This window comes from Babylonia areolata, chromosome 21 (genome assembly GCF_041734735.1).
Source record: "Babylonia areolata isolate BAREFJ2019XMU chromosome 21, ASM4173473v1, whole genome shotgun sequence".
In the NCBI taxonomy this organism is placed as follows: domain Eukaryota; kingdom Metazoa; phylum Mollusca; class Gastropoda; order Neogastropoda; family Buccinidae; genus Babylonia; species Babylonia areolata.
The window spans coordinates 26044130-26116218 of NC_134896.1; the positions used below are offsets into that span (position 1 = coordinate 26044130).

General features: G+C 43.6%; 3 protein-coding genes across 6 annotated transcripts; 1 reads left to right on the top strand and 2 right to left on the bottom strand.

The window, feature by feature from the left end:
• Window positions 1-10029: 10029 nt before the first annotated feature.
• LOC143296024 (15-hydroxyprostaglandin dehydrogenase [NAD(+)]-like) lies at window positions 10030-31963 on the bottom strand. Of its 4 annotated transcripts, none has more exons than XM_076607768.1 (8): window positions 30707-31963; window positions 19190-19332; window positions 17421-17544; window positions 16558-16664; window positions 15129-15225; window positions 13966-14045; window positions 12479-12627; window positions 10030-10736 (listed from the first exon to the last, which is right to left on the bottom strand). In XM_076607768.1, exons 2-8 carry the CDS (start codon window positions 19319-19321, stop codon window positions 10535-10537), a joined length of 891 nt encoding a protein of 296 aa, XP_076463883.1. In that variant the 5' UTR covers window positions 19322-19332; window positions 30707-31963; the 3' UTR covers window positions 10030-10534. The 4 variants fall into 4 exon arrangements, with proteins under 4 accessions (XP_076463883.1, XP_076463881.1, XP_076463882.1 ...); XM_076607766.1 differs by lacking the exon at window positions 30707-31963 and adding an exon at window positions 19547-19624; XM_076607767.1 differs by lacking the exon at window positions 30707-31963 and adding an exon at window positions 19547-19612 and having other exon boundaries at window positions 19190-19329.
• Window positions 31964-32216: 253 nt separating this feature from the next.
• LOC143296418 (uncharacterized) lies at window positions 32217-33891 on the bottom strand. Its single transcript, XM_076608318.1, has one exon. The coding sequence runs from the start codon at window positions 33757-33759 to the stop codon at window positions 32767-32769; it is 993 nt and encodes a 330-aa protein (XP_076464433.1). The 5' UTR covers window positions 33760-33891; the 3' UTR covers window positions 32217-32766.
• Window positions 33892-34224: 333 nt separating this feature from the next.
• Window positions 34225-39829, top strand: LOC143296329 (uncharacterized). The gene is made up of 2 exons (XM_076608198.1): window positions 34225-34351; window positions 37759-39829. Exons 1-2 carry the CDS (start codon window positions 34225-34227, stop codon window positions 38385-38387), a joined length of 756 nt encoding a protein of 251 aa, XP_076464313.1. The 3' UTR covers window positions 38388-39829.
• The last annotated feature ends 32260 nt before the right edge of the window (window positions 39830-72089 follow it).

Consider the following 72089-nt stretch of genomic DNA (forward strand, 5'->3'; position numbering starts at 1 on the left):
GATGTTGGTACAAGAGGAAGCATGGAACCAAACTGGGCATACTTTGTTAAGAAGGCATTGATAGAAAATGGATTTGGAATTGTGTGGTTGTGCCAGGGCGTAGGGTATGAAAATGGATTTATTTCTGAACTTAAAGATAGACTGATTGCATCATACAAACAAAACTGGCATTCACAAATGGAATGCAAAGAAAAATATAGTTGGATCTTTTCATTTAAAAGTATATTCCAAACAGAAAAAATTATTATGATAATATCGAACAAGTGGCACAGAACAAACCCAGCCAGATTTAGACTGAGAACACTTCGCTGTAATGCCAACAAAAGATGATTTGAAACTGGCTCAACAACACAGTCTTCCTGTCCAATATGTAACTCAGCTACTGATGATGAAAACCATTTTGTGTTTCAGTGCAAATCTTTTGATTTTATTCGTAAAAAAATTTATTCTTTTTTAAAAGGATGTAGTAAAAAGAGAAGATATGATAATGCTGCTTAGATCGAATGATGAAGATATCATAAAATCATTTGCTAAATATAATTTTTATTTCAGAAGCATGGGATTTTCAAAAGAAAATGATAAACAGAAGTTCAGATGTCCAAATATGAGAAAAGCAAAACAAAAAGCAATCATACAAAATTACGCTGTGACTGTTATTTTTCATTTATAGAAAAAAAAACTTATAGGATATGTTATTTGATGATAATTTGATAAATACACATGATTTTGTGTATGTGTATGCAGTAATATTTATTCATTTTGGATGGTCGAGCTGACCGATGTCATCCGCTGTTTTATGATTATCTCATTTTCTGTATATGCACTATTTGTGTGTGTGGTGAGAATATTGATTTATATTATGTTTGTTTGTTTGATCTTATGTTTCTTGATTATGTATTGTTACCCCCTGTCACAAGGACTGTACAGTCAATGACAGTAAAACATCAAAGCGTCTCTTCCTCTCTCTCTTTTTCGTCCCCCCTCCCCTACTTTCTCTGTCTTTCTTCCTCATTTCAGGACATGACGCAGTGTTTTCTGGAGGCTTGCCGAGAAGTAGGCTTGAACGTCATTCTGATGGACGGAGACGTAGTGAGGAAGGAGGGACAGGGGACACAAATGCCCCACTTGGACCAGCACGGGCAGCATGCTGCGACCTTCGGGGCATTCGTGACCTTCGGGGTCATTGACCCTCCCAAGAACGTTCTGGTAAGTGACCTTGACATTGTATTGAAGTGAGGATCAGAGGTCATGGATTTTTTTTGGTTTCAGTATAGGGCCTAGGGGGGTCGTTGGGGCGGGGGTTTCGGGGTGGTGGAGAGGAACATGAGAAGAGGACAAGGTCAACGACCTTTATTTTTGGATACCTTCTGTGACCTTGACCTTTTTCGTGATAGCTTGACCCAGTGATATCAGTTTGTCTACCCGTCTGTGTTTCAGTTTGTCGCTAAGCCAGATTGTCTCTCTTGGTATATTGTGTGTGTGTGTGTGTGTGTGTGTGATGTCAATTAACTGACGATAAAGGTTATACAAGATCTGATTCACTAAAGTACAAGTTGTTGTATAAGGTCCGATTGTTAACTGACTGTAATGTATATGCAGGGTCTGATTCACTTCATGAATTCTGTTGTAACAGGATAAACTTTCCCAAGTGTTTGGCGACAGAACAAAACTTTCTCTTCACAAGATCCACGACGTGGACCCCCGCAATGTTCTGGCAAGCTCTTTCGTTCATAACAGAAACCTTGCCACGATCCCTTTGCACTTCCTGTGGTGGGCACCTGTCAAGGATTTCGGCGGCGAACTGCGGATCCACTTAGTGATCTTCCGCAGCAGGGCAGGCTATTATTTATGGCATGGCGAGTTGTTTCCCTCCTCTGAAAATGACACTGCCGGAAGGCGGGAGGACCGGCGGCGGAAGCTTCCGTTTCGGATGCCCAGAGATTCCATTGGTCAGTACGCTGCTTTGATTGACAGGTGAGCGGTAGTAGTGCGATAAACGGGAGACATAGGTTTTGTTTTGAACCATTCCAAGAAAGGACATGAATATAGAAGGGTATACGAGAGAGCATTGGAAGAATCCGTCTCTATCTAAGTATTACTTTCACACAACTAAAAGCGTTATTCATCAGCTCAGTCATGAAATGACGCTACACACACACACACACACACACACACACACACACGATCCCCCCCCCACCCCCACCCCCCACCCCCCACCTACCTCCCCCGAAAACGCACACACACACACACACTTGCAAGCTGTTGTTTTTCCTCCACTGCGAAGAATAAGTACTGAATATAAACTTTTATTTCGAAGCCAAATTATTGAGGCAATGAAAGCCGCTTATCCATGCCTTGGTGATCGATTTGTGTTTATTGTTCTATGGGGGAAATTTGAAACGGACGTGACGTGTGTGTGTGTGTGTGTGTGAATATGTGCGATTAAGGAATACTGTCCTTAAGTGATTCATGCATGTCAAACCATTTCCTGGTAGCTGTTTCTTTCGGTTTTTTTTGTTTTCAGAATGCAAGAAAGATACAATGATGAGCAGAGTAATGCTAGTCACAATCCCAGGCGCTTGCATGAACCACAATTCTCAGACAAGCTTCGACAATCATATCGAAACATTACATTGCACGTAAATCGCACATTGTGTTGGTGATTTGCTGAGGACCTCGGGATGGGGGTGGGGGAGAAGGGGGATTGGAGGCGCGGGGGCCTGGGGGGGGGGGGCACCAACAAGCACACGAAAGACAAAAAAAAAAGAAAGAGAAAGATAAGAAAGATATGAATGAAGAAGGAAGGGAAGGAAATTTAGGGGAAAAAGAAAGGAATGAGCCGATTATTGTTGCTGACAACTGTGGCAGCAAATCAAGGGTGATGTGAATCGCTCTTCTTCTTCTTCTTCTCCATGCTGCTGTTGTTGTGTTTCTAATGCAGGTTTGCAATCAGAGAAGACACTGTTGGAGGCTTGAGTGTGTCCGTGCCGGCAAACATGACCGCCTTCCACCTCAGTCTGCGGGATGGGCTGATTGCGGAGTGCAACCATACCACGGCCAAGCGACTGGTCACACGCTACGGGGCCAGTAAAGCATATGATCCTAGATTTCGGAAGCGAGTTCTGAAAACTCTCAACATCACAGCCAACACTCTGGATCGTCTTGGTCTGCCTTTCTGGCTCAGTTCTGGCACATTCTTAGGTGAGATCAACCAGGTACCACTGTTCTTGTTCTTCCTTCTGTCCCTCTGCCCCTCTCTCTCTCAGTCTCTCTGTCTCTCTCTCCCTAGCCCTCTCTCTCTGTATCTCTGTCTCTTTCTGCCTGTCTGTCTGTCTGTCTGTCTGTCTGTCTCTCTCTCTCTCTCTCTCTCTCTCTCTCTCTCTCTCTCTCTCTCTCTCTCTCTCTCTCTCTTCACTAAGGGAAATGACATAGATATGTCAAGACTGCTGTCTTCTTTTTCTTTTGAAATTTGATCCTTATGTTCCCCAGATTTTTGCTATTATTCACACTGCAAAAGGTCCCACATTCCCTTTTACGACCACCGGGACAGTGAATTCATATCCACCGTGTCTTTGGCTCGGCACAGGAAGGCGAGGCTAAGTCCTTTCCTGCCACTCTTCTAACCTTTCCCAAACAAATCGGGTACATACTCACACCTGGGTGAAGTGTGGAAAATTGGAGTTCTAGTATATAAACAACAACAACAACAACAACAACAACAGTCAGATGAAATTACAAAGTTAGAAAAGGATTTAGGGCAGTATGGGATTAACGATCTTCAGATGACAAAAGACAGATTAGAAGATATTAGAAATAAAAGACTTGAAGGAATGATAGTGAGATCAAGAGCTTTCTGGATACAAAATGGCAAAAAAAGACAAGTAGATACTTTTGTAATTTAGAGAAACGAAATTTTATGAACAAATCAATTTCCATTCTGCAGAAGAGTGACGGTGATCATGTGTGTGATGATAAAGACATTTTACAAGAAACTAAAGAGTTTTATGAAAATCTGTATACAGAGAGGCAGACGATGGATGTCAACTTAGATAACATAATCCCTGATGCTCCAAAGCTAAGTGCAGGAGAAAAGGAACCTTTAGAAGGTGAAATTACCTTTTTTCGATAAAATGTGTGCTCTTGTTGAATGCACTTTCTTGTTTTTGTATTTGGTGCAATGTTTTGGAAGGCGAAATGTGAAAGACCAGCCTCTTTATTTTGATATATTACCACTTTATGTTTCGTAATATATGTGTAATTTAATGTATAATGCCCTTATTGTATTACTGTATTCTGTTCATTAAAAAAATAAAATAAAATAAAATAAATAAAAACGCCTTTCCCAAACACCATGCTGAAACGGGGCCCCAAAGCCTGGTGAACGTCGAGTCAGACGTCCAGCGCCTTAACGACTCTGCCACGGTGGTGTATTCACAATGTGCCTACTCTGGATATACCTACGATATACCCATGAGGGATACATTCACAATTTATATAGAAGGGATGTGTTCAGAATATAACCATAGTGGATACATTTACAAGGTACCCATAACGGACACATTCACAATGTACCCAAGCGGGTACATTTACAGTGTACTCATAGCCGACACGTTCACAATGTACTCATAACTGATCGTTCGTATATTTATTTATAGTCTGTTCATTTAAGATGATGATATTAGACTGACAGGGAACTCATAACTGACACATTCACAATGTACTCAAACCGGACACATTCACAATGTACTCATAACTGACAGTCACAGTGTACTCATAACGCACATATTCACAGTATACCCATAGCTGACACATTCACAATGTACTCATAACGGACACATTCACAATGTACCCATTAGGGACACATTCACAATGTACTATAACGGATACGTTTAAAGGGCGGGGGGGGGGGGGGGGGGGGGGGGGAGCGTCTGTGTCTGTGTTTTGTGCCTTTTTCCCCCTGCGATTAATCATATATCTGCAATTTGCAGCACTTTGTTGTTGGATACAGATTTTGTTTGTTTTTACTGATATGTCTTCATGTTCTCTTTTGTGGTATAATGCACTGTCATATATGTACTGTTTCATGTGAGGCACTTACAGCCCATCTATGGGGAGTGCGCCATATAAGCACACTCTTTTTTTTTCGCTACCCCATCATCTGCACCGTTTCAGCGGCATTTCTCCCAAGCCGCTCATCTAGATTCCCCCATACACGGCCACACCCGGGTTCGTCCGTCAAAGTTCCAGCGTCGGCAGTCCGCAGGGAACCATCGATGTTAGGTCGCCAGGAGGCCACACACCAGAGGAGACCCTGCACTGCTGCTGAGTCACTTCGATGGTGCTCAGTGGTGGCTGTTCTGATTTAACGTACTTCGGACACTACCTACTAAGCCCCCTACTAACGACAATAATGGCTTAGTCGCGGAGCCAGACTGAGTGAGCGTCCCTCCCAGAGTGGAGACCGCTATTACGTCCCTCAAACAACAGCCCCCCATGAATCTGCCGACACTGAAGGCATTGACAGGACTCACCTCAAGCACGGAAGTGGAGGGGTATCGAAACTGAGGTCACCATGAGAGCAGGGCATGAAAGGCCACAGACTTTGAGACTGTTTTGTTTATATTGATGATGATGAAGGAACACTATATGATATTGTTATTATCATTGTTATTATTATTATTATTATTATTGATATTATTATTACGTGCAAGGCTTCCACTCACGACGTGTTTACATTGCATGTCACGAAACGCAGGATGGTACCGCCAGTGTGATGCCGTTCCATACACCAAAGACATTGACATAGAGATGAGGATAGAGGATTACACGCCCAAAATGACGGAGGCATTGGTGGCAGCTGGTCTGAAACAGTTGAAACAGATCGGGAAGGTGAATGTCCTCTCACACTGTTCACCACTTGGTCAGACTTGGCTGAGAGGTCTGTTTTGGGGAAATCACTTTCACTGTTTTATTGGTGGATGCTGCGTGTTGGTGAAGACTACAAACTAGTGGGCTTGTTGGCTTTAAAGTTCCATCTGTGTTGTCGGATTGTATACATGTGTGTTTGTCTTTTGCATGTGTGTCTGTCTGTCTCTTTATGTCTCTCTGTGTCTATCTGTCTATATCCGTCTTTCTGTCTCTTTCTCTGTCTCTGTCTCTCAGCACACAAACACACGGGGGGGGGGGGGGGGGGGGGGGGCAGGAGGCGGGGAGCATTAAGGTTATAACTCACACATCTTACAGTTGATTTGTTTGAGTTTATCCTTTATTATATCTATAAACCTTTATTTGCGGTCTTCAAGACAAGTAAATATGATTCTGACTCAATGATTCTGATTTCTATTAAGTGGGTTTCCGAACCAGTCTCTCATGATGCCTTTTCACACACAGGTGTCTGACAACTTTCAAGTTCGCTTTGGCCGTAGTCGCAGTCCCCACATCGACATATTCTTTCGCTACGAGGAACAAGACCACTTCTGGTGGGGCATGTTTAACTCGTGGCAGAAATACAGGTGAGAAGCAATCACTTTTGGCTGTGCTTTTTTTTCTTTTTGTTGTTGTTGTTGTTGTCCTTATGACATCGCTTCTTATCACACACACACATACGCGCTCGCGCTCGCGCGCATGCACACGCACACAAACACGTGCGCGCGCGCACACACACACACACACACACACACACACACAAAATTTATTTCTCTTCTCACAGGAAGTTTGTCTTTTCAGATACGTTTTTCCAAAATACTCCCTGAGGTGGGCGGAGTTCGGGGGTCTGAGGGTTCGAGTTCCTTATCCAGCAGAGTTGTACCTCACGACACTTTATGGACAGGAGTGGGCAGAGCCTATCGAGGACTGGCACTGGCTCTTTGGACCTCACAATAAAGTCCAGGTTGACTTCTGGTCAAAGGAGGACTTGCCAAATGTCTATATTGACTTATATGATGAGTGATATGGATACTCAGATTAGCGCCTATCCTTGGCCGAAGACCAAGCTCTAAGCGCTTTACAAACACAGAGTCATTTGCTTAACAGGTTGCTGCCTCGGCAGAGCTGACTGACGGCTTTCACTGGGTACTCATCATTCATTTACTGTGTCATTCAGTCAGGTTTCAGTCACGCACACATTCACACTCAGAGATTCATGTAACATTTTAAGTGGATGACCGTTTTGTTTATTTACCCCGCCGCATAGCCAAACATACTCCGTTTTTAGTGTGTGTATTGCTAGATATATGTTCTTGTTTCCATAACCCACAGAACGCTGACATGGATGACAGGATATTTAACGTGCGTATTTAATCCTCTGCGTGCGTATACACCGAATGGGGTTCAGGCATTGGCAGGTCTGCACATAAATTTTTTTGTTGACCTGGGAGATCGGAAAGAATCTCCACCCTTTACCACCAGGCACCGTTACCGAGATTCGAACCTGGGACCCTTAGATTAATTAAACCACTCTAGTGTAGCATACCATACAGTCGGCGGTGGCTGTCGGTTGCGCGCACGTTGAGATATAATATACGGGTGAGACATTTCCAGTGGCATGGATATCTTATCTCATATTTGATGACGTATAAACATGATATATCTATACATACACATATTCACATTTGTGTTGCTTGGAATATTTTACATGTGTCATTATATTTTGCTTTCATCGTGTTCTTATCGGTTTTGTTGTTGTTGGTGTTTTTACTTTCCCGATGGCGTGATTTAGCCCTTGGGTGGTAAAATCTGTAGTCATGGCTGATGTTGGAATGAGTTTCCGAAGACATTGTTTGGTGTTCATTCTGATTTCTGCAGTTGCCTCTCAAGGCACGTCCAGGTAGACTGCCGTCTCTGAATGCTTCAGCAAATAGGGAGGCTGGTCTCTTCTCTGTGTATGGATGGTCATTATCTCGAAGGACAGTAGTTCTCTGTGTAGCTTGTCTGTCTTCATTTAGTGCTTTTGTAAGCTTCCACAGCTAGCCAGTGTTCTTTTCCATGTTCAGAGACTCGGTCTTCCCCCTGCCTTGCCCTTCGCGTCACTTTTGCCTTTTCTGAAGACATGAACAATCAATCATGCGCCTGTGTGTGTGTGTGTGTGTGTGCGTGTATGTGTGGTTTGGCGTTAGGTGTGTGTGGTGTGTGTGTGAATGAGCCGGAGAGAGAGAGAGTGTGTGTGTGTGTTTGGGGGGGGGGTGATGCTGTATGATGGAGACAGAAAGAAGACAAGGAACAAACAGCATTCAGTACAATTCATCATACAATAACTAAGTGTATCACGTATGTTCTCTCTCTCTCTCTCTCTCCCTCTCTCTCTACCTGTCTGTCTGTCTCTGTCAAAATATCTATCTACCTGTCTGTCTGTCTATCTCTATTTACAATACTATTTAGTGTTTTGATCGTACATGATGGAGAGAGAGACAAGAGAGAGAGAGAAGATGCGAACAACAAAAGACGAAAAAAACAGAAAGAGAAGCAGCCAGATCAAAAGATAAACAGAAACAGAAAACACACATACTCACGCTGTCACGGACAAGGAGGGTTGTGCGTGCGTGTGTGTGAACGCTGCCACTTTTGGTTGACCCCTCTCCTTGTAGCTCTTCCGCGTGCTCCATGTAGCTAAGGAAGTGTATGGAATGCACGTGTTGCACTAGAAAACATGACGTGCATATTTCTAATTTGTGAGTTATAGAAAGTTTTCTCCTTTTGGAAAACCAGCACCATTTGTCAGTGGAGCAGGACACTCGGCCAGGTCAAGTGTAGGGTCCTATGGAGAGAGACGCTCAGCCGGTATTTTGGCCGGAGCCCAGAAACCGTTGAGGTATTCATTCATTTATCTTAGTCGTTGCATGGGTAAAATGATCTTGCAATTTGTAGTATTTGTTGTACAGCCGTCCGAAAATATACGTATCTGTATTATTAGTCGCTTTTGCTCTTCATGTGTTTGTTACCTGAATTTTTTACTGTCTGACGTTACATGTGCTTAATCTCTCATTTTCGTCGTAGACAGTTATTTCCTAGTCTGGAACGTTATCAGTTTGCTTGAAACTGTCACGTGGTTTTTTGCTTGAGTGTTTATTCTCTAGTTCGGTATTACTTTCACTCTAAATTTACAATTTCAAATTACCTCATGTATTCTGTTTGATGTGCTAGAATTACTATTTCTCCCAGTTCTGGATGTGGAAACAGTGAAGTATATGTCTAGCTTACAGTTTGTGAAATTATTTTCAGTGGATTTGTAAACTACTTCGGAAATTAATATTTCGTAGAAAGACTGGAAAACTGTTCAATTTGTTCAGATAGCTTTGCCAGTAAACCATGATGGGATTTAAGGGGAGTGAATGAGTCACTGTCCATAATGTAACGTAGTGCTATTGTGATTCCCCTTCCGCCCCGAGATGGTGGGCGGCGGCGGAATCCTACCAAAATCGTGGATAATTCACCAGAACTTAGCCGCAGATTCTAGGTTTTTGTCTAGGGAACTCCATTCTTCCTGTGTGGAGACCCGACTTCATCCCCGCTGTTTGAGTGGCCGTCTTCCGCCTGGGGAGCTCGAGCGTCGCTGGTGGACGTGTTTCCCCAAGCGCAACACCAGAGCCCACATTCCAGAACTACGAACTGTGTGGTGCCAGTTTCTATCCCCCCCCCCCACCCCCACCCCCAACCTAAGCTGAGTATTACTGGAAAAAGACAAACTGTCACAGAAGAGGGTGACGAAGGGAAAATTGTGGGTGTTCCTCATGTGGAAGAGGAAAACGAACAGACTTCTTTTCTTTGTGGTGTAATTGTTAAGCACTGTATCGTGTCTGATTTGTTAAAAGTATTTGGAGTAAATGTTTTGTATCTGTTTATTCAAGGCTTTTGTTTGGATAAAGGTGAGAGCGTGAGAGAGTTGGCCATAATTTTAGTTTGAAAAGTTGCACGCGACACACGCGCGCGCGCGCGCGCACGTACACATTCCTCAGCTCCTCTTTAATGTTGCTTCTGCCTGCTTCTCCCCTCTTTAGTTCATATCCATTCAAATCATGTAGTCATTACTCAGAATTTCAGAGTTTGTTTATTCCCATTAACTCTTTTGAGTCATAGAGAAACAAGGAAACATGACAATAACAGGATGACGGCCACAGAGGAAGAGCGAAGATAATCTAAAAAGAAGAAACAAAAGGAGGGATAATACAAATGGGGAAAAAATAAAATGACATAAAATAAACGGCCAAATTTAATCATCAGTCTGATACAATGCAATAGGAATAGCGAAAGCAATACTCCATAGACAAATGCACAGATCACAACTTAGATTTACAATACGGCTCTGTATTTGACTAGTTGAGCCTGAACTGGGAACTGAGGGGATGGTTGTAGCACAGCAATAAAAATGACATGGTGTAACAAAATAAAATACACAATAATTTGTTATTTTAGCACCCCGTGCCAGTAATACTAAAATTGATTTGATATATACAGGAGAGAAAAAGACCTATAAAAAAAAAAAATGTGATCATGCAATTACAAATAGATATGCACGGGATGAAGTGGCAAGGTTAACACGTCAATGTTGCGACTTGGGCACGTAAGGGGGCACAACTCTGCGGCTGACGTCCACCAGGGCGCACAGGGCGAAGTTGTCGGGCGAGTTGTTGGCCATGGTGTGGTAGATGATCTCCCCTTTGTCTTTGTACACGCGGAGGGCGTGGCCGTTGCTGTTGCCATCCTCTAGCAAGGCCATGAGACCCTGGGCCACTTGGTCCGCCCTGATGATGGTCATCATCACTATCATCGTCATCATCATCGTCATCACCGTCATCATCATCGTCATCACCATCATCATCATCATCGTCATTATCATCGTCATCACCATCATCATCGTCATCATCATCATCATCGTGATATGGATACATATCCTAGGCGCCAATCCTTGGTGAGAGACCAAGCTCTAAGTGCCTTACTAACACGGAGTCATTTGCACAACAGGCAGCCTACCTGGCTGGAGTCGTCCGACAGCTGCCATAAGACGCGCGCTCGTCTTTTTGCCGTTTTCTGTGTCATTCAGTCAGGTCTCAGGCACACACACACACACACACACACACACACAAACGCAAACACACACACAAACGCAAACACACACACACTCTCTCTCTCTCTCTCTCTCTCCAAAATGAACATACAAAATGTGTGCCGGTCTTATTTTTCCGATGTTTCAAAAACAGTAACAAACGAAAAATTAGTAATAAAGCTTCTTTTTTTTATATTAGTATTATTGTGTTGTTGTTGTGCTGAATTGCATCTTCCTATAACATCTGCAGGCGGACAGTTAGGCTGAAGAATTATGAGACCTGGACAAATCCAGAAGGATGGTGGAGGAAGGGGGCGGGGGATGAGGAAAGGAGGGATGGAAGGAAAGAAGGGAGGTGTAGTGTGCTGCAGCGTCTGAAGCCTTGATCAGAAGTTAACGTAGGGTTTATGCGAAGTTCGGACACCTGTTCTCCTCCTCTTCTTCTTCTTCTTCTTCTTCTTCTTCTTCCTCTTCCTCTTCCCCTTCTTTTCTTATTTATCAAATACAGCAGAAGTGGTAAAGCGTAGCTCAATCAGTCCGCATGTTTAGATGCCGCCTCCTGGAAAGTGAAACTAAAAGTGCAGTTGTTGTTTTGTTCCTATAAAAATATGCATGCTGTTGTTGTTGTTGTTGTTGTTGTTGTGTTGGATTGCAGTTTCCTTATACGTCTGCAGCCAGTAATCTTGAAGAATTACGTGATGTGGACAAATCCTGCTGGAGGGAGGGAAGGAAGGGAGAAAGGAAGGAAGGAAGGAAGAAGAAAGCTAGCATTCAGCGAGCAGCGGTGATGTACTGACGGCTGACGGGCCAGCTTGTTGGCGTGGTGTGTACAACTCCAGTGAGGGAGCGAAGGGAGGGAGGGAAGGAAGGGAGAAGAAAACTAGCATGCAGCGAGCAGCAGCAGTGGTGTACTCACGGCCAGTGTGTTGACGTGGTGTGGACAAATCCAGAGCGAAGAAGGAAGGATTTGTTGTATTTGTATTTCTTTTTATCACAACAGATTTCTCCGTGTGAAATTCGGGCTGCTCTCCCCAGGTAGAGCGCGTCACTACACTACAGCGCCACCCATTTTTTTTGTATTTTTTTCTGCGTGCAGTTTTATTTGTTTTTCCTATCGAAGTAGTTTTTTCTACAGAATTTTGCCAGGAACAACCCTTTTGTTGCCGTGGGGTCTTTTACGTGCGCTAAGTGCATGCTGCACACGGGACCTCGGTTTATCGTCTCATCCGAATGACTAGCTTCCAGACCACCACTCAAGGTCTAGTGGAGGGGGAGAAAATATCGGTGGCTGAGCCGTGATTCGAACCAGCGCGCTCAGATTCTCTTGCTTCCTAGGCGAACGCGTTACCTCTAGGCCATCACTCCACTAATGGACGGAAGGCAGGAAAGAAAGGAAGGAGAAAGCTAGCATGCGGCGAGCAGCAGCGGCAATGTACTCACGGCTGACGGGCCAGCGCGTTGACGTAGCCCTGCCACTCGTCGAAGGGCAGCGTCACTTGCTCGGGCACCATGCGGATGATGGGGGTCTCGATGGACTCGGGGCAGAAGGTGCACCACCTGACGCCCCGCTCCGGCGTGTGCGGGTCACTCTGCCGTCAGTCAGCATCAGGTGTGCATCGTCATCATCATCATCATCATCATCATCATCATCATCACCATCATCATCACCATCATCACATCATCACCATCACAACCATCATCAGGTGTGCAACATTTTCACCATCAGGTGTGCATCACCATCAGGTGTGCAACATCATCAGGTGTGCATGATCATCACCATTAGGTGTGCATGATCATCATCATCATCATCATGATCAGGTGTGCACCATCACTATCAGCAGGTATGCATCATCATCGTGTACACTTTATCAACATAAGGCGTGCATCATCATCATCAGGTGTGCATCATCATCATTATCAGGTGTGAATCATCATCATGTACACATCATCAACATCAAGTGTGCATCATCATCATCAGGTGTGCATCATCATCATGTGTGCATCGTCACCATCATTATCAAGTGTGAATCATCACCATGTACACATCATCGACATAAGGCGTGCATCATCATCATCAGGTGTGCATCATCATCATCATTATCAGATGTGAATCATCATCATGTACACATCATCAACATAAGGCGTGCATCATCATCATCAGGTGTGCATCATCATCATCATTATCAGATATGAATCATCACCATGTACACATCATCAACATAAGGCGTGCATCATCATCAGATGTGAATCATCATCATGTACACATCATCAACATAAGGCGTGCATCATCATCATCATCATCATCAGGTGTGCATCATCATCATCATTATCAGATGTGAATCATCACCATGTACACATCATCAACATAAGGCGTGCATCATCATCATCATCATCATCATCAGGTGTGCATAATCACCATCATTATCGGGTGTGCATCATCATCATCATTATCAGATGTGAATCATCATCATCATCATCATCATCAGGTGTGCATAATCACCATCATTATCGGGTGTGCATCATCATCATCAGGTGTGCACCAGAATAGCACCTCAGCATCATCGGATGTCAGGTTAAAGACTAAAGGCCCCATGGCCTCTAAGGCCATCGGGGAAGCGATCTCACATCCACTGTGTCTTGGGCTCGGCATGGGAAGGTGGGGCCCAGTCACTGATGCATACACACTGGGAAGCAGGCATGTATATCCATGCGCGTGTATGCTCACGTGCCCGCCGGCACACACACACACACACACACACACACACACACACACAGAGTACTGTCTCTTTCTCTTCTATACAACCCCTTTCATCCTCTCTACCTCTGCATACACTCACACACACGCACACATACAAATACATATAGACGCACCATACATATACACACATACACTTACGATTGCCGACACACACACACACACTACTCACCGCCCAGCTTAGTGTGTACCCCACTATACCATGCTTTGTTGATGCGTACGCAGGTATACCGGCACAGTTATGACGTATTCCTGTCACAAAACAACTGCATTTCAATATTAAGACACTGCTACTACTACTACAACTACTACTACTACTATAGCTGCTGCTGCTACTACTACTACTATGGCTGCTGCTGCTTCTACTACTACTACTCATGACGATGATGATGATGATGATAACGATGATGATGATAACGATGATGATAATGATAACAATAATGATGATGATGATGACGGTAAACATTGGCGAGTGCGTGGCGTCTGTGCTTCTTTCGGCTCTCTGCTTTTTTCTTCTTCTTTTTTTATCCTGGGCTTTTGTTGTTGTTGTCGTTGTTGTTTAAACCAATGAATCAACAAACAACTGGATACGTTGACTTTTTTTTTGGCCCAGTCAATGAATCACTGACGTAAAAATTTAAAAAAATCACGATGAGTGTGGTGGAACCCTTAATCCATAAGGCTGCTACATGCCACGACGACCGAGCAAAGCGTAACAGCCGCACAGTTGCATTTGCTGATCAACAGACTTCAGTGGAGATCTCACAGCCGTACACATAGTTAAGTGAAATTTCACATGCATCGAAATCACAGCTGTTGAAGAAGGCTGTCGCGTGTCGTGTCCATCAAAGCAGCAAAGAAAGCGATTCAGAATTAATGACACGTTAGCCAGTCAGTTAGTCAGTCAGTCGAAGAACACATACGCGCGCGCGTGCGCACGCGCACACACACACACACACACACACACACACACATATGAAATCTTACCCCCATTGGAAGCCACGTTCAGGATGACACCACCCCGGCACACACACACACACACACACACACACACACACACACACACACACTCCATATTATGAAATCTTACCCCCATTGGAAGCCACGTTCAGGATGACACCACCCCGGCACACACACACGCACACACACACACCATATCATGAAATCTTACCCCCATTGGAAGCCACGTTCAGGATGACACCACCCCGGTACACACACACACACACACCATATCATGAAATCTTACCCCCATTGGAAGCCACGTTCAGGATGACACCACCCCGGCACACACACACACACACACACACACACACACACCATATCATGAAATCTTACCCCCATTGGAAGCCACGTTCAGGATGACACCACCCCGCCCCCCTCGGTCTGTCCGCATGTGCTCATAGGCCAGCACACTGCCACGGATAGTGCCCCCCTGTCAGAAATCATTATCATCGTTATTATCATCAACGTCACCGTCATCGTCGTCATCATCATCATCATACAACTGTTATCATCATTATCACACATAATCATCCTTATCATCATGATCATCATCACCTTTATCATCATCATCATCATCTGCATGTCAAAGAGAAAGTTCTGACGATCGCGAAAGCACGAGACTGGAGTCTGTGCTGGAGAGAGAGAGAGGGCGAGAGAGAGAGAGAGAGAAGGGGGAGGGGCGTTTGGGGATTAAAGGTCCCATATATCAAATTTATGACCATCTGGAAAATGAATTCATATCAGCTGTGTCTCGGGTTCGGCCCCGCCCTCTGATACAGAGCCCATGACACAACAGTGGATACAGGGCATAAATTCAATTGCCCCTAATTGCCGGGGAAAAAAAAAGCTATGGGATGCCCGTTAACTGCGAAAGGAAATGGCTTCAGTTTGATGGGAAGGACACCGAATGACAGGACAAACCTGAAACAACTCCAAAACAATGCTCAGCTCTTTGGCTTTTTTTTTTTTTTTTTTTTTTTTTTGCGGGGGGGGGGGGGGGGGGGGAGGTGTTACCTTTTATTTTATTTTATTTTTCTTCAGCCTTTTTTTTTTTTTTTTTTTAATGCAGTCGGTGGCTTAGTTGTATGCCAGTTCGCCAAAGAAGCGAGAGAATAATGATCGAACCCCACGCTCGGTAGAATTTTCTCACCCTCCACTATAGACTATGAGTGCTGGTCTGGGTGCTAATCATTCGGAAGATATGATTAAACCGCGGTCCCGCGGTGTGCAGCATGCACCTAGCGCAGGAAACAGAACCCACGGCAGCAAAAGGATTGTCCCTGGCAATTTTTTTTTTCTATTAAAAAAAAAAAGAAAATAAAAAAAAGAATTCCACTCTGATAGTAAAACAAATACCCTGAATACTGAACAAATGTGTGGCATTGCATAATGGCGACACGTTCTCCTCGGGGACAGCAGCCCGAATTTCATGCAGAGAAATCTTTGTGACAAAAACAGTAGTGCAATACAATACAATACAATACAATACAATAGCTGAAAACATTAGAAAACTTCTCTTACTCTCTTCAAAGCATTTTACTTCCAATATTAGCTAAAGCCTAGCACCCCCGCTTTTTTTTCCTTTTTTTTTTTTTTCTTTTTTTTTTTCTTTTTTTTTCAGTTGCACTGTGTGTGTGTGTGTGTGTAAAGAAACGGGTGCTTGAATCAAGGAGAAACACACACACACACACACACACACACACACACACACACACACACTTAATACTCAAAACTAATACTCAGTGATAAAATAACGTCTCACCAGGTTAACGAGAATGCTGGTTTCATAGTGGGTCTCGTTGACTATGGCAGCATTGTTGATACAAACGTCAATGTTTCCCAGTATCTCCACCGCTTTTTTCCAGACCTCTGTATGGAAAGAGAGAGAGAGAGAGAATGAATGAATGAATGAATCTTTATTTTCCAACGGTGAAGATATCAGCATTTTGGCCGACTTATATATCTGCCGTTGTTCTAAGAGACACACAAACATATACACATGTAAAATTTGTTACACTCAATATATGTATAACGTACGAGGATAACACAGCGTGAAACTGAGAGACACAGCATCACTCACATCTTTACGAAACGGAAGCGAGTAACACACACACACACACACACACACACACACACACACACACACACGGAGAGAGAGAGTGTGTGTGTGAGAGAGAGAGAGAGAGAGAAAGAAAGAATGAACGAATTAATTAATTAATGTTTATTTATAAATAGGCCATAGCCCCTCACGAAAAGGTATTTGAACAGCAACAAAAGACAATAACATAATTTGCTGATAAATAAGCAATGGAAAGAAGACTATGAAATGACTGTTTCTCTAAATCTGTAAGCCTTGTACAAAAACAAGGAAAGATTACGAGAGAGAGAGAGAGAGATGCACAAGCGATACATGGGACAGAGCATTACACAAACCACTGCTACCAATCATTGCTACCATAGCTACAATTTGTACCACTATCATTATCATTTTCATTGCAACGACGATCATGTTAACACTATTGATTAATTAAGCACTTTGTGAGTCAGAACATCAATTTGCAGTGCCTTTTTACCCTTAACTGACCATTAAACTGTTGGTCATTCTTTTAATCTGTGCCTACTGACCCTTAAACTGTTGGTCATTCTTTACATCGCAGGGTAGAAAGGTCACGACATCCTTGCCATAGGTTTTCTGGAAATCGCTCTCTGCGGCTCTGCCGTTCTCCTCTATGATGTCACAGAAGACAACCTGCGAGAGAGAGGGGTGATATCTATATATATATATATATATATATATATGTCTCTCTATATATCACACACACACACACACACACACACACACACACACACACATGTTAAAGTTGAAGGAAGGGAAGAAGGGGTTGTTGGTGTGAGGGAGGGGGGAGGGGGGTGAGGAGGGGAAGGGGGGGGGTAGAATGGGAAGAGATCAGGGGCAGAGGACAAGTGCATACTCCATTCTCTCCCCGTACCATAAGCAGGGTCTTTTAGTAAGATTAATTGAGGTGTTTATTTCCCTAACTAAAGCAGCACACCTGGAACACACACAATATCAAAACCCAGGTCAAAACAGCACCAAAGCATATGCCACCAGCATTGCCATTAATTTAATTTAACTCACTCCGGACGAATAGTTTTCTCCCTTGCTTTCCTCCTGCAGACGACCCATATGTTAGGGTGTGGGGGAAAAAATCACCAAAAAAATGTTTTTTAAACACAAAGTAACTGAATGAAACTCCCTGTACTTTACCCACTGACCCCCTCTTCTAACGTCGTGTGTACGCCCACCCACCCCCCTCCCTCTCTTCACAGCCCTCAGAAGCTGAGTCACTGTCAGTACCTTCTTGCTGGTAGCTTTCTTCACTGCAGATACTTAATTCAACGTCTTCATCATCCTCGTCGATGTCGAAACCTTCAGTCTGAAGCATTTCAATCACTTCAGCAGCATTAAAAATCCGCTGTCGTGATCTAGTTTGCTCAAAAAATTCCCCTTGTATCACCTGCGACACCATTTTCGATACGTATGCAGATTAGCTTGTCATGTGGGGTACCAAGGTGAACGGTGTACAGTGTACAGTCATGGAAACCTCACGAAGAAACTTTCCATTCGACCCTTGACACGTTCGCGATGCCCTGTGTAGCTGAGATTTTTATGCTACCCCATGAGGAAAACGTGCACAAAGTTTTAATTGCCGAAACCGCAATAGCGTTCCGTCGTCCGGAACGCTACCTTACGTCAGGAACACTATAGCGTTCCATCGTCCGGAGTGAGAGGCTGACATAAAAGGAACATCAATATGTCGTCTGGACAAATTAAACGACACCACAATTACCCTTCTCCATTCCTCATTCAATCAATGCCTAGATGTATACTCTCTTCTCAACAATCAGTCACTGGCATAAGATAATGTGCACCACCCTGTCACATGTACTTAAAGCTTATGACAAAGTGTCGCTGATCTCTGATTTGTTTATTTTCAGTTGTTGGTTTTTTTTTCCTTTCTGCTTCATTTTATCTGTTTTGCACCACTAGTTTTGTTCTGATTAGTACCTACAATGTCACTAGAGCTTTACAGCTAATGTCATTAAACATTTCAGTGTCCAGTGCTCTCTCTCTCTCTCCCAGCCCCCAACACCTCGTCTGTCCACCCCCCACCCCCACCCTCCCCGCCCCTTCACCCCTTTCCTTCTCTTTCTTCTCTCCATTTTTCTTTAGACCTTTGAATAAAAGGGGTCATAAACACAAGTCTGCTCTCTCTCTCTCTCTCTCTCTCTCTCTCTCTCTCTCTCTTTTTTTTTTTTTTTTGTTGTTGTTGTTGTTGTTTTGTTTTTGTTTATTTGTTTGTTTGTTTTGTTTTATTTTGTGTAACTCTCACCTTCGATCCTTTGGCCAGCAAAGCATCCACAACGGAGCGTCCAAAGCCCCTCCCCCCTCCCGTCAAAAACACGTGCTTTCCTTTCACGTCGTAAGTAGCTGGTGCAGGGGCAGTGGCACTGGTCATCGACATCTTGCTTCCTACTAGCAATACAATCATGCGTTGATATACTTGGCTTTGTGAACAGGCACGATTGACCCAAGCAGACGTTCGTTAGAACTCTTTAATTTATTTCCCAAAAAACTTTATCCCTCAACATGCACCAGGAGTTATAGCCCTTTAGCTATTAGTAAGATCCAATATTACCGTCTCTATAGACGACCGTATTCATACACAATACGCTACTAGTACACCTACCTGGTCTGCTTACTAGTGAGGCCTTGCTGGTACAGTGTGTCAAAAGGGTGAGAGAGAACGATTGTGTACGATGCTGGGTAGGCGTGTTCTGTCTTTATAGTTGCTGGGCGCAAGTGGCCTCAATCCAGGTCAGTGGCCGGTGCATCGTGGTGGGTCCAAGTCTACTTGAACTTTGCTCAGGTTGAGTACCGATACCAGGCGAGTAGGCTACCTTTCATACAAAAAGGTATGATATGAGACTGTAGTCTCTCTCTCTCTCTCTCTGGATTACCATTCAAGAAATCTGTTCTTCAGCTCTTTATCCAGGCCACTGATAACAGGTCATCCCATGGAACACCATACTACAAGCGCCAACACTTTAACCCATATCAGCCGTGCGTCAGTCCCATAATTATATTGGACACCGACTATCAGCTGCTATCAGCTGCAAACTTGGAGACATTTTGTACTGCACTAAACAAATATGAATGAAGGGGTACTGTTGGAAGTTGATAATGACATGTTGGAATTGATTTCCTTCATGATCTTTCCAACATGGCAGCCATTGTGGTCGAACGAGAGGTAATATGACAAAGTGATGGCAATTTTACAAAGATGATGTTATGTTTCTTTCTGAACTCCAAGTATCTTTCTAAACTCCTCGATATCTATACCCCGTCTCGCCAGTTCCGTTCTTCCTCTGATACTCGACTTCTCAGGATACCTCACGTCAGAAGTAAGACCTATGGACACAGATCGTCTTCTTTTCAATCGCCAAAGACGTGGAACAAGCTCCCTGATAACCTCGGTCATTCTGATTCCCTCGCATCTTTTAAATCTCGTCTCAAAACCCACCTTTTCCCTCAGCAATAAGTTCAGTTGTGGCAGGTCCACTTCCTTTGCGTTAGCTGTGCTTGACTATGTGTGTATACATATGTATGTGTACATAACTACATGCATGTGACAAAATCTGACCACAGAAAACCTAACAACTCACAGGCTTGCCTTCTGTGGTTCACAACTCCAGAATTCACTCCCAGTATCTATTAAACAGCGCGAAATCATCACGACTTGCAAACACACACAAACACACACACACACACACACATACACACACACCATTATTTTCCCATCTTCTCCAGTAAATGATTTGGAACAAATCCCACAGTTATAAATCACTCTCAGAAAGTTTTACCTTGTTTGTTTTTTTGTTTGTTTGCTTTTTGTATCATCCCCCCCCCCCCCCACCCCCACACACACACACCTCTCTCTTTCTCTCTCCAGCTCTCTCTATTTCTGTAACCTTTCGCTGTCTTGTGAATATTTTGATTTCGTTTCTCTTTGCCCTGATGACTGATGTAAAAAATATTTTAAAATAGTTTTTTTTTAAATAAATAAAGCATGTGCATGCTTATTCCACTTCCCTCATCAAAAAAGATTCATGCGTTCGTTCTCTTTCTGTCGTTCTACATGTCCCTTCTTTCTTTGTCTGTCTTCCCTCTCTTTTCACACACACACACACACACACACAATCTCTTCTCCCTCCTCTTTTATTCTTCTTACGACAATATATATACCCACTGCCTTATGTTTTCGTGTACATGTGCATACACATGTATTTTGTATGCATTTATTGTTCATTATATGAATATGTATTATTGATCATAAATGACGTCATTTCTCTGTCTCTATCTGTCTCGCTCTGTCTCTCTTTCAAACTCTCCATTGTTCCTACAATTGTTTAAACGGCGGTTTTTTTGTTTTTTTTTATTTGTTTGTTTGGTTTTTTTGTTGTTTTTTTTTGGGGGTGGGTGTGTGTGTGTGTGTGTGTGTGTGTGTGTGTGTGTGTGTGTGTGTGTTTTGTTGTTGTTGTTGTTGTTGTTTGTAACATGTGCGTGCTTATTTACTTTTTTTTTTTTTTTTTTTTTGAACATTCTCTTGACATACATTAATTTTTAGGCCTTGTTCTCTCTCACCTCTCATTCTCTTTCAGCTATATAGAGCTGTCAATGTCACAATTACCGTACTCAGTATTCATGTAACCATAACTTAGGCTGTGTGTGCGCGCGCGCGTGTGTGTGTGTGTGCGCGCGCGCGCACGCGTAAGTGCGCATACACGTGCGTACGTGTGCGTGCTGACGTGTGTATAATATCCATGTGTACTTGCATGTGTGTGTGTGTGAGTGTGTGTGCGTGTGTGTGCTTGTGCGTGCGTGTATGAGGGTAAGAAAACGTGCATACTTGCATATCTTTGGGAATGCATATTCTTTTTCTCAGTATCTCTCACGTGCGCGCACATATATAGTACACACACACACACACACACACACACACACGCGCGCACACGCGCGCGCGCGCGCGCGCGCAGTTGACAAAAGTTTACACAATGGTATAACAATCAGCGTGTAATATCATACACTGCAAAACATGTTAAAACACACACACACACACACACACACACACACACACACACATATATATATATGTGTGTGTGTGTTTCAAACTGGTATCACAGATAAGTACATCACCTGATATTAAAAAATAAAGTTATGAGTTTGTTTCCCTTTTCAAGTTCAATTACCTGTGTACAAATTTGCACAAACATTAAGCATACACACCCAAGCATGGGACAGATTCATCTTGTGACTCCTATCTGAGCATCGAGAAATATATTCAAGTGCATAAAAATCTCAAAAATGAATGATAAATGTGCAGCAACTGAAAAATAAACTGATGGCAAATTGTATGGCATCAGCAAAAATCATCAAAACACATGTTTCAAACTAACATTCAAATGAACTTGTTCTTGTTTTTGTTGCTTACAGTCCAGCCGACCGCACAGGGCCATATCAGGACTGTCAAACCATACAAATGCACGACCGCATAAACTCAAAACTGTCAGATCTATTTAAAAAAAAAAAAAAAAAAAAAACAACAAAAAAAACACCGACACAAAAAAAAAAACCCACAAAAAACACACTAAGACAAACCCATAAAACATAGTTCACGACACAGTATCCCAACCATTTAGCTCCTTATGGCAAATAAGACTAGGCCATGCTGAGGATGCTAGCCATTCCGCTTAATCTATCATCCCCAGATTACATAAAATCGTAGCTAGAAAAGGAAAAAAAATTTCTTCAAAGCCAGCCTTGTCAGCCGCCTTTGGCATGATAGACCATTCAATCCTTCTTTCCCGGCTTCATTTTTTTACATTTGGTATCAACGGCACTGTTCTGGACTGGTTCAAATCTTATCTCACTGATCATCGATTCAAGTCTGTCATTGTTGATTATTTCCTATCTGAACCCGTTGAAATCGAACATGGAGCCCCACAGGGATCTGTTTTAGGCCCAGTGCTCTTCACACTGTACACTGCTCCTCTCGCTGAAATTATCAACCGCCATAATGTCAGTCATCATTCTTATGCTGATGACACCCAACTCCAGAGGAGTGATACCCCTGAAAAATTGTGGTCGCTCTTGCGAGAAACATGCAACTGCTTTCTGGACATAAAAACTGGATGACTCTGAATAAGCAACAATTAAACCCGGACAAAACGGAAGCAATGATCATAGAAACTAAACAAAAACTCTCTTCCATCACAACTGACAAAATCAAACTTGGCAGTACATCCATCCCTCTTTCCAGTTCAGTCAGGAACCTCGGCGTTGTCCTTGATAACACACTGTCCATGCAAAAATGCAATTGGAATGAACTCCCTCTTTCGCTTCGTCAGGTCTCCGCACTCAGCTCTTTCGAGTCTGGCCTTAAAACCCACCTCTTCCCAAAATAGCCTCCCTTCCCTGGCTCTTCCTTGTCTTCAGTTTTTCCAGTTTTAGAGCTATGCATGTGTGTGAATGACTGGTGCGAAAGCGCTTTGATTTGTCTCTGCACAAGATTCAGCTCTATATAAATATAATTATTATTATTATTCAACAAAAAATACATTTTAAAATGGTCATATATAGGCAAACAACACTGCAGAATGGGCAGGTAGTGCCTATCCCAGTGTTAACATCTCACTTACTAATCGCCAGAGAAAAACAGCGGCACAGATAGTACACCATAGACTGCAAAAGAGAGGGGGAAAAAGTCAAGGCTTGCTCGAAAAACGAAAGGGCAATGGACTGGAATGGCAGAAAAAGTTGACAACAATGATGAAAGAAAAAAGGCAGAAACAAAGAGAGTGACAGAAAGGAGGAAGTTTCTAGCACTGAATTTCCAGAAGGTGGGGATGCTATTTACACTGAAAGAACCCCAGACAGATCTATGTGATATATGATATACAGGCCTGTACATGCAAACTCAACAACGCAAATATAAATATCTTTTTTACACAGTTTATATGACAAGTGAAAAAACCTGCGAAGGAAAGACACACACTTAAGAGTAGGTTTGCATGGGATGAACAGTCAATGTGGAACAGCTGGCTTACTGGTAATAGAAACAGACAGTGCCATTGTTCCCCCCTAGGATTTCTAAACACAACATAATTTACCGAACATATTGGGGAGGACAGGTAGAGACAGTCCCTAGAAAAGAGAATGGAATGTCAGAGTTCATTTAAAACTGAACAATGGTAATCTGAAATTGTATCCTTGTTCTTGAGGATAATCAACATGACAATCAAGAAATATCCACCTTGACACAATCATAAAAAAATGTTCATCATTCTATCAGTATAACATAAAGACCATGACATGAAAACTATAGTTTAACAACCAACAACTTTGGTCAAGCTTAAATGCTGTGTCTCTTACATGAGCATTTGTCACACATTTTCATATTGATCACAATATTTCACACATGAATGCATGGATACATGTATCATTCACTGCCAATATAACACGCAAGAATGATAGCAAGTCACACACAAATCAAACTCCTTCTGTGTAATATATATATATATATATTCACACCAATGGATAGATGAATAGATAGATACAAAAATCATCAATGGATTATGGACAGATGCAGAAATCATCAATTGATAACGTCATCAAATCTAAGTTAAATAAGTAGCAAAATGGACTGAGTTATTAAAATTAAAATGAGTGTGGGTAGGTTCTTTTTTTTCTTCTTCTTTTTTTTTATCTGTGATATGGCAAAGGTTAAAGTTTATTTTTATCATGGAATTTAGTGAGAAAAAAGTCTTCATGCAAATGTAATTTTTGGTCTGTGCACTGTGATGTGAATCATGGGATGCTGCACTTTAGGTCAAACAGGAAATTTTCTTCCTAAAATTACATAATTATTACAAAACGTACACCCCCCCTCACCCCCTATCCCTATACATAACCCATATGCACACACACACACACCCACACACACCCACACACGTTAAACTGAAGATAAAACACGCGCACACGCACACGCACACACACACACACGTGTGTATATATGTGCGCTTTTCATGTAGTGTCACACTCACAGTGAAATGACATGAACACACACACACAAAAAATGTACATGTATACAATGTATTCATTCAGTTTTTGTTTTCGGTTTTTTTGTTTGTGTTTTCAATATCATTATCAATCACTTCTTCTCATTAAAAGATGACAGGCAACAAAACAATGAAAAAAAATGGGAAGAAAAGGAAAACAAGATATATAAACTGGCAGAGAGGGCTGGGGCTGACAAAGAGAGGGAACATAAACTCTAAACATATATGTATCAAATATGACAACAACAACAACAACAATAGCAAGGAATCAAATGAATCTCAAGGCAGCCAAAATAAACAAACACACCAAAAAACAACAACAAAAAAAAGAGAATCTGTATCATGTATACAAAATGTGCCGGGCTCCGGTCCGACTTTTGGATGTACCGCGCAAGCGCGGAACTTGGGTCGGCTCTCGATGGCGCTTGTCAAAATAAGTTGCACGTCAATACACTGGATCACAAAACCCAACCATTCTCGTGTTGTATGTTATTGTAACGTTTATAATTGTGCACAGCCACGCCACATGGTGGCAGCGGTGGGATGGTGACTGGTAGGTTTCCTAACAAGTGAAGGTACGTAAAATATCTGATCTTTTGAAGCGAAATCTATCGACACAAGACTCGAACTACGTCATTGCCATTTTGTTACATTAGCGTGTCACAAATAGATGGTGTTCTGACATTGAAAATTGATAGTAAATATTAGTTGCTTCGGTGCCGGACGTGGCATCATGTTGGTCGTTCGCTGAACGAGCGCCGACTGGCCAGGTCCTCAACATTAGGTTAGGATTAGGATAGGTAGTGCTCTCCCTAGTTCGTTGATGTAAAAGATCAAGATCAATTGTCAAGAAACGGACCGAAAATCATGTCGTTCAAGCCTCCTACTAATTTTGACTTTACCTCTCCTGAGCAGTGGCCTACTTGGCGACAACGATTCATGCGTTACCATACTTGCACAGAACTATCAAGAAAGTCGTTTGACATTCAAGTTTCTTCTCTCATCTATAGTATGGGTTCAGAAGCTGAAAAGATATATTCAACATTTACTATCCACACAAACTATCGTGCTGATCAAGATCCCCCTGACCCACCAAACACTACATTTGATGATGTTGTCAAGATGTTTGATAACTACTTCACGCCAAAGAGAAACATTATTCACGAACGCGCAGTTTTCCACAAGCGTACCCAGCTCCCAGGTGAAAACGTGGAGACATACATTCGTGCACTGTATGACTTAGCTGAACACGCTGATTTTCCAGACAAAGAGTCCATGATTCGTGACAGAATGGTTGTAGGTTTATCAGATAGAGAATTGTCAGAAAAACTCCAGCTACAAGCAGACTTAACCCTGAAAGATGCTACACAGCTAGCGCGACAGTATGAACTTGTGAAGCAGCAATTGACTTCACAGCGCCCTTCTTCGGTCGATGCAGTCCGTGGACAGCATGGACGCCACCGTGGTGGTCACCAGAGAGCAGCCCAGGGCACAGCCTCACACAGCGTCACACCTCGAGGCCAGCATCGTAATCCGCGTGGTCGCGGCCCCCACCGTGGAGGAGGAAGAGGTGGCAAATGTAATAGATGCGGGAGAGATGCACATCACAAAGAAACTGATTGCCCAGCGAAAGGAAAAGAATGTCGTCATTGTGGAAAATGGAACCACTTCGCCATTGTGTGCCGAAGCAAAGCAAAAGAAGCCGACGTCGTAGAAGATTTGACAGACAATGAAAACAACAACGAACAACGTACGTTCTTCCTTGGAGCAGTGGACAGCAACATCCCAGCATGGTACGCACTACTCGATGTATGTGGCACACCTTGCAAGTTTAAGATAGACACTGGAGCAGACATTACTATCATGTCCCACAGCCAGTACAAGAAGCTTCATCTCGCTCCACCGCTCACCCCTGCTAGAGCTGTTCTGAAGTCGCCGGGTGGTGTTCTGAAGACAGCAGGCCAGTTCAAAACTGGTGTGAAGCTGCATGGTACAAAAGACGCCATGTCACTGCACGTTGTCGTCGTTGATGGAGATATGGATAATCTCCTGAGTCGGAGTGCATCCATTGCACTGAATCTCATCAAGCGCGTTGAGAGTGTTGAACAAGAGATCTTTGGAAGCATGTTAGATGGGCCGCCAGTCCGGTGCCAGCCAGTGAAGATAGCCCTGAAAGAAGGAGCTCAGCCTTACAGCATTTCAGTCGCACGTCGTGTTCCCATCCCTCTCCTTGATAAGGTGAAAACAGAGCTAGAAATGATGGAGAAACTTGGAATCATAGAAGAAATCACAACGCCAACAGATTGGTGTGCGCCAATGGTTCCAGTACAGAAGAAGTCAGGCCAGATTCGTATCTGCACGGATTTCAAGAAGCTGAACGAGGCAGTGAAACGTGAAAGGTACACCCTGCCCACATTGGATGACTTGCTGCATAAGCTGAGTGGTGCGAAGGTCTTCAGCAAGTTAGACGCAACCTCAGGCTTCTGGCAGTTGCCGCTAGATGAAGAAACGGCAAAGCTTACCACCTTCATGACGCCAAATGGGAGATATTTCTACAAAAGGCTCCCGTTCGGGATCTCGTCAGCGCCAGAGATTTTTCAGAGAACAGTTGAAGAAATCCTCAAGGGCATAGATTGCGTACTCTGCTACTTTGATGACATCCTCGTCTTCAGTGAAGATGCCAACTCGCATGAAAAGCACCTGGACGACGTCCTCAAGAAACTGCACTCCCATCACCTGAAGCTCAAAAAAGAGAAATCACAGCTGAGACAGACCGAGATCGAGTTCTTGGGCCACATCATCAGCGGAGACGGAGTGAAACCCGACCCAGGCAAAGTTGAGGCACTGATGAACATGCCAGACCCCAAGAACGTTACAGAGCTGCAAAGACTCTTAGGTCTCGTCAACTTCCTGGGCAGGTACGTCCCAGATCTGTCATCAACACTGAAGCCAGTGACTCGGCTCCTGGAAAAGGACACAGCATGGTCATGGGAAGCACCACAACGTGAAGCACTGGAGAAAGTGAAAGCAGTACTCACCTCTGCACCAGTACTTGCCTTCTTCGATCTGACCAAACCAACAACAGTGAGCAGTGATGCTAGCAGTTACGGTATAGGCGGAGTCCTACTCCAAGAACATGACGGAGTCCAAAAACCTGTAGCCTACTGTTCACGTACACTCACCAACGCTGAACGCTCATACGCCCAGATTGAAAAAGAGTGTCTGGCAGCCGTCTGGTCATGTGAAAAGTTTTCCAGATATCTCGTTGGCTTGGAATCCTTTCAGCTCCAAACTGACCACAAGCCCCTGGTGCCGCTGATAAACGCAAAGGACCTCCAAGACACTCCTTTGCGTTGTCAGCGACTTCTCTTGAGGATGATGAAGTTCAATCCGCGTGCATTCTACGCTCCTGGCAAAGATCTAGTCGTCGCAGACACTTTGTCCCGTAGCCCATTGTCTCAGGCGTCCCAGAAAGAAGATTTCCAGGAAGTTCATCAGGACATTGAAGCACATGTCGACTTCGTCAGGTCAACGTGGCCAATGACAGATAAACGTCTGGTTCAGATCGCAGCAGAAACAAGCCGTGATAGAGTTCTCAGCGCAGCAGTTCACTACACAGTTGCTGGATGGCCCGTGTACCAAAACGACGTAGGTCCAGAACTACAAGAACTGTACTCTGTGAGAAACGAACTGAGTGTTCACAATGGCCTCCTGATCAAAGCAAGCAGAATCGTGATGCCAGCGTCAATGCGCGCTGAAATCCTTGATAGGATACACGCAGGTCACCTTGGTATCCAGAAGTGCAGAGAAAGAGCAAACTCCTCAGTCTGGTGGCCTGGACTCAGCAGAGAGATTGCAGAGAAGGTACAGAAATGCACCTACTGTGAACAGCGACAACCATCGCAGAAACATGAACCTCTCCAGCCTACCCCTCTCCCAGATCGCCCATTCCAAATGGTCGGAACTGACATTTGTGAAGTGAAAGGCCAGCATTACTTAGTCCTGATTGACTATTTTTCTCGCTACATTGAGATTGCCCACCTGCCAAACATGACAACTGACACTGTCATCAGTCGGCTGAAAAACATTTTCGCCCACCATGGCATACCAGAAACGCTGATGTCCGACAATGGCAGGCAGTTCACCTCGGTAGAATTCCAGAAGTTTGCTGACAAGTGGAATTTCACTCACTGCACAAGTAGCCCATATTTCCCAATCTCCAACGGAGAGGCGGAGAGAGCGGTAAAAACTGCCAAACGCATCTTGGACCAAGAAGATCCGTTTGAAGCTCTCTTGTCGTACAGAGCGACACCTACAGGCCCAACAGGGGCCAGCCCTGCAGAACTCGCGATGGGACGTCGACTGCGAACCACCCTGCCTACCCTGCAGTCGAACCTGGAACCTCAACTCTACGACAAAAATGCCGTCAAGCAGAACGATGCCAAGGCCAAGTTCAACAACAAGAAGAACTTCGACAAGCATCACGGAGCCGTCTACTTGCCCGAGCTCCAACCTGGAGACCATGTCCTCCAGAAGCTGGACCATGAGTCCCGATGGTCCAATTCAGCTCGAGTTGTCAGTCAGGTTGCCCCCAGATCCTACCTGATTGAAACCCCTGCTGGTACCCAGTACAGGCGAAATCGCAAACACCTTCGCCTATCCCACTCCCTCCCTGCAAGTAGCTTTACGCAGAACGCTACTTATCCTACTCTCCCACAAGTGTCTGGACATCAGATTACTGTTCCTGGTCCAAAAGTCCCAGTTGAAGCCAGTCCCCCAATCCAGGGACACCCCGAGGTCAATGTCCAGACCTGCCCACCTGATCCCTTACCCCCAGCTACCCCAGTGGCTCATTCTGAAAGGCCACCTCGCCAGGCAAGAAGCCCTGCAGCCAGCCAGCCGAGCCCGCTGCCCAGCCAAGCCGGTCCTTCGCCTGAGACGTCGCCGGTTCCAGTCCAGACAACCCGAAGTGGGCGTGCTGTTGTTCTTCCAGCACGCTATAGACGCTGATGCAGCCATGCCATGCCGACGTGGTCAACGCACCATCCTTGATCAACGCCGAGACCAGATGTCTTCCCGAGGGCATCGCTGAAGTTCAAGTTCTAAGTGAAATGAACATTCATTGAGATCTCCCCTCTCGGTTATCACAAAGACTCTAAAAAAATAATCTTAGCATTATTCGTGAATGCTTTTTGTCCATTTCATTGAGGGGGAGATGTGCCGGGCTCCGGTCCGACTTTTGGATGTACCGCGCAAGCGCGGAACTTGGGTCGGCTCTCGATGGCGCTTGTCAAAATAAGTTGCACGTCAATACACTGGATCACAAAACCCAACCATTCTCGTGTTGTATGTTATTGTAACGTTTATAATTGTGCACAGCCACGCCACACAAAACAAAAAAAAAAAAAAAAAAAATGATAAACCAATCTCTCAACAGAAATAGACCATCTCTCAACAGAAATAGACCAATCTCCCCAAAATTCTTTATTCGTATTTAAATATATATCCATTACAGCTGTATGAATCGATCCCCCCAAATCTGAATCTACATTTAACTCATACACATAAATATAGTTCATCATTAACAGTTCAAATGAACCTACCCCCCCCCCCCCACCCCCCACCCACACCCACACACACACCCCACCCCCTTTTTTTTTCTTTTTTCTTTTTTTTTTTCAAAATCTGAGTCTGTATTTCATGAATAAATCATTAATAAAAAATAAACCAACCTCATGTTCTTGATTCCAACTGGTCAGCAATCAACTGTACAGCAGAGTCTTTGCAACAACAAAGAAAAAATTCAAGAGTGAAAAAAAGAGAAGAAAAAATATAAATAAAAAATTGGGGGTTTTTTGCTGTTTTTTTATTCAAGTGAAGAGGATGAGTACTGTGCAAGGGAATGGCTTGATTTGGAATGAAACTGACCTCGTTACCTATACAAAAATATTTGATTATCTCTGAATCAGAAACTGTTAAATAGCTGACATTAATTAAGACAATAAATGTGAATAAAAGAAACTGAATATAAAACAAATTCATCAACATTCACAGACAAAAGTCCTGAGAAGATCAAATCTAACTCACTCTGCAGCATACTGAGCCTCCTCCTTTAAACATCCCTCAATCACAGTATCAGCAGCTCAAGGAGGCATCACTGCGTTCAGTCAAATCCATATATGCTACACCACATCTGCCAAACAGATGCCTTACCAGCAGCGTAACCCAATGCGCTTTATCAGGCATAGAGGAAAAAAAAATAAAATAAAATAAAAATAAAAAATATATAATTAATTAATTAAAGAAATATAAAATTAAATAAATGAATAAAAAAATAATAAATACATAAACATACTAATAACAATAATAATTATAAGGCACAAAATCTTGATGAAGCCAACTCTAAACGCACAACAACAACAAAAGAAAAAAGAAAAAAAAGAATGCACAGCCCTCAATCGCAATCAAAGCAAAGCCATGGTTGTCTCATTTCCAGAGGAATGACCCACAAGTCCCTTACAGCACGGTACTGGTTCTGGTGGAAGAGCGTCAAAAAAACCAGGAAGTGACTGGAAGTCTCACCCCCTGCCCCTTTCTCCTCTAGCAGACCTTTTGTAATGGTCTGCGTCAGTGGGTCTCACTATGAGCAGCATACACTTTGCACACGTAAAAGAACCAATGGCAATGTATTCATGACAGGTGTCTCTGACAAAATCCTGAAAAACAAAAAATCAACAAATGTAAAAAATTTTTGCTGAAACATATTTTTAATGAATTTTTCAAGATGTTCATTGTGTATCTGTGCCTGAAACCACCTTTTTTTTTTTTTTTTCAAATGAGATGTAAACTGTAGTAGACCATATGCACTATGCAGCCTGCATCATTTAAGTCAACTTTAGATTTTTTTAACATTTCATGAAAACATACCTGCTTTTCATTTTATGACTTTTTAGGACTTTTTAGTTGTATGAATTGAACTGGTCCTTGACTTTTAAGTTTTTGTGATTTCTGTACAATACATAATACTACATATTTCATTACAAAAGTGTCAAACAATGCACTGCTCAGGCCTTGAAAGCCCACCAAATGCTGGGGAAAAGAAAGAGGTGAGCATATATATATATCTTTATGGAAAAAAAAAAATTAAAAAAACAGAAGAAATAGACAGTATTACCTAAGACTGGTGTAAGAAACTTCTTTCAAACATCCAGAAAAAACAAAAATGGAAAAAGTTGTCACAATGTTAATTAATGTAACTTGTATCAGTTATATGATATCTCTTCAGCACAAACTGAAGTATCACAGAATTCAGAATAAAATTTTTAAAAATAAAGTAATTTCACAGTTTAAGGTTGGACAGTTTCAGTATATATAACAACTGACTCTGGGGTCTCTACTTGACACAACATCAATAATATATTTCAAGAATATGAGTCAATAAATGATTAATTTGATCAATGTTTAAAATGTATAAAATACATTTTGTTGTTGCATGCTTAGACTGAGTTAGGAAGTTCTGCAAAATTAAAGTTACATTTGTCTGAGCACAATATAATAGTGGTTCACCACGCATGAATTATACATAATTCAGAAACAGTATTATTGAACATGAATCAGAATAGCATCTGGCAAAAATTTACAAAATTTGAAGTCAGTTTAACAGTCAATCTGACCCACTAACAATAGAGAAGGCACTTCAAAGCAAGAATTAAAAAAAAAGTTTAAATCAACTGTTAACACTTTCAAAGCACAGTGTGTATAACAAGAGTTCTTCCTATCACACTCAGACTGCCTACAGCCGACAGTCATGTCCTTCGAAGAAGGCCTCTGTACTGAAAAAGCACTTGCACTGGCTACATTTAGCCACCCACACTGTTGCCATCTTTGTCTTGTAGGAGTCATACAAATGTCGTTTCAGTGGAGGAGGGACGAAGGGCTGAGAGAAAAAGTCCAAGTTAAACCTGAGCACATTAGCCACACAAATCTCCAGCAAGCTTTTCACTTGGAGGTTACCATTCTCATTCTGTTCTCTGAACTGAGGCTCATAAAAGTGAGTACTGTTGCTCCACAGGTTTTTGCGAGCAGTTCTTTTCCTGAGATGTCTGAACACTGCATCAAGTCCTTGATTGCAGATAGCAAGTGGAGGTGCTCGTATTTGTGCATTTCCAGACATCTCTAGCGCCAGTAGTTTCTCCAGCTGCAACAGACTGGTGGGAAGATATTCCAGACAGTTATCATTCAGTAGTAACTGTTCCAAACTTCTCAGATGTCCAACTATTGGAGGGAGAATGTAAAACTGGTTTCTTGATAAATTCAAGACCTTCAGTTTGTTCAGACACACGATGGACCATGGCAGATCTTGCAGGCTATTTGCTGACAGGTCCAGCATGGTGAGGTTTGTCAGCTTTCCGATGAGAACCGGAACACTTGATAAACACGAATGTTGTATAACAAACATGTGAGTCACATCCTGCATCTTGGGATGATTCTTCATCACCACTGCCAAAGTCTCTTCGGTGAGCACATCACTGGCATCAGTGCCACTCCGTGACCCGAGAATTTCAATGGACGTGTCTGAAAACGTGACACGCAGTGTCTTCTTTAAGTTCTTACTGCCTGTGATTTGGGAAGGGCAGTCGGGTTTCAGCTGAACGTCTATTACATCGGCAGAACCTTCAGACCTTACCTCAACGGTCAGGAACATTGTCCGTGTCCGTGACAACATCAAACGAAGCCTGTCCGCAAAGTTAACCAAAACTGATCTGACTCTCCTCAATGACTGCATGTTGAAGTTGTGTTTTTGTTCACACGCGTTTCCTTATTAAGCAGGATTTCAGTTGTCTAGATATCCTCAGCAGGACCAGTATGAGTCAGATAATGGTGACATGTTTTGGTTCTCGTAAACTATGCCACACACTTTCTGTGTTCTTGTTATTTTGGGAGCCTCAGTCATGAACATTCAGAGTGATCTCCCCTATTGGTTTGGAAAACGGATTCCACTCCTCTCTCTCTCTCTCTCTCTCTTACACACACACACACACACACACCACACCACACCACACACAGACATTCGCCTGCAGTCTCACGCAGCCACGCAGGATTTGCCTTCCAAAAATTGCATACCTTTACCATTATAGATTTTTTCGTGACGGGGTGGTCAAAAGAAGTTTTGCGTGTATAATCCAAAGTTAAGTCTTCATTATTTTCATTCTCATTACAAAGGGAGACTACTGTCAGCAGACGAAAGAAAATGGCTCGACCGAAAGCACAGAATGACCCGTGGATCCCTTTAACAGAGGTGACTGGAATTATTTCACAGCCTCCGTGTGATCCTCGATATCAACTTATCGATTCTGACCGCTACATTGAATCACTTGGTGAGTTACGAACCTTAATCTGATGTCACAAGTTTGCTTTCCAAGTCTACGTCGCTACTTACGACAGTGAAAGTAGACTCCGCCCCCCAACCAAGAAGAAAGAAGACCACTGCGGCTAGCGAAGCGCTCACCGGGGATAAACCCTGACCAGCATAGCTCCAACCCGTCATTTCCGCTACTTTGATCCATGATCCTTGCACTAATTTTGTTTAAATCAATTCTTCGCTCCTTTTTTCCCCCACCCTTTTCAACTCTTCTTGTTTGATGGCGCGCGCGCGCGCGCGCGCGCACACACACACACACACACACACACACACACACACACACACACACACACACACACACACACACACACAGAGGAAGTCAGTTGTAAACATCTGGCAGCCAGTGTGACACCTTAAACACAAGGTACCAGTAGTGTTGGTCTCCAGAGCTGTCTGGGGCAAGGTATTCTAGCCCCAAATTTGTTCTTGGGAGGAATCCAGCTTGTCTATACTGTGTCCTGCAATAGATCTGGGACATTGCTTTTGGAGAGAGTGCCATTTGAGCTAATCAGTCATGTCAGAGATACTTGACATGTTCCTGTAGTCCCTCATAACAAATCTTGCTGCATGTCATTGGACTGATTCCAGGTGGTCAATGTCCTGTTGTTGGTATGGATCCCAGACTGATGATGAAAATTTGAGTACTGGGGAGACAGATGACTTAATTGTATGCCTATTCCCTGATGGTCTTGATCTCATTGCATTGCATTGCATTGCATTGCATTGTATTGTAAAATTTTGAAATTGTTTTGAATTTTTATCATAACAGGGAGAGTGCACCACTACAGTGCAGTGGCTTATATATATATATATATATATATAAAGATATATATATATATATATATTCCTGTCTGCAAGTGTATAATGTGTCAATTAAAGTGGAATATGTCTAATCAAAATAGAATTTCTGCAGAATTTTACTAAGGTACAACCCTATTGCTTCCGCAGACCTGTTATTTTGCCTGGGTTTATAGTTTTATCCAGATGACTGGCACCCATACCACCTCTCATATATCTCTCATGTGTATGTGTGTGTGTATGTGTGTGCGTGTGTGTGTGTGTATACAAGACTCAGACCGGAGCACATTCACTTCCTTGTTGCTGGCAGGACCCAGTTTCAGGTATGGTAGCAGCTGGCAAAACTGGAATGTGCTCAACCTCCCACCATCTTCCTTGAAAAAAAAAAATGAAATAACCAAAAATACAAGTAGAACAAAAACAATAGAATAAGAAAAAAGAAAAGAAAGAAGAAAAAAGAAAGTAACATGAATAGTGACACAAATCTAAGAAAAGAGAAAGATAATTGCTTTCATTCTGCAATAAATCATTTGGAAATAGAGGTTTAAATCACTTCCACTTTGATTAACAAAATAAATGAAAACATATACAAAAACTGTTGTTAAATTTAAAGTTGGTTCTGGATAGAAAGTAAAATAGAGTCATGAGCTTATGGTTTGACTCAGTGGCTGATCTTCCTCTCTCTCTCTGTCTCTGTCTCTCTCCCTCTCTCTTCTTCTTCTTCTTTTCATTACAAAACCAACATCAACTTGCTGATGACTCTATTGTTGTTGATGGATGCTGGGTATTTTTGTATCTTCATAAACAACTGAACACTGACATGGATTACACGGTCTTTAACATGTGCATTTGATCTTCTGTGAGTACACACACACACACACACACACACACACAAACGTGTGTGTGTATGTATGTATATATATATATATATATATTTTAATTACACATACTTAACCGTGACCCAACTAGTGCAGACCCCGGCGACCAGGGACTCTCAGATTGACAGTCCAGTGCTTTAACAACCCTGCTGTTGTGCTCTCTCTCTCTCTCTCTCTCTCTCTCTGTCTCTCTCTCTCTTTCACACACACACATACACACACATGCATGCACATAATCAAACGCGCTCGCAAACACACACACACACACACACACACACACACACACAAAGAGAGAGAACAATGATGTCATTGACAGATAAAAAAGTGGACACTAATCAATCTCATCTTTCTGTAAAGACGTTCAATAGCCAAGTGTGAAAAGCATTGGAATTTGAGTCTGAAAGGCCTGAGTTTGCTCCTAGCATTGTAGCAGCATCTTGTGGGTTAGCACATTCCTAACTGGCTACTTTGAAGAACTTTACAATGTTGCACACACTGTGGACAGGCAGTGTGGATTGTAGTTATTTAAGACTTAAGTAACTATAATAAGGTGCACATACATCTCATAGTTTGTTCTGGTTTTGATTTTTCTTGTTGGTAGTCATTTCCCTCTATTGGAAATGCCTTGTCAAATACATTATGTTCCCTGTTCTGTGATTTGTGATTCTAAAAAAAAAAGTTGACAGAAGTGACCCACAATCAACTTCCTGCATGAGAAGATATCTTGCACACCCTTGCTATCAACAATTCAGCTGATGTGCAGGTAGGAGATGTTTCAGAAGAATCTTTCAGATTCTGAATCCAAAGTTTCATTTTCATTGTTCAGTGCAGCAAATGTCAGTGGCACATCACATGGAATTGAAAGTTCTTTAAAGGTCACAGATTTAATTACTTTTTTTTCTGTTGCAGCAAAAATGTATTATGTTTACATAAAAAAAAACATTGTAAATCAGCATCCATTATTCATAGAATACAATACTTTTTGTGATAATTGTACTTAGTAGGCTTCCATGGTTCCAGCTCACTTGAAAAACATTGTCAGCATTAACATACATTGAAAAGTTGGAGTGTGACTGCCTTAGATTAAAGTAATTGTAGCAGGTGGGTGTAATTCATGCATAAACAGCAATACTTTCATGTAATGTAGGTAAATAGATTAACTTTTCTTTGATTGTTTGGGGCTATAATTGTTCAAATGATACATTCAAATCATTTTTAACGTTGTTTTTTGTTTTTTGGGTGTTTTTTTTTTTTTTCATTACTAAGGTTCATGTTGGAAATGAGTCCAGATTCAGTTTTGTTATTTTTATGATCAAATGATCACTTACTTGTTCTAACTTTCTTTGGGTAGAAGTTAGAATAGTCCTCATAGTCCCATTTTAACTGTCTTTGATTTTGTCTTCTTCTTTTTTTCTTTTAAGTGCTTTAAATTTTTTTTTTTTTTTTTTTTTTACTGTTCATGCAGAATACAATGCTGTCACTTTTATTTCTTTTGCAGTGAAGAATGTTCTAATAGTGAACTCCTCCTTCTTGCTTTCCTTTACTGCCCTCCCAGTCTAAACAGTCCCCTCCTTCCCATCAGTGCAGTGAATTGACCTGAGATACTTGAGTATAATTCATATTCTGGTATTGCTTTAGAATGGAAACTCAATGCTTGAGCATAACTCATATTCTTGCATCGTTTCAGAAAGGAAACTGAAGCGCATAAAAGGGAGGAACAAGCCAGAGCCCTCGTCCCGAGACATCATCGATTCCCTGGCAGGCTTCAAGGATGACCAGATGCGCCGGTTCCTGCACAACGGACACACCATCACCTCAGAGCCTTCATCCTCTGTCATCGCAGCAGACGTGGCCACATCATCCAGTTCCATGGCATTTCTTCAACGGCGGCTTCATCCAGAACGGCAAGCGCTCAATATGGAGGAACTGTTTGAGCTCTTGAAGGATGACGAGCTTGCCCGAAACAGGCTGGCAGAGGGAGAAGAAGATGAAGCAGAACTCATGCCCATTTCTCAGACAAACTGCGCAAGACTCAGCGAGAAGGATGTCAGCGATGATGTCAGTGGAAACAATAGCAAGGAAACAGACAGTGGTGAGGTTGAGGGGAAAAATGTTGGAAGTGTGCCAGAAAATGGCCAAGGTGAACAAGGAGGAACAGACAGAGGTGGTCAAGGTGACTGTGAGGCTGGTGGGCCAGGCATGTGCATTGCCAGCGTGCCAGAGGCAAAGCCGATAGAAGAAGACATCAGCAAAAAGGAGGGAAGAGAAGATTGTGGACACAGGGTGGATGATGATAAAGCAAACTGTGGAAAATGACAGCTAAGATTGGCAAATATGGTCCTTTTTTTGTCTTTTTATAGATGCTTATGAATGAGTTAATGAGCATGTATGTTATACGTCTGTGTTTACTCTGGAATATGCTATCATTTGTAGCATTTTAATTTTAGTACCATGTGCATGATTCACCACAACAATAGTACATAGTAGGTTGTGGAAAATGGTCATCCTATCTTTAGTATTTGAATGTTTCAGATCCGTCTGATGCCCAGTATAAGTATCAGTAGCTCAAGGAGGCTTCACTGCGTTCAGACAAATCCATTTACGCTACACCACATCTTCCAAGCAGATGCCTGACCAGCAGCGTAACCTGATGTGCCCAGACTTTGAGAACTGTGGTTCTGATTTTTTTTGTGTTGAAAGAATAACAGTTTTGTTGCTGTTGATGTGCTATTTATTGTATGCAGTAAATATGTACATCAAGATAAGGACTGGTACATTTTTCATGGATTGAAAACACTGTTGATATCAGGGGCATCTTCCATTTACAAAGAATTATTTGTTTTTGTATTTGTATTTCTTTTTGTCACAACAGATTTCTCTGTGTGAAAATTGGGTTGTTTTCCCCAGGGAGAGCGCGTCGCTACACTACAGTGCCACCCTTTTTTTCTTTTTTTTCCTGCATGCAGTTTTATTTGTTTTTTTTCCTATCCAAGTGGATCTTTCTACAGAATTTTGCCAGGAACAACCCTTTTGTTGCTGTGGGTTCTTTTACATGCGCTAAATACATGCTGCACATGGGACCTTTCTTTATTGTCTCATCCGAATTATCTCCACCTTCTGGAAATTCTGCACTACAACTACAAGTGTGATGTTTTCTGAAGTTCTATAGTTTCTCTCTTTCATTTCCGCCATTCCTTTTCTTTTTCTATTCAGTGGTTTCTTTATTTCGTTTCTGCCATTCTAATCCAGTCCATCCAGAGCTTTTTATTTGCTCAAACTTTCACATTGCAATTCTTGAGATGCTTCATATAGTAAAGACTAATCTGATATACCAGCTACGTAGATGGGTAAGCGGATTACGCAAATGTTGAGGGATTTTTTTGTTGTTGTTTTTTTAGGAGGGGAGAAAGAGGGGGTACATGTTCCATCTTACATAGTATTAGGGCCGTTAGTGTACCTGAAGGTCCAACCTGCTTGTGTGAAGTGAAGAAAAGTTGCAGTCTGGAAGCTCCACACATGCAGAGCTGTAGCTGTTAATTGGGAAAAAAAAAAAAAAAACTTTCCCATTTATTTTGTCTTCTTCCCGTGCCCCTCTTTCTTCAGCATGACTCCACTTTCTCTTTCTTCTGGTAACAGTGGTTGTGCCCCTCGTCCTCGTACCCCTTATTTGTTTTGTTTTCTTTGCTTTTCTTTTTTTTATTTTTTTTTATTTTATTTTTTTCATCATTATAATCTTTTAAATTTTTGTTCTTTTTTAATTTATTATATATATATATATATATATATTTTTTTTTTTTTTTTTTTTTTTTTTTTTTTTTTTTTTAATACTTTTTTTTTCTCAAGGCCTGACCAAGCATGTTGGGTTACGCAGCAGGTCAGGCATCTGTTTGGCAGATGTGGTGTAGCGTATATGGATTTGACCGAACACAGTGACGCCTCCTTGAGCTACTGATACTGATACTGATCACTCCCCCTGGTTCCCTGGCAAAAAAAACAACATATATATATATATATATAATTTTTTACATAGCACATAGAGAGGGAGGAGGGTAGGAAAGCCATGAGATTGAACAGTTTAAGGATTGGCACTTGCCATCCAATCTGCAGTGTGTTTGTTCCATTGCTTGCTGAATGTTAACTTGTGTCTGTATTTGTGTTGTATTATATTGTATTGTATTGTGTTACTTTTTGTCACAACAGATTTCTTTGTGTAAAATTTGGGCTGCAAGAGCATGTCACTACAGTGGAATCATTACCCACTTCTTTTTCTGTCTGCAAGTGTATATGTTGTGCAATTGAAATGCATTTTGCTACAGAATTTTGCTGTACAGTCGAAATGGATTTTGCGACAATTTTTTTGCCAGGGACAGCCCTTTTGCTGCCATGGGTTCTTTTACATGCACTAAGTGCATGCTGCCCATGGCTCCTCAGTTTATTGTCTCGTCCAAATGATGAGCATCCAGCCTACCACTCAGGGTCCTGTGGAGGGGAAGAAAATTCTACTATGTGTGGTGGTAGGGGGTGTGGGAGGGGAAGTGGGGGGGACAGGCGGGGTTGTCTGCGTAGCCATGTGTCGTAGATTGCATGCCCAGCCGGTTTTGACTAGATCACGCCCCTTAGAGAGGCCACTGTGGCGCCGTCTTCGGTTCTGGTAACGGTTTACAGTTGGCCGGATTTTCTCTTGGGAGTTTTCCTTTTCTTGGAAGGAATGCCTGCTGAGGGTATTGGACTCCATCTGCCCGGGTTTGAAATCAGACTTGTCCTTCTAGACTATGTGGGTCCACGGCACCTTATTCCATATCATTTGATGCAACCCCCAAAGGGAGGGCTCCCCCATCCGCCACCTAGGGGACACGCCCCTACGCCGTATAGTCCCAGTGCGAGGGGTGGGGGGGTTAAGATTCTTCATTCTTATTTGCTGACTTTAATGGGATCAGGCTAGTGTGCTTGGATGAAAGTCTGTACTAATAATGAGTATGACAGGTGGGGCCCATATGTGAGTGCATGGTTTGTGGGATTTTGTCAACAAGAACTGGTGTATGTCTGTGCGTATACATGTGTTTTTTTGGAGATGGAGGTGTGTTGATGTGTGAATGTGTGTTTCACTGTGTGTGTGTGTGTGAATAAACATTGTTGTTCATCATTGTTCAGTGTCTGGGTATTTTTGTGGGAGACTGAAAAGTGGGAAGGGGATGATTGTGTGTAGGTGTGTGAGGGTGTGTTTCATCGTATGTTTGTGAGTAAACATCACTGTTCATCATAATTGTATTGTATTGTATTTCTCTTTTTGTCACAACAGATTTCTCTGTGTGAAATTCAGGCTGCTCTCCCCAATGGAGAGCTTGTCGCTACACTACAGCGCCACCTTTTTTTTTCTTTTTTTTTTCCTGCATGCACTTTTATTTGTTTTTCCAATTGAAGTGGGTTTTTCTACAGAATTTTGCCAGGAACAACCATTTTGTTGCCGTGGGTTCTTTTACATGTGCTAAATGTATGCTGCACACGGGACCTCGGTTTCTCATCTGAATGTCTACGTTGTACGGTACATTGTTCAATGACATTGTACGGTATGTGGGTGTTTTGCGTGTACACAGACAAATATATACATTCACATGTTTCATCGTCCCACAGGTGTCACAGATCAGAGCGTCAGACTCTCTTCTATCTAGCCCGCTTCTCTCAGAGTAAAACAGAATATCAATCTAGATGGAGTATGGGAGAGTAGTTTTGTCGCTTGTTGAATTGTGGAGTTGCCTCCCTTACACTATTTGCACGAACTCGTGAGATTTAAAAAATAAAAAAATAAAAAATATATTTTAAAAAAAAAGAAGAAGAAGAAGAAAGTTTATGATCAAGAAAATTAAGTCGTGAATTAATGGAATTAGTTCGTTTTTGATATAATCGGTGCACTCAAATCGAAAAGAAATGTGAAAGATAGAAAAGAGAATGTGTACAAAAATAGAATATTAAAGGTCGTAAGAAAAAGCAAGGGAGAAAGTGTACATCTAGAATACTTTTAAATGTCGGAGAACCGTTTCCAAACTTTTTTTCTGAATGTTTCCAGAGTTATGCAGAAGACACAGGTATGCAATCAGAAACTGTTTCATGATTATCGAAAACAAGCTTGGTACCTGTACACATTTAATGAACAGCAGCTGACAGGTAATGATGCAAAGTAAAAGATTTCTTTCTAGTTTCAAGGAGGCGTCAAAACATGCAGACCTATCCATAGGCTACACCAGATCTGTTTAAGAATTTAAAATAAAGAGCAGATGTGCACACATAAACGCACGCGCTCGCACATGCACACGCGCGCGCGCGCGCGCCCGCGCACGCAAGAGAGACATTGTGTGTGTGTGTGTGTGTGTGTGTGCGAGAGAGTGTGCGTCGATTTTACAAGGGAGAAAACTCGTACAGCTTTAACTCCAAATAAAGGTGAGTTCCCTTTAGTTGCAGTTCCATTGAATCATGACTTTTAATGAACCTACTACAATGGAAAGATTTTTGGAGAAGGGATGATCACAATCATGATATAAATACCTTCTCCATGATACCTATGTTAAAACAGTGCTGGTGCTCTTTTGAGATTTCTTCAAGTCCCCATATCATACGGACCGGGGTTTTACCCCACCCACCCCTCCTCCCCCATTCCACTTGACCTTTGTGGTTCTCCAGGTGCTTGTCATGTCACTTCACACATACACACTAATATCTAACAATTCTAGTGTCTATGCTTCACATGAGACGGTAAACCAAGGGTCCGTGTGCAGCATGCACATAGCGCACGTACAAGAACCTGCGGCAACGAAGGGACTGCCCCTGGCATATTCCTGTAGAAAAGTTCACTTTGATGATAAAACAATTACACTTGAAGTCAAAAAAAAATATATATATATATGAAATAAACAGAAGAAGAAAGAACATAAATAGCACTACACGGCTGTGGTCGGCGACGCGTTCTCTGTAGGGACAGCACACACACACACACACACACACACACACACACACACACACCCTGACACTGGCACGCACGCACGCACGCACACACGCACACACTGACACACACACACACACACACACACTGGCACGCACGCACGCACGCACACACACACACATTCACACACACACACACACTGACACACACACGCACGCACGCACGCACACTCACACGCGCGCGCGCGCGCGCGCGCGCGTTCACAAAAGCACACACTCACGTACCTCTCCCCCCTCCCCAACCCCTCCACCGTCCCCACCCCTCCCACACACACACAGCATCAATATATATATATATATATATTCCTCCGTTTAATATCACCCCACATCACCCACCATTCACCTTTTTTTTTCTTCCTTCAATCGCCGATAAAAAAATTAAAAAATCGCCAGAAGAAACAAAGATAGAAAGAAAGAGCCCGCGACTAATGAAAAACTCGATCAGCCATGGAGAGAACCCATCACTCTGCAAATGAAAACAAAAGACCGACACTGTGACGGGTCACTCGATCAGAAGCTCAACCGAAGTCGGACAGACACGCTCCATTGAGCCGCGACTGATTGACCCTGGCTTTGAGTGGTGACGTACGAGTGTTGAGAGCGTGAGAAGGGACGGCGGACAGCAATCTCAGGGTTCAAATCCCCACTAATACCACTTGGAAACATGCCGGTCGCTCCGATGGTTCCCCCCTCTGACGTAGGTTAGGGGAGGATTTGGGGGGTCTGGGGGAGGAGGGAGGGAGAGAGAGAGGGGGGGGGGGAAGAAGGGTTGGGGACTGATGTGTGTGTGTGTGTGTGTGTGTGTGTGTGTGTAGAGGGAGAGGGTGTGCTTTAAGTGAGAGTGCTCTTTGGTGAACTGCGAGGCAGTGTTGGTGGGGGTGAAAGGTGGGAACAAGAAGAGAAGAAAACAGCAAGGTGAGGGCAACGAAAGAGATAGAACTGGATCGAGAGAGATCGGGAGTGAGGGGGGCGGGGGCGGGGGCAGGGGGGTACGGGAAGATAATTCAGGGCATCCCTATATTTATGGGCCTTTCCTTGAACGCATTTTCCTCCAATAAGATACAGTTGTTGTTTTGTTTTGTGTGTGTGTCTGTGTGTTTGTGTCTGTGTGTGAGTTTGTCTCTGTGACTGAGTCTCTGTGTTTTGTGTGTGTGTCTGTGTGTTTGTGTCTGTGTGTGAGTTTGTCTCTGTGACTGAGTCTCTGTGTTTTGTGTGGGTGTTGTTTTTTGTTGTTCTTTTTTCTTTTATCTGATTGAAAGCGAATGCAGAAAATGATGAGTGTCACGGCTCGTTGGCGATCTGCGTGCATGCCTGTCTGCATTTTGTTTTCCGTCCTTTTTCCCCCTTTCTCTCTTCCTTCTTTCCCCCCTCCCTCTCTCCCTTCTCCTCCTCTCTCTCCCTTCTCCCCCTCTTTCCATCCCTCTCCATCTCCCTCTATCCTTTATGCTTTTGCACGTGTGGCATGTCCCTTCTCCTGAACGTTTGTTTTGAACTCTGAGCGAGTTCAGGAATCGATCTAGTTAGGAAAGAAAGATTTCTCTGGGCTGTTGAGGCCAAGCTTTGCAGAGAGACGGGTCGCCGTTCCAGCGTGTGTGCTGTAGGGCGCCGTCGGTGAAGTAGTGGGGGCGTTTCCCTTTGTCACCCCTTCTTCTGTATTAGTCTGTTTGACTCTGGGCCAGTGACGTGCCTGGTGACAGGTGAGGGAGTCTGTGTTTGTCGTAACATTTAGGGATGTGACTTGATATCAGAGTGAGGTTTAGGTTGCTTATAAGGTTAGTGTGATGTTTTTTTTTAGTGGATATCTTTTAAATGCAGTATTCTTTTACATCCAAATATTGGGTGGAATTAGTAAATTTGTTGTGTTTAAGTGTAACATTTTTGCCATAATAATATTCAGCTCAGATTGTTTCAAAATTGTTTTCTTTTTTATGGGAATTGTCTAATTAGTCTGTCGATTTTCCCAAACATTGTTGTAGGGATGAAAATGTTACATAGCCTGACTGGTGCTGTTTCAATTATTCCTAACTAGTGTGATTGAAACTGGAATATTATTGCCTTGTTAGTGCAGTGTATATTGCTTAAGGAAGAGATAAGGGGGGTGGGGTATACTCTTTTACAACGGCTGGTTTAAAAAACAACCAAACAGTCTACAGAGCCGATGGGGTGTTACAGGTTTTCCGGTGTTTCCTTCCCTTCGTGCCGCTGCCTACGACGGGTCCCCAGAACACAAGCCTGGAAACTTCCTCACTCCCGTTCCCACTCCCGCTCCCACTCCATACTTCCGTCGTACCTTTTCCCACTGTCCCTCTTGCCGACCAGCTTCAGCCATCAAGCTACAAGTGTCCGTTTTCAGCTGTCAGCGCGAGTTAGAACTCTGGCGGCGGAGTTGAGCAGCGCTGGCGCTGCAGTTGACTGTGAATGGCATAGTTAAATTGTGCAGTGGTTAGACAGAGGTTATTATATTTTTTTTTGGGAGGGTTGTGATGCCTTGTTTTGTGGCGTGTGTGTATTTTTGCATCACCACAGTAAAGCAACGAGCTGAACTCTTCTGTGTCACCGTGTTTGTGTTGTCGGGACGTTAGCTAGTCTGGGAAGGGGTGGGGGTTCATGGGCAACCCCTTACGGGTTGTGACAATGAGAAAATTCACTTTGGTTCATTCAGTAAGCCTAGTGCTCACCCTGTCGAGATAAGCAGAAAGAGCGTGTGTGTGTGTGTGTGTGTGTGTGTGTGTGTGGATAGGATAGGATAGGACAGAATAGAATACTTTTTTTTATTGTCGTAAAACCTTAAAGTTTATAAGACAAAATGAAACATAAACATGAGCATATTAAGAAGAGAAACATTCGTGAACAAATTTTGCCAGCCTTGGCTGTAATTCTGTTAGAAGGATCAATTTACTAGGCTTTGCATTTAGATGACATATATCGACAAGGAATCTGTGTCTGTAAGTACTGTATTTTACACAATTGTCTAAAAGGTGAATCTCATCTTCTAAACTGTTACATGTATCACAATCTTTGCTCTCTCAGGGTTGTTTTTATATCTTCCATGTTCGATTTGAAAGTCATGGGCGCTGATTCGCAACAAAGTCAGTGCTTTCCTGTGTTGTATATTTGCTGTATTCTTTAGATACGTTTCAATCTTATAATTGGTCACAGCATTCTTGTAAAATTCTAATCCAGATGAACTGTTTTGTTTCTGTTTCCAAAAATTTACATATTCATTTTCAAGCTTCTTGGATAAAACATACTTTAATCTTTTGACACTGAAAGTGAACTGATTTTTCCAAACATGATCTAATCCAGTGCTAGTTAATACATTTCTTATGAAAAGTAGCCAATGAACATTTTTGTTTGTTTGACGATACATGCATTTAAATGTTGTGTATACAAGTGAATTTTGAGGAAGCTCTAATACGTGTGTATCCAATAGCCAATAACGTGACATATTATTCTTAGGCTAATAGGGAATCTTCCTAATTCTCCTAAACGGGGAGAACAATTACTCTCTTATGTACACCAAGTGATTGTTTCAGTTACAAAACTCGACATGAAGTCTTTCATGTGGAAATTTGTTGAAAAGACAATTACTAAATAATTCGAATAAATTAAACGAGACATCTCCTGCAGCATCATATGGAAGCCAAACTTCTGCTCCGTATGTTGAAATAGGCGTTATCAAAGTATCATGTAACTGACACATGATATCTATATTAATATTTTTACTACGAAATGTTCTGAGTAGCACATGTAGAGCCTTATTTGCTTGATTTTTTTAGATGACCTTGTGCTCGACTTAAGTTGCCGTTTCTATGAATTATAACCCCTAAATATTCATATTCTTCTGCTGTTTCAATTATGTCTTCTCCACATTTAAAATGTAAGGGTATTTTAGGGACAGTTTTTGAAAAAAACGATTACTTTTGTTTTTTCTCTATTCAAATGCAAGCCCCATTGACTGCAGTCAGAGTGTAAAATGATAAGTTTTTGTTGTAAGCCGTCTTTAGATAATGATAGAATAACTAAATCATCTGCATATAAAAGACAAGGGAGTCTAGTAGCTGAAGTACTGTCAATCGTTGGAGAGTTCATATCTGTCATATCTGTGGTGATATCATTTATGAAAGTATTGAATAGAGTTGGGCTGAGTGTATTTTCCTGATGTACCCCCTTTCGAATGATAAATTCTCTGCTGAAATGATCTTGTGATTTTGCGTAGATTTTAGCGTTCGTATATATATTTTTAATCATATAAAACATTTACCTTTTATTCCTATTATTCCTTTTATTCCTATTCCGTCTAACTTCAGCAGCATTGCATCGTGCCAAACACTGTCGAAAGCTTTTTGAAAATCTACAAAACAGCCATATAGTCGACTGTTTTTTTTCTTTTTATTATTTCATCTACTAGCTCTTTTAAAACAAAGATTTGATCAGTGGTTCTGTAGTTGGGTTGTTTTGTTGTTGTTGTTTTTTGTTTTGTTTTGTTTTTGTTTTTTGTTTTGTTTTGTTTTGTTTTTGGTGTGTTTTTGTTTTGTTTTGTTTTGTTTTGTTTTGTTTTTTTTGTTTTGTTTTTTTGGTTGTTGTTGTTTTCTAAATCCGGCTTGTTCTTTGATCAAAACGTCGTTAATCTCCAGATATCCATTCATGTGTGTGTGTGTGTGGAGGGGGCGGGTGTGCGCGCGCGTGTGTATGTGTCTTTCTATCTGTCAGGATTTGAGAAATCACCTCGCAACACTGAGTCAGCTGGGAATATTTCAGTCGGGATCCGATAATATGCCCACTGACTTGTCTGTGTGTCCCTGAAAAGTTCCTGAGTTCGATCCGTGTCGCATCTGGTGGGTTAAGGGTGGACATTTGTCCGATTTCCCAGGTCAACATATGTGCAGACCTGATAGTGCCTGAACCCCCTTCGTGTGTATACGCACGCAGAAAACCGTGCGTGCGTGCGTGCGTGCGCGCGTATATGTGTACTGCAGACTCTTGGATGTCACCCGCAAAACAAGATAACAAAGGATGTCTTATCATGTGCATCAGCGTGTGTGTGTGTGTGTGTGTGTGTGTGTGTGTGTGTGTGTGTGCGTACGTGTACACCAAGAATTAAAAATATTACCTAAATCCTCTTTCTTTCTTTCTTTCTTTGGTGGTGGTTCACAGGGGGGGTGTTGTTGGGGGGGTGGGGGGGGAGAAAGAAAAAAAAAAGAAGAAAGAAAAAGAAGAAAAGTCAGTTTTTACCATTTAGCAGTGTCCTGTGAGGAGCTGTCTGGGTGATGTGACCCTGCTCTCTTCGCAGGACATGTCCCGTCCATTGCGCATGCTGAAAATCAGCCACACGCCCCCCCCCCCCCCCACCCCACCTCCTCCCACGTCTCCCACCCCGCCCCCACTGCATCAAAGGAAACAAAGCAAAACGCACACACACACACACACACATACACACACAGAGGGAGAGAGAGATCATCGAGTATGAGACAGTACCGGCTGGCGTGCTCTAACAAAGCAAGCACACGACACGTGTATATGCACGCAGATCAAATCCGCACGTTAAAGATCCCGTAATTTATGTCAGCGTTCGGTGGGTTACGGAAACAAGAACACGCCTGAAAACGGAGTATGGCTGCGTACATGGCGTGGTAAATAAACAAAACGGTCATACACGTAAAATGTTACACGTCTGTCTGAGTGTGTATGTGTGTGTGCCTGAAATCTGATTGAATGACACAGGAAACGAATGATGAGCGTCCAATGGCAGCCGTCAAACGGCTCTACCCAGGTAGGCAGCATGTTGTGCAAATGAACCCGTGTTTGTAAAGCGTTTAGAGTTTGGTCTCCGACCGAGGATAGGCGCTATATAAGTATCCATATCAATCAATCCACCGGAAAGAACCGCCGCAGCCGTGACCCACGGGATGAGGAAGGCAGCAGCAGCAGCGGTGCCGAAAGAGTCCGAAGTATAGTTTCCCTGCCCTCCCTGCAGACGCCCATGTAGATCCAAACTGGGACTCCATAGCCTCACACACACACACACACACACACACACACACACACACACACACACACACCCACACACCATCACCACCACCACCACCACCATTGCAACAACCGAACAGCAACAAAAAAGAAGAAGAAGAAGAAGAAGAAAACCTCCTCCACGTTATCTGACCATGACATAACACTACACCTTAACGAGAACACAACGTGTGGCACAATGTCACACAACATTCAGTTCAATACCCTGGACAATCAGACGACGAAACAACGGAAACAGACTCTCGACAGTTCACCTTGCAAGCACCATCCAGCCCCTGGACTTCATTTCTGTTGCAGGTAGACCACTTTATGGACCCTGAATTCTGCACCATGGTCACTGCTGTTGCTCGGATGACAAAATATATGTATTTATCTATAGATATTATTCTGCTCGTCCCTCTGGGATGCTGCCAACATGACACAAAGCGTGCCTCCTTGCAACGCACTGGGTTGTTTTCTTGTGCCGTGTCAGACTGCTTGTGTTGTTATTTCCCTTGTTCATAAAGAAACCAAGGCCGTCCTACACGTGGCAGTATCTGCACCTGTGGGACTGTGAGCGTCGGTAGGCATGAGAGTAGGGAAGGAACTGCACAACTCCTATTCACTAAAAAAAAATAAAAAAAATAAAAAAGTAAGTCACCTGTGCTGCTGAAGGAAGGCCACCGCGAACTTGGAAGACCCTGCAAGCGCTTCAAGGACACCTTGAAGGCAAATCTCAGAGCCTGTGACATAGACATCGCTACCTGAGAAACTGATGCCCTTGACCGCTCTCGCTGGAGGATGCTGTGCTCTAGTGGCATAAAGACGTTTGAAAACAAGAGAACGCTGGCCATTAAGGAGAAGCGTGAGCGAAGGAAGCAGGGCTCAACTTCTGGAGACGTTTTCCCTTGCAACACCAGTGGGAAGTGCTGCGCATCCAGAATCGACCTCTTCATCCCATATGAGGACACACACCGACAGATAAGCCTGCCTGCATACTCATCCGTCGGTCCGACGGGAGACTCCATCATCATCACAAAGAAACCAGAGCCAGGCAAGTTTTCGTTGTAATGAATGGATAGATTTTTCTTTCAATTAATCCACCGAAAGAGAACAATGGGGAGGGGGGAGGGGGAATCTTGTATCTGTGTATACTTCGAATGTAGAACTTTCAAACTAGACTGATCACACACACCTGTTTTTATCACAGGCATCGTACTCACCTTGACGGGTGCGTTGGCCAAACGGTCAGAACGCTGGATTCTCGCCCGAGCTTCCTGAGTTTGATCCCCGGTTTCGGCACAGCTGGTGCGTAATAAGTGGAAAGGAACATATTATGTGGAGACCTGGTAGTGTCCGAACCCCCTTCGTGTGTGTATACGCATGTAGAAGATCGAACACGTACGTCATATAGATCCTGTAACTCATGTCAGCATTCGGTGGGTTACGGAAACAATGACATATCCATCATTTGGAGTGGAGTGATAGCCTAGAGGCTAATGCGTCCGCCTAGGAAGCGAGAGAATCTGAGCGCGCTGGTTCGAATCACGGCTCAGCCGCCGATATTTTCTCCCCTCCACTAGACCTTGAGTGGTGGTCTGGACGCTAGTCATTCGGATGAGACGATAAACCGAGGTCCCGTGTGCAGCATGCACTTAGCGCACGCAAAAGAAACCACGGCAACAAAAGGGTTGTTCCTGGCAAAATTCTGTAGAAAAATCCACTTCAATAGGAAAAACAAATAAAACTTCACACAGGAAAAAATACAAAAAAATGGGTGGCGCTGTTACTAGTATAGCGACACGGCCTCCCTGGGGACAGCAGCCAGAATTTCACACAGAGAAATCTGTTGTGATAAAAGGAAAAAATAATCATGTACACCGCTAAAAACGGAGTATGGCTGCCTGCATGGTGGGTAAAAATAGACATTCAAGTAAAGCTCACTCATACATACGAGTGAATGTTGCAGCCCGCAAACGAAGAAGAAGAAGAACGCCCTCAATCGTTCAGAATATTACTTATTCTATTCTTGTCTTCTCCCATCATAAGTGCCAGTATTTCAGAGCACGGTGTTTTCCTGTTTTCTTATGAATAAAGAAGGCTGATGTAGATCGCTATGTCTGCATCCTGTCTTCACAGAACACCAACCTGATGTCTGCCTGTTGTCTATACGACCACTGACTCTTCGTTTTGTAGAACATTCCAACCGATCTACATTTTGTTTTCGAAAACTGAATATCATTGTATCTCAAAACAACAACAATAAAGTTTCGTTTTCAAAATCAAAACCAACCAAAAACACACAGAAATGCTTAAGATACTTAAATGAAAATAATCCTTATCGGTAACAATTCCCCGTCGTTATAATATTATATTCTAAACATAAATACAGGCGCACCCCAAATCTTTATCAACAACAATGTAGCACGAGACGACATATATGGTGTACATAATATATCTTCAGTTGGTGTCAGTCTGGAATTCGGTTGCAACAGCTCAGAGTAATGCCACGAGACAAAAAGTGCCAACAGACGGGAACAATGCAAGTCAAACAAATGAGCTCAGTATCTATCTCGACACCACCATAAAGTGTCCGTAAATCTGTCTCTAGATGGCACCTAGAGACTGGCTGCTCTGCCCTTAGCTCATGGTCTGTCTGGGTGTCATAGTCTGTCGAGAGGCCTTGAATTCATGGCTGAAAGATAGTGAGGGAGACTGCAAGAGGTGTGATGATGGGGTGGGATGTGTATATCTATCACACTGGAAGAGAGAGAGAGAGAGAGAGAGAGAGAGATGATTTGTCCATTATGTAAAACATAACCTTCAAGGAGAGAGAGACAGACAGACAGACAGAGAGATGATTTGTCCATTATGTAAAACATAACCTTCAAGGAGAGAGAGAGAGAGAGAGAGAGAGAGAGAGAGAGAGAGAGAGAGAGAGAGAGAGAGAGAGAGAGAGAATTGGTTCGCGGGAGTTGAGCGTTCTTTCTTTTATCCTTTCTTTCTTTTTGCTTTACTTTCCTCTTTTCTTTCTTCATTTCGTTTATTCTTTATTCTTGTGTATTCTTTATTCTTTTTTTTCTTTCTTTTGTTCTTCCTTACTGCTTCCTTTCTTTCTGTAATTTTGATCCTTATTCTTTTTCTTTTTCTTTCGTTCATTCAACCTCTCTTCATTTTCTTGAACATAGTCATGGAATACACTATTTGACATGTAATGATAGAACACACTTTTCGAAACTGAATGATTAGCACTCTTTTTCTTTTCTTTTTATTCAGGAAGCATAACATTTGATTTCTAATGTCTGTATGGCGTCCAGTTATTGGACATTACATTTTTCTTGCTAGGTAACAGGATCAGTGAGTGTGACACTCACTAATAGTGACAGTTTCAGTGGCAGTGATAATGACACAATGACAGTGACAGTGGCAGAGGCAGTGACAGTGGTAATGACAGTGGCAGAGGCAGTGACAGTGGTAATGACAGTGGCAGAGGTAGTGACAGTGGTAATGACAGTGGCAGAGGCAGTGACAGTGGTAATGACAGTGGCAGAGGTAGTGACAGTGGTAATGACAGTGGCAGAGGTAGTGACAGTGGTAATGACAGTGGCAGAGGTAGTGACAGTGGTGATGACAGTGGCAGAGGCAGTGACAGTGGTAATGACAGTGGCAGAGGCAGTGACAGTGGTAATGACAGTGGCAGAGGCAGTGACAGTGGTAATGACAGTGGCAGAGGTAGTGACAGTGGTAATGACAGTGGCAGAGGTAGTGACAGTGGTGATGACAGTGGCAGTGGCAGTGACGAAACACACTATCACCCAGAGCTGTCAAGAGGCGCTGTGTGTATTGAAACACAACAGTCACATTTGTCAGCTCTGAAAGATTTCCGTGTGGAAGAAAGCCCCGTGTCCTTGTTTGATCATTGATTTCTTTTTCTTTCCTTTCACGTGTTGCGCGCGCGCGCGCGCACGCGCGAATGTGTGTGTGTGTGTGTGTGTGTGTGCGTGTGTGTGTGTGTGTGTGCGACCTTCGGTGTCTCTGGAAAGCTGGCAGAGATTGCTGTGACAGCGAAGGCATGACCATCATCACAGGCACACTTGTCAGCTATAGCAAAGAATCACTCAGCAAAGAGAGGTGTGTGTGTGTGTGTGTGTGTGTGTGTGTGTGTGTGTGTGTGTGTGTGTGTGTGAGTGTGTGTGTGTGTGTGTGTGTGTGTGTGTGTGTGTGTGTGTGTGTGTGTGTGTGTGTGTGTGTGTGTGTGTGCAAGAAAGAAATGGAGAGGGGGATGGTGCAGGAGGTGGGGCGAGGGGAGGATTAGTGAGGAAAGCAGAGGACATGCGCGTTGTTTTAAACGATAGTCGCCTTTGTTTTCCATACAAAACTTTCTCATAAACGAGTTTCACCCGATTACGATTCAGGGTAAAAGCTTGCTTATAAGCGAGTTTCACAGAATACATCGAGACACAGAATTCTTCTCTGCTCCTTTAATTCAGTCGGCCTTTTGATGTTTCGTGGGGAACAAACCTGGTGTGTGTTGGGGAGGGGGTGGGAGGAGAGAGAGAATTAGATAAGAGAGAGGGGGCAGGGCGGGAGGGAGATGTGTGAGAGAGAGACAGAAGGTGTGTGTGGGGGGGGCGTGGTGGGGGGGTGGGAGAGAGATAAGAGAGAGAAGGAGTGTGTGTGTGTGTGTGTGTGTGTGTGTGTGTGTGTGTGTGTGTGTGTGTGCAAGAAAGAAATGGAGAGGGGGAGGGAGGGAGAGAGACAGACGGAGACAAAGAGAGACAGACAGACACACACACACACACACACACACACACACACACACACACACAGAGAGAGAGAGAGAGAAGTGAAGAACACCTCATTCAGTTTACCAGAAACCAGTGTGCAGCGATGTATATGAGCGCACACATCCGTACGTGCCTTGAACAGACACACGAACGAAGAACTGCATGCGCACACAATACAAAAGCTCCCCCTGGACAGTACAGCTTCTCTGCTGGGGCGACACTGCATGCGGTAAGACTGACTATTCTTCCTTTTGGGAACAGTGGCAGACCATAGATGTACCGCCACAGTCTGTTTTTAAAATGCTTGAACGGTGGACCAGTAGAGAGTTCTACAGACCGAGAAACCGACTTGTCACAAGACAATGAAAAGGATTAAAAGTAAAACAATTATTGATATTATTAGTCTAATGCTTCTTTTATTAATTGTGAAATGTTTTTGTATATGCTTGTGTTGGCAAGAATTGTGTAGTATATGAGGGAATATATGCACGTACGTGAATGAGATGGGCATGGTGTATTTATGTCCGAGCATTTGTGTTCAAGTGTGTGTGTGTGTGTGTGTGTGTGTGTGTGTGTGTGTGTGTGTGTGTGTGTGTGTGTGTGTGTGTGTGTGTGTGAAATAGAAATGCAGTTGTGTATTTCATTATCACAATGTTATTGTATATATATTCATTTTGTTTGTTGTTGTTGCTTTTACTTTGCTTGCTCTCTCTCTCTCTCTCTCTCTCTCTCTCTCTCTCTCTCTCTCTCTCTCTCTCTCTCTCTCTCTCTCTCTCTCTCTCTCTCTCTCTCTCTCTCTCTCTGTTATGTGTTGTTGTTGTTTTTTGTTTGTTTGTTTTTGGGGGGGGATTTGGGGTTGGGTTTTTTCATTGATGGCTTGATGTAAAAAAGCAATTGTTCTTTGTTCAATTTACCATCATGAAATAAAATCTTGACTTGACAGACCAAAACCCTTTTCTCGTCTAGTGTGTACAGTAAACATTCTACATTATCATCTTTCACGCCTCCTTCACACAGATACTCTTTCCAGTCTGCCCATTGGATGTATTTCCGTTGAACTACTATTGCGCTTTGTTTGTTTTCATGATACAATCGGGAATTTCCTATCGATTGTCCTTCCGTTGAACAAGTGATTTTTGTTGGTGTTTTTTTTTTTTTCATAAAAGAATGGGAACTTTAAGCGACACCCCAGAAATATACAGCCACTCCATTTTCTCATGGCATGGAAGGATCTCTCAGCTTGAATTCAGTGCAGTGACAGAAAATGGTATTAAAAAAAGAAAATGTCACTGATTACAATGGGAATAACTTGATATAATAAGCGTTGACTTCTATATTTCTCTGCTTCCTTCATTCTTTCTCCTCACCACTCAGTAAGACAAACAGACAGACAGATAGACAGAGACACAGACCGAGAGAGATGGGGACACAGACAGACACAGGGAAACTCAGGCACAGAGAGAGAGAGAGAGAGAGAGAGAGAGAGAGAGAGAGAGAGAGAGAGAGAGAGAAACTACAATCCCTTTTTAATATTTGCTGCTCGTCAGTTATCGCTTAGAGCAAGAATCAAGATTCAAAGAAATTCACTGCTTGTCAACTGTCACTGAGAAAATGAAAGATTTTTTAAAAATCAAGTTTGAAAGGAATTTAACCCTTTTGTGCCTTAATGGGGGTGTGGAAGATACAATAACAATGTAAGTACATTGAATCACAGCTTCAGTCCAATCATGTCCATCGAAACACACATAACAACACAGACCCTAATCCCCAGCACAGCGATGCTGAGAACAGCCAAGGCCTGGGGGCTACCGAACATCGAGGTGGGTGAGGGGCGAGGGAGGGGGGGGGGGAGGGGCGGGGGAGGCTGTGTTTCCACCCCGAATGGAACTGTCAGCTGCGTCCGACACTTTCCTTTCTCTTGCTGTGCGAGATTTTTCTTCTTCTTCTTCCTCTTTTTTCTTTCTTTTTTTTCCGTTTTTCTTCTGCGTTTGCGGGCTGCAACTCCTACATTCACTCGTATATATACGGATGTGCCGTTACGTGTATGACCGTTTTTACCTCGCCATGTAGGCAGGTATATCCCGTTTTCAGGGGTCAGCATGCTGGGTATGTTCTTGTTTGCATAACCCATCGAACACTGACACTGATTACGGGATCTGTAAAAAGCGTATTTGATCTTCCGAATGCGTACACATACGAAGGGGGTGCAGGCACCAGCAGGTCTGTACATTATGTTGACCCGGGAGATCGGGGTGGGGGGTGGGAGGGGAAGGGAGCGGAGGGAGGGGGGCTAGGGGGGGGGGGCGGTGGGGCGGGGATGGGGGGGGAGGATCTCCACTTTTAACCCAACAGGTGTGCCGAAACCTGGGATCGAACTCCTGCGAGAATCCAACGTTCTGACCATTCGGCCACCCTGCCTGTCTGTGCGAGAGACAGCACGGCAGTGGGCTTTCCGTCTGTACCCCTCCCCTCCTCACTTGTGCCGTTGGAGACAGGGCTGAAGGTACCTTACCCTGGCCAGAGTTTACCCCCGAAAGAACTAGCCCAGGCCAGAGTTTACCCCCGTAAGAACGTAAGAGATAGGTTTCGGCCTGTCAGAAATCGTTATCCTCTAACCATCCCCCCACCCCACCACCACCACCAAAAAAAAAAAAAAAAGTCTCCCCTTCCCTTGCCACCAAGCATAGTATATTCCGCTTGTCTCACCTGGCATGCATCTTGATACACAGATGAGTCACTGACGGGGGGAAAAAAGAATAAAAAAGATTCAGTGAAGACTGTGGTCTTGCTATCTATGTCAAATGAGATTATTATGACTTGACCCTGAATTTGAATGACGGGCGTGTGAGGCCTTCTGCTGCCAATACGAGGTGACTGTCTGCTCGGTGCATTTGGCAGACTCGCGATTGTTGTTGATGATGATGATGATACAGATACTTATATCACGCCTATCCTCGGTTAGAGACCAAGCTCTAAGCACTTCACAAACACGGAGTCATTTGCAAAGCAGGCTATTTAGCTCGGTAGAGCCGACTGACAGCTGCTTTTGGGCGCCCATCATTCGTTTCCTGTGTAGTTCTGTCAGGTTTCAGTCACGAGCACACACGTTCTGACACAGACATGTAATATTTTACGAGTATGACCGTTTTGTTTACTTACCCTGCCATGTAGGCAGCCATACTCCGTTTTCGAGGGGGGGTGGGGTGGAAGGAGTGTGCATTCTGGGTGTGTTTTTGTTTCCACAATCCACTGAACGCTGACATGGATTACAGGATCTGTAAGGAGCGTGTTTCATCTTGAATTGTAGTAGTTTACCGACCTATTGGCTGTTGCCCTGAAGGTCACGTTGTTCCTGATGGTAGTCTGTATGCAGTCAGTTACAAAGAATGTTGTGTCTGCGGTGGTCGGTTGATGCCAAGGTGGTCGACACGTGCATTGTTAGGCATTGTTGTTCGCTGAGATCCAGTTGTCCTCCAGGTGATGGTTCAGCTGTCAACGGCCGTCCCCAGGGCAATCTGACAGCCAGTCTGCATGCTCCATTGACGACCTGCACGTTCCACGACACCAAACGAAACAAAATGTGAGATGGTGATGATGTTGTTGAAACTGTTGCTGATGAACTTACTTTAATCACTTGTCACAAATACCAGTGATTTTTTTTTTTTTTCATGTTGAGTTGGTATCGTCATCTATGAAGAAGAGAGATACAACAACAACAACAATTAGAAGAAGGAGATAAGTGGCCTCTGTCTGCCTCACAAGACAAAGGATTGTGCATGATGATGCTGACATTGTGGAGTGTTACAGGTGTTTATGATGGCTGAACAGTCCAGTTCTGGAGCAACAGTCTCTCTGCTGCAGCAGATCACACACTGGAGAGTTGATCGTGCTGGACTGGCAGAAATACGTGCCTTTCCCCGCTGTCTTTTCTGACTCAGCTGTCTGCCCCTCAGTTCACCTGATTCCCTTTTGGCCCAGTCTGTCTCCAGCAAGCAGGCTGGGTCCTCTGTATCAACGGCAACAGTGATCGGGTCTCTTTTGCATACGTACCTGAACTGTGTAGTACGGGAGTGGAAGTTTCGTTGCTCGGGACCCAATCTTCTGTTGGCCACAGATGAGGTCCTTTGGAATGTTTTCCTTGTCCATTCTCCAAACATGGCCTCGCCACCTGAGACGTCGCTGGTTGATCACCGACATCTGGACTGTGGAACTGGCCCTGTCCAATACCTCGAAGTGCGGAACCCTGTCTTGTGATGATGTACACATGATGTGTCCGAGGCAAAACAACAGATATATGATGTATGAGGTTCGGCTTCTCTTTTCTGGCGTTGGCTCTCCATGCCCAACTGCTGTATACGACGCAGCTGATTGTGTATGTGTGGATGGTCTTCAGCTTGGTGACTTCTATGACATTCTTGTTCTCTTGCTTCCTGTTCTACTTTCCTGTAACGGTGACAGCCTTCTTTACTGTGGCGTTGATCTCAGCATCAGGTTGCTGAAGATAATGGAGTCCGAGTAATCAAAACTGTCTATGATCAGGTTAATGGATCCGTCGATTGAGACAGGGGATGGGCATGTTGATAGCCTGAAGAAATTACCCTTGTCCTGATGGGTATGCCAAAGTCACTGTTGGCCTTGGCGAAACATGATTATTTATTTATTTATCTATTTATTTCTTCATATATTTATTTATCTATTTATCTTTTTATTTATTTATCTATCTATTTTGGGGCTTTTTCTTTGACACGGCAAGTCGCGATTTCAACACTTCCAATATTCTTTCCTCTTGCACTTGCTGCCGACGTTCTGTTACTGCATTCCACGTGTAGAGAAGCGGGTTGAGAGCAGAGTTGAGCGGCAGCATGAACACGACCATGGCGTCATGCATCTGGTGCGAAACGCTGACACCTACTGCTCGCATCACTGTCACCAGGCCGAACAAAAGCCAGCTGACAGCATCTGTGACAGCCACCTTTGCCAACAGACTGGCTGAATGGTACACCGATTTCTTGGCAGGATCAAAGGCAATTCTGTATTTCGGCGTTCGTCTGTTGATGATGATCTGACCGGCCACAATCATGAAGCACAAAATACCGTTGACCACCACAGTGACTGTGAACCATTTGAACGTCCTGTCAAGGTGGTCAAACAACGCCAGGCGACACAGGCCAGACTGGCCGAAGACTCCCCAGTGGGAGAGTCCAGGGAGAAAGGGAATCACAGACAGCATGATTCCAGCACACCAGGCAACGACACAAGCTGGGAACGCTGACCATCGCTTTCGTCCCAATGAACTGACAGGAAAGTGAAGGAGGAGAAGGTGATCCAAAGTGATGAACCACAGGATCAGAACCGACACCTCACTGGACAGACAAGACAAAACCCCACTGGCCGTACAGGTCATACCACTGGTCCATAGCTTTTCCAGACGGATGTAGTTCCCATCAAAGACCCCATGTGCTGCCAAGGTAATGCTCACATGACTTCCCATACACATATTAGCTAAATGTAAACTGGTGACGGCTGTCACAAACTTAGGTCTGATTTTTTTCCTGGCTGCGAATGTAGCCACCAAGCACATGAAATTGCCCACGACAGCGGGGAGGCTAATCAGCCAAAAGAAGGCTGTGTGCATGTCAGATGGAAGTAAGTGACTGCACGAGGAGAACACAACGTGAGGAGCTGAACATCTCATTTCACTCGACTGTGCAGGAAGTAAGCTCTCGCAACAAAGTCTGTAGTTTGGTGAATTGATGCTTTTTATACTGTTCAACTTTGAAAACAAATCTAAAGGAAAATTGTTCACTAAATTCCCTCTGATATCAAGTCCAGCCAGCTGTGGAACAAGTTTTAATCCTATCGATCCAATTGTTTCAATGTCAGAAAATGACAGATTTAAATACTTCATATGAGGTAAGTATATCAACATCTTACTATCAAGTATATTGACGTGTGTTTTTGAAATGTCCAAACGTTTCAGTGTGTAGTGAACTTGTTTCAGCAACATGCCAGTTTGCCGGAGAGGGTTGTCTTTTAACTGTAGAAATTTTAGATTCTGCAGGCTAAGAAAAACACTGAAGTTCAGAGTTGTCAGATGGTTGTGGTTCAGATCAAAGAATTGTAAATTGGCAAGCCCAGTACCGGAAATGTTCACCAAGGAACAATAGGATAAACTCAGATGGATAAGGTACGCGTGTGCATTGAAATCAGTCACGGCCATTCCTGAGCGTGAAGCATCTACATAACGAAGTTTTTGGAAGGAATCTGCGGGGAAAGAGTTGCTGCACCAGAAAGACTGGCCTTGACACAAACAACCCTCAGGACACATCCTAGTACACATCACTTCATCATCTCGCTTTGGACACTGACCCCAGCCATCACAGAGGTCGTCTCTATGGACGCAAACTTTGGAGTGCAGACACCAGTAGAAACCAGGGCATGTCACGGTCTCGCAGCCTCGTTCATCTTCTCCGAATGAACAGTCTGAAAATCCGTTGCATCGGGTGTGGACGGGAAGACAGTAAGGCCAGCCTGCTGTGCACTGATAGTGACTGCCAGGACAGGACTCATTGATTTCCATTCTCTGCCGGATGAAGTAACCTGTCCCGTCCAATCGGATGAGAAACTGATGCTCTTTGTCTTCTGAAATTCTGACAGCGTGAAAACTGTGGTCCATCGTGCAGTCAACTTCGTCTGAATCGTCTGCACAATCTGAGTGTTCATTGCAACGCTGACTTTGGAGAATACACTGGCCGCTAGTGCACTGAAACCCGCTGCATGAACTATATTCACAGAAATATTCATCGCTGCCGTCAGGGCAATCCTGGTGGAAGTCACACACCACAGTATAATGTGCAATGATCCCATCGTCGCATCTGAACAAGGCCTTTGTTAGTTCTGTGTTTCTCCAAGATCTGTCCACAGTATTGTTTGTAACATTCACGCTGGAGATCCCATTCTGTGTTGACAATGCCTTCCCACAACGACTGGAGGACTGAAAGTAGAGGAATCCGTGCGTCAAATGATCACCTGAACACATGAACAAGGATTGCCGTGTCTGTTCGAAAACGGATTGAGATGAGACATACAATAAGACAAGATCCCTATGGATTTTGTGCCCTGACTGTGATTCTACTTCACACACTGCTGAATATGCTTTCTGATAATCCAGTCTTTCGAGATATAAAGCGTCTATCGAGGTAAGTCTTGCAACTAAGACAGTCCTCGAAGGGAAATATGGTTCATGAAGTGAGAAGTGATTCAAATTGTAGATGAAGGTGTTATCTGACCATTTTAGAAGCTTGCTGAATGGAAATGGTACAGAGTGCCAACCTGAGGTCATACCAATGTACGCATGAACATAAAAGTAGTTTTTGAAAACGTGCAGAAGGCTTTTCTGGTCCTGCCTGGTTTTCGGTGATGCCAGTCTCCCACCCATCTTCTGACAGCTGGCGGCAAACATGAACATGGGCAGTCTGGCACGTGGCGCTGCTAAATGAAGACACTTGTCACCTGAAGCCACCAAACCATGACACCCTGGGCCACTGAAAGGGCAGCGTCCTGTTTCATCCTGTCCATCTTCACACTCTTTCTTGTGGTTACAGTCCACGTGTGTCTGAAACAAAGAGTACTGGCTCAGAGAACAGTTGAACAAACCACTGGACAGTTCTCGAGGCTGGTCAACCTGGAGGAGAGCAGAAAAATGAAGTTTGATATCACGGACTAGAAACACGTATTCAGCTATTCGAAAACTTGATGTTTGTAGGATTTTTGCCGTTGTGTGATAGGCATTGCAGATACTCATTTTGGTGTCGCGAGTTGCATTTCTTTCTTTGTAAAACACTTTTAACTGGAAATCACAACGGTCATAAAAGAATGAGCTCTGGACGCTAATCATGATAACCCCTCTGTCAAACACCCCCACTTCTGTTTCAAACTGATAGTTGTAACCAAAAATATACGGTGTTATCGCGTACCCAGAATACTTCGATGTGTACTTCACTATAGATTTAGGACGTTTGATTACTTTCACACTGAACATGACCGTAGGACGATTGTAGTGCAGAATATACATATGATTCCTATTGGATTCAATGAAAACCTCCTCTAGAGAATGGTACAAGCTGGACATAAACCACAAAGTGTGTGTGGAAACGTTAAACGAGCCATGATCAGACACTCTTGTGGCCCAGACTCTGGTCTGACTGAAAAACGACAGGCGTTGAACTTCAGCAAGTACATGAGAGCCTTTTGGCACCTCCACGTGGACTACACAAACTGGAGCAGGATCCCCATCACACACCCAGTATACAACTCCCTTCATTCCCATAAACTCTGTCACGCCCTTCTGACAATCGGACACATTGATCTGCAGAAGCGTATCATTGGGGTCGTTTTGGTTAAAGAGATACTCTACCCCTGGACAGATCTCACTGATTCTCAGGGGTCCGAGAATGGTGTTGACAACTGCGTCATGCAAAGTCATTCGGCGAACGACGGGGACAGCACTGGCAAGGAGACTGCAGATGGCTAGTCCAGTTGTTAGCAAGAACAGTTTGGAACCCAGGTAACTAAATGTGGTCGTGGACCTCAGCTTCCTTGTAATGCCCATGATGTTTCTTCATAAAGTAGCTGGTCGCTCAGATGAACTGTTCTTTCGCTGTCTCACAACATTACTCAAGAGATGAACTTACTGCCAGTAGCGTCACACACACACACACACACACACACACACACACAATTCCACGATCCAACACTGAACAGCAAATTTCGTTCTTTGGTTCTTAAGACAAAATGCATTTCTCAGCTTAACCATTCATTCCCGCCCCCTTCCAACGTGAAGGTTAGAGAATGAACGAATCATGCAGCTTCTATGGAAGCTTCACACGGGATTCAAGGTAATAAATACAGCATGGACTCTGAGTCTTTGGAAGTCAAGTAGGCTAACTGTACTGGTACACACTTTTCCATCAAACCCAGTATCATCTATCTTTATACACACTCTATCCAAAATCCTACATCAGATGTCATTATGTGCCAAACATCCTATATTGGATTTGGAAAAGAGAGAGTATTTTAAAAGAAGATACACCAGTAACGCGGTGATCCATTGTATTGTGTCAAATAGTAAAGATAATTATTGGATTTTGGAAAGGGGGGCGATTTAAAGACATTTGATATTGGATTTCAAAAGAAGGATACATTAAAAAAAATCTTATCTGGAATTTCGAAAGAAGGGAACATAAAGATATCTGATACTGGATTTTGAAAGGAGGCTATGGGAACACCTCCGATATTGGATATTAAAAGGAGTTTATATAAAAACCAGACCAGACAATACAATGCTATGCAATGCAATGCAATACAATGCAATGCAATAAATTCAAAACAATACAATACAACACAATACGATACAAAACAACACAATTCACCACAGCACAAAAGACACAATACAACACAATGCAATACAAAACAAAACAATACAATACAACACAACACAACACAAAAGATACAATACAACACAATGCAATATAAAACAATACAACATAATACAATACAATACAACACAATACAATACAAAACAACACAATACACCACAACACAAAAGATACAATACGACACAATGCAATACAAAACAATACAACAGAATACAATACAACACAACACAATACAAAACAACACAATGCACCACAACACAAAAGATGCAATACAACATAATGCAATACAGAACAATACAACATAATACAATACAATACAACACAATACAATACAACACAATACACCACAACACAAAAGATACAATACAACACAATGCAATACAAAACAATGCAACATAATACAATACAATACAAAACAACACAACACAATACACCAAAACACAAAAGACACAATACAAAACAATGCAATACAAAACAATGCAACATAATACAATACAATACAACACAATACAATACAATACAAAACAACACAATACACCACAACACAAAAGATACAATGCAACACAATGCAATACAAAACAACACAACACAACACAACACAGCACAACACAACACAACACAGCACAGCACAACACAGCAATAGCCACAAGAAGAAAGAAGATGAACATGAGGAGGAGAGCCAGGGACCACATGTTTCGTTTTTCTCCTGCTCTTTGTTCTCCTAAACTGCCCACCACGTTTCGCTTTTCTCCTGCTCTTTGTTCTCCTAAACTGCCCACCACGTTTCGTTTTTCTCCTGCTGTTTGTTCTCCTAAACTGCCCACCACGTTTCGTTTTTCTCCTGCTCTTTGTTCTCCTAAACTGCCCACCACGTTTCGTTTTTCTCCTGCTCTTTGTTCTCCTAAACCGCCCACCACGTTTCGCTTTTCTCCTGCTCTTTGTTCTCCTAAACCGCCCACCACGCTTCGTTTTTCTCCTGCTCTTCAGTTGTTCTCCTAAACCGCCCACCACGTTTCGTTTTTCTCCTGCTCTTCAGTTGTTCTCCTAAACCGCACACCACGTTTCGTATTTCTCCTGCTCTTTGTTCTCCTAAACCGCCCACCACGTTTCGCTTTTCTCCTGCTCTTTGTTCTCCTAAACTGCCCACCACGTTTCGTTTTTCTCCTGCTCTTTGTTCTCCTAAACTGCCCACCACGTTTCGCTTTTCTCCTGCTCTTTGTTCTCCTAAACCGCCCACCACGTTTCGTTTTTCTCCTGCTGTTTGTTCTCCTAAACTGCCCACCACGTTTCGCTTTTCTCCTGCTCTTTGTTCTCCTAAACCGCACACCACGTTTCGTTTTTCTCCTGCTCTTTGTTCTCCTAAACAGTTTTCGAACCCCAGTAAACTAAATGTGATTGCGGATCTCACCCTCTGTGTTGTGTCCATGGCGCTATCGTCTCACCCAAAATACAAGCACCAGACAATCACTCATTACGCCACTGATGTCGTTGCAATGCGGCAAGTTTTTTTGTTTGTTTGTTTTTTTAATTTTTGACTCGTTCAGTACTAAACGGTTCCTAGGTAGCATAGTGGTTAGTATCCCCGCCTGACACGCTGGAGACCAAGGTTCCAGTTCCCGCCAGAGAGCGCTTTTTTTTCTCTCTCTCTCTCTTTTTTTTTCTTTTTTTTTTTCTTTAATAACGAATTTATGTTTTAAAAAAAGCTTTATTTATCTCAGGGCTTTATCAGCGCCTTGGGTTTGTGTGTAAATGAGACAATAACACCTCTTCCACTTTTTTTTTCTGTCTAAAAGACTATGGAGACGATTCATCGTATCACTTTGTGTTGTGGTCCATGTCAGAGTTTCCGTCCACAGTGTTTTTTCTTCTTCTTCTTCTTCTTTTTCTTCTTCTTTTTCTTCTTCTTCTTCTTCTTCTTCTTCTTCTTCTTCTTCTTCTCTTCCTCCACCTCCTCCTTCTCTTCTTCTTCTTCTGTTCCTCCTCCTCCTCCTCTTCTTCTTCTCCTCCTCTTCTTCTTCTTCTCCTCCTCCTTCTCCTCCTCCTCCTCTTCTTCTTCTTCTTCTTCTCCTCCTCCTCCTCCTCTTCTTCTTCTTCTTCTTCTCCTCCTCCTCCTATTCCTCTTCTTCTTCTTCTTCTTCGAACATTCATTCACTCTTCATCTACAAGCCATTTTTTTCATTCAACTCCAAGTTCCAGTAGGTCTGTGTACTTAATGCACCACTCCGTTTTTCATTCAAAATGGTTTCAGTGCCGAACGAGGAAACGACAGGCTGGTCCTTTCTGCAAGATAAACCTGGCGCCCCGAGAAACCAGACATTTATGTCTCCAAGTTTCAGAAACATGTCTGTGAAGTCGATACCATGCGACTGTGTTGAATATTCTGTCACGATGTTATCGGATTTTTTTTTTTTTTTACTCTCTCTCTCTCTCTCTCTCTCTCTCTCTGTGTGTGTGTGTGTGTGTGTGTGTGTGTGCAGCCGACCCATTGACAGGTGATAAATCGTTAGTCACATTGCTGAATTTTCTCCGAGAACAGTATGCACATAAATCAAAACTTTTTCAAAGTGAGCTTGTGCAATTTTGTACAATGCCTATAAATCACAGTTTAATTTTCAAGTTTACTTTTTCTGATTTATTAGTTCTTTGTCTACGACTTCGTCTCTGCGTGTGTGTGTATATATATATATATGTGTGTGTGTGTGTGTGTGTGTGTGTGTGTGTAAGGGAGAGAGTGGGAGAGAGAGAGAATTGTTATGTGTATCTGGTTTGGTTCTTTATTACTGAAACGTTGTGTTGATAGTTTACAGACCACTCTTCTCCATGTCAGTGTTTTCTGCGTCGTAGTGTATGAGTTTGGAATCAGTGTCAACATCCAACAGTCTGGATCAAAGCAAACACCACCATTTTTAAAGGATGTTAACTTCACACAATTACAACACAAAACGTTGTTTTCTTAACACATTCTCTTAGTTGTCAGTGCTGTAGTCCTCAAATACAATTATCAATTTTTTTTTTTTCGAAGGGCGCTTTCAACTCTTGACGCCAATGGCCTTCCGCAGGAAAACATGATAACTTTCGTTTCATATTCGAGGAGAAAACCCTGGCTGTTGCGCCATGCGTTCGCCGCGCTGTAACCTTGAAGCAACACCTTTTAACTTTTAATCATCTGTCAGATACTTCATAAAATAGTAGCTATCACAGGCTGCACAAAACCCATAGTGACTGGCAATTTGAATTGGAAATCCTATGTAAATTCGCATGCAAACTTCGCATTGAAAGAATTTTTTTTTTTAAATCGCAACAACCTTTTTGTCTTTGAGTAAATCATTGGCCCAATTTTCGCACGGACCTCGTATAAAAAAAAATTCGATGCTTTTCTTTCTTTCGCACGATACGGTGAAACGTTTGACTTCGCATGCGACTTTTACCAATCTTTGAGCAGAAACCTTCTCGCTTGAGCAAGTATTTGGTGTGAGATGGTGAGATTCCCCTCTGCCAGATCCATTACTTGAGCAAACTGCTTCCTTGTCAGCACCAGGTATTTCTTGAAGAGATCTCCATCAAAACCAAGTTCCATGAGCCAAGCGAAACGGTTTGCTTATTCTGAGACACTGCCTTCAAAGAAAACTAGTCACAAGTATGCAGGGCCGTCGTTCAGTTGTAAATAGTATCACCGCTTCTGGAAATTATATCCTGGAAATTTCCTCTTTAATACTCCCTTGATTTTCTTCTTTGTTTTTTACTTGCCTGTCTCTTGTCTTACCCTGACTGTTCTCATGGCCGATTACATTTGTTTTGTCCAGAATGTCTGTCGCCTTCAATCTGTGTATCAGCAACGTATGATTGTTGTTTGTTTCTCTATTTCTTTCTTTTTTTTCTTCTTTTTTGTTTTTGTTCTTGTTGTTTGCTTTTGTTTTTTTTTTGGGGGGGTGTTGTTGGTGTTGCTGTTGTTTGTTTGTTTGTTTGTTTGTTTTTTATATCGTTTTATTTCGTATTTTGTTGCTATTGCTTTCGTTGTCGTTGTTGTTTACACGATACATCTTAACGCCTGCTGATTTTTTTTCTTTCAAATCTGGGGGTGACACATTAAGCGGAATGACTAGAGGCCACAATATATGGTATAATTTCATCAGTTAGAGACTTCAGTGATGTACATGCCGCTGTCGTGAATTGTTCTTTGTAGTATGTAAATTCAGTTCAGTTTAGTTTCTCAGGTCAGGTCATTAGATCTGCTACTGGTAGCCTGTAATCCAGTACAACCTGTTCAGGGTCGGGTTGCCGGCGACTAAACCGGCACTCCCACCGCTCCCTTCCGGGACTGGTGAGGCGGGTGGCTAGACACCCTTATGGAGATCCATAAAAGGGCGTTGGCTCAGGAGAGCCACCGACGGCCATCTAGCTCCACTGTGCTGTGTGCATGCCACACGCAGTTGGCCCCCGGGGTGTGTCTACCCATGCATGCGAAGTCTGGATCCAGCAGAATCTGCGGAAGAAACCTATCGGTTCAACGGAGAGGAAGGCGGTTACAGCAACGCACTGTGGAGTGCAGAGAGCAAGATGAGACACCGAAAGGATATCTTGGTCATCCACTGCATCCGTGCTCATCCTCCAGTCGTCTCGACTTAGTCTTGCCACTGGAAATTGGTGGACCCGGACGAGAGAGTGAGGTCGACGTTGCGCAACTCCTCTTCACTTTAAACAAACTCATCGCGCAAGTCATCAGTCATCCAAAATGACCTTTCATCCTTCATCATTTCATCACCCCCAAGTCCTGTGGCGACAGGCGAGCGACGAAACGACAGGTGTGGGTACACTGGCAGTCGCAGCCGCAGACCTGCACGCAGGCGGCTCAGGCCATAGGGTCGTTCTTCGTCGACAGGAGCAGCGATGGAGCTCGGCAGCCGTCTGAGCGTCTGAGCAGCCCTCTTTAGGAATGCACTGCTCACCTCCCTGGCATGAGGAAGGGGCTAGAAAAGGTGCCCTAAAAATTGCCTGCTCCATATCACCCTGGCCAGCATACCGCGGCTGGCGGGGACCCTACATCAGCGGTCGAAACAACAAGAAAGAAAAGAAAAAAACAAGGATCGTTCCTCTCACCATTGGTGCTTGGAACATAAGGACTCTCCTGGACAGAGATAACGCGGACAGACCCCAAAGGAGAACGGCACTAGTTGCATCCGAACTCGCCAGATACAACATTGACATCGCAGCCTTGAGTGAGACTCGGCTTGCAGGCGAAGGCGAGCTCTGTGAACAGGGATCTGGTTACACCTTCTTCTGGAGTGGACGAGGAAGCGAAAAGCGACGTGAGGCTGGCGTTGGTTTTGCAGTAAAAACAGCACTTGTCAGCAAGCTAGCTGGAATCCCAAAGGGAGTCAACGATAGGCTTATGACCATGAAACTTCCACTGGCATCTGGCCAGAAGCACCTCACCATTGTCAGTGCCTACGCCCCAACCATGACCAACCCGGATGAAGTGAAGGCGAAGTTCTACGAGGACCTTCACTCTGTCATTGCTGCTATCCCTAAAACGGACAAGCTCATCATTCTTGGGGACTTCAATGCTAGAGTTGGCTCTGACTACATCTCCTGGGATGGAGTGATTGGAAAGCACGGTGTGGGCCACTGCAACCCAAATGGATTGCTTTTGCTTCAGACCTGTGCAGAGCACGAACTGCTGATGACCAACACAGTTTTCTGCCTCCCTACCCCGTAACAGGACGTCATGGATGCACCCTCGCTCAAAGCATTGGCATCTCATCGATTATGTCATCGTCAGGAAAAGGGATAGGCAAGATGTACGTGTAACAAAGACCATGTGCGGCGCCGAGTGTTGGACAGACCATCGCCTTGTAGTCTCGAAGCTGAATATTCGAATCCAGCCCAAGAGACGCCCCCAAGGCCAGAAGGCTCCAAAACGGCTCAACATCGCTAAGCTGAAAAACATCACCATCAAACAGTCCTTTGTGGAGCTGCTGGAAGATCGTCTGGAATCCGCCTCTCTGGACAACCAGAATGTGGAGTCTGACTGGAGGACCCTGCGTGAGCTGATCTATAGTACAGCTTCAGAGACCCTGGGACCCATGACCAGGAAGCACAAAGACTGGTTTGATGAAAACTGTGATGAAATCAAGCAGCTTCTGGATGAGAAACGCCGGTTGCATCAAGCCTACCTGAGCAACCCAAAGTCCACATCAAAAAAGGATGCGTACGATGCCATCCGCAGGACTGTTCAGCAAAAGTTACGCCAGATGCAGGATAAGTGGCTGAGTGACAAAGCTGATAAGATCCAGGGATATGCTGACAGGCACGATATGAAGAGGTTCTATGATGCCTTAAAAGAAGTCTACGGCCCCACATCCTCAGGATCATCCCCCCTCCTCAGTGCAGATGGGAATACCTTGATCACCGAAAAGGAGAAAATTCTCGAACGCTGGGCTGAGCACTTCAACAGTGTCTTAAATCGCCCTTCCTCCATAAATGATGAAGCCATAGACCGTCTCCCACAAGTCCCCATCAACGAAGCACTGGACGATCCGCCAACACTTCTTGAGACCCAGAAAGCAATCCGTCTGCTGTCCAGTGGCAAAGCACCTGGCTCAGACTCCATACCAGCAGAGGTCTACAAGGATGGAGGCACTGTGCTGACTGAGAAGCTCCATCAGCTGTACTCACTCATGTGGAAAGAAGAGACGATCCCCCAGGATTTCAAAGATGCATCTATCATTCACTTGTACAAGTGAAAGGGGAACCGGCAAGCCTGTGATAACCATCGGGGTATTTCCTTGCTCTCCATCGCAGGCAAGATACTTGCCAGGATCCTACTAAACCGCCTCACAGCACACCTTGACCAAGGTCATTTGCCTGAGAGCCAATGTGGATTCCGGAAAGAGCGCGGAACCACCGACATGGTGTTTGCTGCAAGGCAGCTGCAAGAGAAATGTCAGGAGCAAAATGCTGATCTGTTCTCCACCTATGTCGACCTCACTAAGGCCTTCGACACCGTGAGTAGAGAGGGACTGTGGAAGATCATGGCCAAGTACGGATGCCCTCGGAAATTTATTTCCTTGGTCAGCCAATTCCATGAAGGCATGCAGGCTCGAGTCCAGGATAATGGCGAAACATCTGCTCCTTTTGCTGTCACAAATGGTGTCAAGCAATGCTGCGTCCTGGTTCCAATGCTGTTCAGCCTCATGTTCTCTGCAATGCTTACTGATGCCTTCAGAGATGGCGATGTTGGAATCGGCCTAAAGTACCGAACAGATGGCAAGTTGTTTAACCTCAGAAGGCTTCAAGCAAAAACGAAGGTCATGACAGACATCATCAGAGATTTTTTGTTTGCTGATGATTGTGCCCTCAACGCTGGATCTGAAGCTGACATGCAACTCAGCGTCGACAAGTTTGCCACTGCCAGCAGGAACTTCGGCCTTACCATCAGCACGAGGAAAACTGAAGTTCTCCATCAGCCAGCCCCAGGGAAACCCTACGTTGAGCCCAACATTACAGTCAACGGTCAGAGACTCAGTGTCGTGGAGCGGTTTACATACCTTGGCAACACACTGTCACGAAATGCGACCATCGACGATGAAGTGAACGTCAGGATTGCAAGAGCAAGCGCAACTTTTGGTAGACTCAATGCAAATGTCTGGAACAGAAGAGGCATTAGTCTTGAGACCAAGCTAAAGGTCTACAGAGCAGTAGTTCTCCCCACACTACTGTACGCCTGTGAAACTTGGACAGTGTACCAACGACATGCCAAGAAGCTGAACCACTTCCACACAACATGCCTCAGGAAGCTACTGAACATCAAGTGGCAAGACAGGACCCCAGACACAGAGGTGCTCGCAAAAGCCAACCTTCCCAGCATCTTCACCATCCTGATGCAATCCCAGCTTCGCTGGGCTGGACAGGTGGCGCGTATGCCAGACCATCGGCTGCCCAAAAGGCTCTTCTATGGCGAGCTGCAACAAGGGAAGAGATCACACGGAGGTCAGAAGAAGCGCTTCAGAGATACTCTGAAAGTCTCGCTGAAAGCGTTTAATATCAACCCTGGCTCCTGGGAGGAATCTGCAGTGGACCGTGACAAATGGCGCGCTGCTGTGCACAAAGGCGCGAAGTTGTGCGAGGCCAACAGGACTGCTGCAGCTGTTCAGAAGAGGCAGGCCAGAAAGTCACGGGCGAACAAGCTCCCTGACAATGGTATGCCTGTCTTTGTCTGCCCCAACTGTCAGCGAACATTTCGTGCGCAGATTGGACTATTCAGCCATCTGCGCATTCACAGATAGATTCATGAGCATCCTCCCCCCACCCCACCACCACCCACCCCCCATCCCCCAGCTGGATGACAACGATGGTCATCATCGATCTCGATGGACACACCACCACCAGTTTCTCAGGGAGGCGTCACTGCTTTCGGACTGATCCATATATGCTACACGACATCCGCAAAGCAGACGCCTGAACAACAGCGTAACCCAACACGTTTAATCAGGCTTAGGGGGTGGGGGGGGGGTATTATTATTATTGTTGTTGTTGCTGCTGCTGCTGCTGCTGCTGCTGCTGCTGTTGTTGTTGTTATAAATTAATGTATAATGTATAACATATATAAATACGTGAATAGTGGGTGACAAATATGGTATCGTAGTGGGTGGATGTTTCTGCTACTGAATTATTTATTGACAAAAACCCTCTGTCTGCGATGTACTAACGGGGGTACACACACACACCAAAAGCCAAGGGGAGCACAGGACACCTGAGTGTTGTGATGACCTCCCCTTTGTCCGGGTACCTGA

What these genes read in the sequence shown, in the direction of transcription:
- LOC143296024 (XM_076607765.1), bottom strand. Translation starts at nt 19,348, where the DNA reads ATGATTGTATTGCTAGTAGGAAGCAAGATGTCGATGACCAGTGCCACT. An exon ending in GGTACACACTAAGCTGGGCG is followed by an intron (nt 12,628 to 13,965) that starts GTGAGTAGTGTG and finishes GACTGACGGCAG; the next exon opens with AGTGACCCGCACACGCCGGA. An exon ending in AACGCGCTGGCCCGTCAGCC is followed by an intron (nt 10,737 to 12,478) that starts GTGAGTACATTG and finishes GACCATCATCAG; the next exon opens with GGCGGACCAAGTGGCCCAGG.
- LOC143296418 (XM_076608318.1), bottom strand. Translation starts at nt 33,759, where the DNA reads ATGCAGTCATTGAGGAGAGTCAGATCAGTTTTGGTTAACTTTGCGGAC.
- LOC143296329 (XM_076608198.1), top strand. Translation starts at nt 34,225, where the DNA reads ATGGCTCGACCGAAAGCACAGAATGACCCGTGGATCCCTTTAACAGAG. An exon ending in CCGCTACATTGAATCACTTG is followed by an intron (nt 34,352 to 37,758) that starts GTGAGTTACGAA and finishes GCATCGTTTCAG; the next exon opens with AAAGGAAACTGAAGCGCATA.